The 53,112-nt window shown below is 42.2% G+C and overlaps 5 protein-coding genes and 1 long non-coding RNA gene across 7 annotated transcripts; 4 read left to right on the plus strand and 2 right to left on the minus strand.

Annotated features, from left to right (window-relative positions):
- Positions 1 to 1,704: 1,704 nt before the first annotated feature.
- On the plus strand, positions 1,705 to 9,165 carry LOC109464405 (protein FAM81A-like). 2 transcript variants are annotated; one of them, XM_019761375.1, is made up of 7 exons: positions 1,705 to 1,802; positions 4,699 to 4,870; positions 5,233 to 5,406; positions 6,266 to 6,384; positions 6,861 to 6,990; positions 7,241 to 7,483; positions 7,854 to 9,165. In XM_019761375.1, the coding sequence occupies exons 2-7, from the start codon at positions 4,733 to 4,735 to the stop codon at positions 8,172 to 8,174; spliced, it is 1,125 nt and encodes a 374-aa protein (XP_019616934.1). In that variant the 5' UTR covers positions 1,705 to 1,802; positions 4,699 to 4,732; the 3' UTR covers positions 8,175 to 9,165. The 2 variants fall into 2 exon arrangements, with proteins under 2 accessions (XP_019616934.1, XP_019616936.1); XM_019761377.1 differs by lacking the exon at positions 1,705 to 1,802 and adding an exon at positions 3,281 to 3,330.
- Positions 9,166 to 10,903: 1,738 nt separating this feature from the next.
- On the minus strand, positions 10,904 to 17,456 carry LOC109464387 (GPI ethanolamine phosphate transferase 3-like). Its single transcript, XM_019761335.1, has 7 exons — positions 16,795 to 17,456; positions 16,184 to 16,392; positions 15,198 to 15,360; positions 13,138 to 14,953; positions 12,474 to 12,677; positions 11,918 to 12,117; positions 10,904 to 11,503 (listed from the first exon to the last, which is right to left on the minus strand). The coding sequence occupies exons 1-7, from the start codon at positions 17,368 to 17,370 to the stop codon at positions 11,300 to 11,302; spliced, it is 3,372 nt and encodes a 1,123-aa protein (XP_019616894.1). The 5' UTR covers positions 17,371 to 17,456; the 3' UTR covers positions 10,904 to 11,299.
- Positions 17,457 to 19,009: 1,553 nt separating this feature from the next.
- LOC109464427 lies at positions 19,010 to 19,997 on the plus strand. The gene is made up of 2 exons (XR_002139887.1): positions 19,010 to 19,049; positions 19,755 to 19,997. It is a non-coding gene; the product is annotated as an uncharacterized LOC109464427 (long non-coding RNA).
- A 1,265-nt stretch (positions 19,998 to 21,262) lies between these two features.
- Positions 21,263 to 23,568, plus strand: LOC109464399. The gene has a single exon (XM_019761369.1). The coding sequence runs from the start codon at positions 21,315 to 21,317 to the stop codon at positions 22,851 to 22,853; it is 1,539 nt and encodes a 512-aa protein (XP_019616928.1). The 5' UTR covers positions 21,263 to 21,314; the 3' UTR covers positions 22,854 to 23,568.
- Positions 23,569 to 26,444: 2,876 nt separating this feature from the next.
- LOC109464406 lies at positions 26,445 to 31,373 on the minus strand. The gene is made up of 7 exons (XM_019761378.1): positions 31,137 to 31,373; positions 29,803 to 30,018; positions 29,498 to 29,554; positions 29,095 to 29,295; positions 28,553 to 28,675; positions 27,953 to 28,241; positions 26,445 to 27,434 (listed from the first exon to the last, which is right to left on the minus strand). The coding sequence occupies exons 2-7, from the start codon at positions 30,016 to 30,018 to the stop codon at positions 27,211 to 27,213; spliced, it is 1,110 nt and encodes a 369-aa protein (XP_019616937.1). The 5' UTR covers positions 31,137 to 31,373; the 3' UTR covers positions 26,445 to 27,210.
- Positions 31,374 to 33,638: 2,265 nt separating this feature from the next.
- LOC109464386 lies at positions 33,639 to 50,041 on the plus strand. Its single transcript, XM_019761334.1, has 32 exons — positions 33,639 to 34,204; positions 36,051 to 36,167; positions 36,804 to 36,905; positions 37,305 to 37,424; positions 38,255 to 38,349; positions 38,461 to 38,561; positions 38,854 to 39,137; positions 39,310 to 39,486; positions 39,879 to 40,019; positions 40,330 to 40,440; positions 40,662 to 40,778; positions 40,914 to 41,015; positions 41,311 to 41,421; positions 41,779 to 41,880; positions 42,159 to 42,278; positions 42,451 to 42,554; positions 42,774 to 42,874; positions 43,104 to 43,263; positions 43,646 to 43,772; positions 44,004 to 44,149; positions 44,498 to 44,669; positions 44,932 to 45,039; positions 45,211 to 45,336; positions 45,657 to 45,761; positions 45,958 to 46,131; positions 47,304 to 47,419; positions 47,545 to 47,603; positions 47,959 to 48,113; positions 48,449 to 48,605; positions 48,915 to 48,973; positions 49,095 to 49,203; positions 49,595 to 50,041. The coding sequence occupies exons 1-32, from the start codon at positions 34,072 to 34,074 to the stop codon at positions 49,770 to 49,772; spliced, it is 4,089 nt and encodes a 1,362-aa protein (XP_019616893.1). The 5' UTR covers positions 33,639 to 34,071; the 3' UTR covers positions 49,773 to 50,041.
- The last annotated feature ends 3,071 nt before the right edge of the window (positions 50,042 to 53,112 follow it).

Here is a 53,112-nt window from a genome sequence, read left to right on the forward strand (position 1 = left end):
GCCCCCATGTCCCGGACTCTGACTTCCAGTCTGTTCCACTCAGCCACCAAGCGAGGGATGTAGGAAGTAGCGAATGTTGATGTTTTGCAGCGAACTGGCATTAGCATATGAGACCTACTACCTCTTGTTGGCCGTGATGAAAATGAAACATAATTGTGCATGTCTAAATCGTACACATTAGCCGTGGACTTAACATACAACATGATGTCAGCGATCTCTCTCCTATATTTCTTACGTCATAGACCAGATGAACGGAATAAAGGTGTGTACTTCGTAAACCCGGGTAAAATGTGTGACCTCACAGATCAAATGATCACAACAAATACGTGAGTTCTGCATTACGTATAGGTCAATGCAAGACATCGTCAGAGAATCTGCTGGGTACCTGCCGGGTGCCTGCCGGATACCGACCAAAGAGGGTGACAAAATTTCTAACAAAATGCTACTGAAGGAAACTTTTAATTGTGACCACGACAGCCGATGCCCGCTCGACTCCTGAACCCGGCCGGGGCCAGCCGGGGCTACATCCCCGACGGGCACCGGCGTAATTGGGACCTTAGCTTAAGCAGGTGTCGTCGGCGGAATGTACTCGTACTGCACCTGCGCGAAACCCGTGATGGCCCGTGATGTGTTGTGGATAGCGCTTTGGCAGCGCTCAGCATGTTCTGTCGGAAAAGATGGCGTCTGCCACGGGCAAAAATATTTCCCAAACATCCAACAAAACCCGTGACAGATCCAGGTTTCGCGTAGGCGTAGTTCGTTCTGCCGACGCGCTAGCTGGCTGTGTATACTAATGAGGGGCCGGTTTACAATTGGTGTCCTACGTATACACAAACATCTAGAGTATCTAGAGACTCATGGCTGTATATAAAAATTCCTGTGATGAATTACTAGGAGGTAAAAAAAAGCTTTTCCTGTTTCCACCGAGGAACAAAGTGCAATTTTCTAATTATTTCCGGATCTATCGCAATACTATAAAAATGCCCCTGCCCCTTAGACGTCGCCAAAAAAAACCCTCCCCGAAAGTAGTTTGGTCGATGGTTTTACCTCCATGCTTTAATTCTTATAGTGGACAACAGCAGTTAGTAATAGACGATACCACGCTAAATAAAACGCGGAGTGTCGAGTTATTTTACTGTATTACCTACAAATATACTTCTAAAATGTCCCAAATCACCCAATGTTTCTAGAATGGGACCTCAATAACTATAAACCACATACAAAGGATCGTGAGTTATAGGTGCGAACTGACAAATGCAATCAAAAACAGATTCTATGGGCACTGCTTGCCCGCATTTAAAAAAGTTAACCCCGACGTATTAACGCACACGGCTGACATAATCTGCACGTAGATTCATTCGGGGGCAGGGGACGATCAAATTGGCCACCAGCGACTCACAACTTTAATACCAGTTGCCCCCATTTGGGTAGCATATTCATACTGTCTTGCCAATTTGATACTGGAATTGCACTGAAATTTGCATAATCTACGATGGCAAGGCAGTATTTATTGGCTAATGGACATTCCTCTGGTCAATGGATACTGCATGATCTGCTTGGAGATTACAATTTGCAGACACCAAAGATTACATTTGCAGTCACCTGCTTGTACTGATGATGCACCCCACATCATCCTTACTGCTCGACAGCGCCTCCATACGACCGACTGGTGCAATGCAGAATCCTCAGTTACTACGGCAGCGTGCGTGACGTTAATTTCAACATGGCGGACTGAGACAAACTTTCTTGTCAGTTCGACTCGCGTCTTCTGCCAGGTTTCTTCGGGGTACGGAAAATCTTTGGTGAGTATGCACTTCTGTGTTTCACATTGTTGTATTAGACAACCTTATGTAGTATATAGATAGTATATAACTCATGTATAAGGAGAGATTCAAGCAAAACTTGCCGGGTGGCGACTGGTTGGTAATGTTGAAGTGGAAGATCGGTTTCCACTACTGTTTCCACTCCAGTTCTCTTTACGTTCTCCAGCTCCGGACTGCATGAAAAATGGTTTAGACTGTTGATACCAGGTGTTGGTAACGGCATAAGTACCGGCTTAGTAAAACAAGAACGTTAACGGGCCCGTTACAGTATAGTGAACTTGGGAATCGATATGATAACAGACATATATAACTGTACAACAAAATACTTACCGTTCTTACCGTAACTTTCACACTACACTGATTTACGCGGGTAAAGCAGGTTGCACATGGATTTACTCAGTTACATCAAGGAGGTTAAATACAAATACTTGTATTTAACCTCCTTGGTTACATGGATACTACAAAACGAATATGTTATTCAAGGCGCAGCATTTGAAGACAACGTCAATAAAAAATAAAAATAACAACATTAATGTACATGAATAATGTACATGAATTAGGTGAAGACTAGGATACAGTAAAACACCAGAATATGTTTTTTTACGAATTTTAGTTCGCCTGTAAAATGTGTTGCCCAAGTCAGACAGAGCCAATTTAGGCCTTGATCCACGAAATGTGAAGTGTCAAAGTGATTGACTGCAACCGAGAAAACTTAGGTTCAGCTAGCATGTCAGTAAATTGGTAAAGCCCCTTAATCTTTAAAGAAAGTAAATCCTTTCCCACAACAAAATTCCAGCTCCGCCCTGGTAGTTTCTCAAGGTCCCCAGAGGCTTAAGTCCAGGTGTGTTTTGATGTTTCCTGTCTAAATCTCTCATCTCACCTGGTCTGGCAGGGCAGCAGCTATTGTATCAGGCTATTTACTAGTACTTATAAAATTGGTCAAACCTGTTATATAAAAAGTGTAATCATATTTTTCAAATGACCGGTAATGATTGAATATGACAACTTGACAGTTTGGCTGAAAAGCATTTGTCTGCATTGCTATAACGTTACATTCATGAGCCATGAGCGAGTGAAAAGCTGCACTTTGAAAGTTTGAGAGTAAAAGTACTAGAATAGAAACAAATTATAACTTGCCCTGTAGTTTCTATATAGCAACTTGCAACATGCATATGTTAGAGATACTCTGAGTCTCTACCTTATGATTTTGACATGTAACTGCAAGCTTATAGACTCTGTAACTGCAAGCTTAAGTTTACCAGAGATCCCCTTATACCCGGTTTGAGAGTTAATAATTAATATCAATACAAATGATTTATGAATTCTCAACAGTGCACTTCTCATGTTGTGCTTTGACTTAAGTTAAGCCCTTACTAATAAGCCCATCCCTGTGTTTATTTAAGGTGCCAGTTGCTATTTGCACTGCTAATACACAAGCTATTCACAGTCATTTGGCCCTGGCTTTTCCAAACACCGTAGCGTCCAGGGCTGGAAATCTCACCTACAGGTTAGTGCAGGTAAAAATTGGACCTGTGTAGGTATTTCTGATGTCTACCTGCACATACATGTAACCTGCACTAGTACTGGGCCATATATATGTACACGTATGTCACTGGGCCTTATATGTAACGTTACACGTACTAGTATGTATGTGGATTATTACTGATTTACCATCCCTTATCCAATTATCTTTTCCACATTCTATCAACTCCCTCTACATGTTGTTTTTAACCACTCTATTGTAAGTTTGTCCCCAGAGAGGACGTACTACAAGTCTTATGAATATTTGATACAGTGGGATGTTTTTGTATTGTCGTTCTACATGTCACAATGATGGGTGGTGATTGGTTAATAGCAGACATTGTTAGAGTGGACTTGACGTGATTGATGTTGGTGCAGTTTTTGTTCAGCGGTCATTGTTAGGGAGGGTAAAGTCAAACAATTTGGCATTAAGGTGGGGTAGAGAATCTGGATTGTATCAGGATTTGATCAAGGTTTTACTGGTTGTCTAAAGTGTGTTACAGGTATGTATTGTATCTGAATATTGTGGTTTATACTTTAGTATTAAGCCCTTTTTGTGTAATTTGCTGATTGTATGAAAGAAATCATGGAGATAGTTTCTGAACATTTTTAGTATGACCCATACTTCGTAGAGTGGTATGTACAGGTAAAAATTTGTAGGTGCAGGTAATTTTTTGTGTTACCTGTGCCTATACAGGTAATTTTGTTCTATAAATAGTACCATTCATCTTTGAATAACAAAAGGGTCACAGTCAAGCTTATACACAGGTTACGTACATTTGTACAATCTGAATACATGTATGTCTATATCTACAAATATCTGTGTTAATTGATTGATTGATTGTTATCAATATTTCGTAGTTATCAGATTACAATGTTTGGTATTCAAGGCATGGTACACTGTATTTACAATAGTCCCTAATTGCATGTTAAGCATGTCCATAAGTGAACTTTAACCAGGACTAGCTGGATTTGTCAATTGTTAAGTAACTGTTGCTGTTTTATCTTCAGGGGGAGGGGGCAGAAAATGTCTTTATTCCTTCAACAGCTTCTGTTTTTAATAAAAAAGATACTTATGTAAGATTCATTGTAGATTTAAGCAACTTTAAGCACCAGTTCTCTTTAATCTGTAATATGGTAGAGATCCTGGTTGGAGATTCACCGTGTAGATCTCAAGGTACTCACCAAAAAGGCAGTCAGAGCTTTTCAACTTTGATGCATGTCACTCTAATTTAAATTGACTTGGAATATAGGCCTTTTCAACAAAGACTATGATTGGGATCTGTACTGGTAGAATCCCCAATTTTACCCTGACATGTATTTACCAGTAACATGACATGATCTTGCCCCTCAGGGTTACTTGTGGTTGAAGGGTCCAGAGGTCGTCCATGGCGAGGGCTTCCCCGTCCCGTCTGCCGGCGCTCCCATCGTCCGAGGGCGGGGAGCGGGGCCTGGTTCCTCTCCGCAACCGCAGCCCGCCGACCTTCCACCGGCTGGACGTGCTCGAGGACAGGCTGCTGCACCAGGTACAGACTCCAGGGGCTGAACTGTAATAATTGGGGATGAGGGCATTAAAATGTAACGGCGTCCAATGTAGTTTCAAGGTTGCAAAACAAAAAATATTCTGTATGAGGAAATCTGTCAGATATTGACATTTACTGCCATTTCATAGCACAAGTAAAAAGGGTGTCTACTCAGGTGTTTTATTTTGTTCAGATCTGTACCTCAATATCTTTACAGATACATGTACGGGTATTAGGCACACACATGTACAGCATGTATAGCACTAGGTCAGAGCATTCTGTACTACTAAAAAGGACCTGATCACGTGTACATGTGTTTTTGCGTGTGTTTTGTTTGTATACAAATTGTTCTGGGTATTCTGCAGGAGAAGACCACCCAGTCCCTGGTAGACCGAGCCTTCCGTATTAAGGAGGACCTGATCGAGAGTCTGAGTTTCACCAAGGGAACCCTGCAGGGGGAGCAGACCGCCAGGCAGCTGCTGGAGGACCACATCAGGACCATCACCGTCGTGGTCAAGAGACTCAGCAGGGAGATAGAGGTAGGAAAACTACACTTTAATTACTGTACAGCCTGTGTCTGACAACATGTATATACATGCTTACATGTACCTAATGTTACTGACCACATCAGGACCATCACGGTTGTGGTCAAGAGACTCAGCAGGGAGATAGAGGTAGGACTAGTGATGCATACCGGTTCACTGGACTTGGATCCGGACTTGTAAGAATGTTTAGGTTCAAGTCCAAAAAAACCTAAAAGTCAAGAACCGAGTCCGGACTTATTACCATTAAAGACCATTTCACATACCCATTTTCTTTCCAAACCACCTAAAACCTTCCGTAGATTGCAAAATCTTTGCTGCAAAATGAAGAAAACATTGCCATCGGGCATCGCCAAGTACCGGCCTCCATGTTGTGTGGCCAAAGTTTCACCCAGACAACATTGCAAGGTTGCCAACATGCAATTTTGTATATGCCATGGGTTTAGGTCCGGACTTACAAGTCCGGAACTGAACCTAAACCTCTGGACTTGAATCCGGACTTGAACCTGAAATTGGGTTTAGGTATGCATCACTAGGTAGGACAATCACCACACATGCTTACTTACGTATAGCCTGTCACTTACTACATGTATGAGCTAGTCACATGTGCTTAGCTTATCTTATTGACCACATCAGAACCATCAACCATCACCCCAAAACGTTCTGTAGAAGTGCTACCGGTATGTACATTACGCTACAGATTTTGCACAGGCACATTAACTTTTGTACATTCTGCCGACATGCTGCCCAGACCTGATGTGTTATGACTTGTTAGGATTTAACTGGTTGTACAGCTCACTTTCGGATGTTTAGTGTTATTATAGTCCCGTAACCTAGAGGCTTGTCTGCACATCAGGTGTTGGAGGACCAGATAAAGGCAAAGGAGTCGGAGATCCAAGGAACCAACATCACCGCCAAGAACCTGGAGTTCCAACATGTGGCCGGGGTCGGAGACCTCAGGGGCAGGGTCGCCAGGTCAGTGGCTTGGCTTCTCTTGATTGATATATCTAAAAAGAATCTAAAAAAAATATATCCTGCAGGGCTGGAAAAACCACCTGCATATGCAGGTTACGCACAGGTGTTTTTCTGATCTACTTCCACCTGTCCACACCGGCCTTTGTACTGGACAGATCTTTGTAAAGTAGCTTAAGTCTAAAGAAACTAGCTGTTCTCTCACCAATTGATAATAAAAAGGCTAGACACAGGTGGTTTGAATGTACCAATTAGGAACCATAGCTTATAATGTCCTCTGCAACCCTACCATGTAGTATCCCAGTTAGTTGAGCTACATGTATTGCATATCGAGTTTCCAACTTTCTGCTTTACAAGCAAAGTCGTATATCTTGAGACAACTGTCACCCATTCTACCATGTCATGTAAGTTTCATTTAATGATCGCAGTGTTGAATATGAGTAAGGCTTGCATTTGACTTTGTTTTGTTGTCTGTTCAGATGTGATGCGTCCATCGCCCGTCTGGCGGCAGACCTGCGTACGGTGTCGGAGTCTCTCCAGGCTGTGCACAGAGAACAGACCAACAGTACCGCCATCCTCAAGAACAAACTGGACAGGCTGGAGCAGTCGGTGAGTACAATATCTCTGTCTCTTACTCACTGTCTGTTTCATGTCAGAGCAGGATTCAGCCCTGTAGAGCCGGAGGTCCCATACTTGAGGGGAGTCACACCTCCAGCACATTAATGATCCTACCGCACTTATCAAAAAGCTAGTTAGCAGCTAGTTAAATGAACCTACATGTACATGTATAGCCCTGCTGGACTCATAACCCTGCATATGTATCATTATAAAGTGTGTTCTTTCCTGCTGGTACTTCTAGACCAGTGAGTTGAACAGCAACCTTGGTAAGACGACGACAGAGCAGAGCTCCAAGCTGAAGGAAGTAGAAGGACAGAACAGCAGCCAGCTGGCCCTGCTGGACTCCAAAACCCGCGGGCTGGTCGAGGACATCCGCGCCTCTATCGCCTCAAACCATCGGTACGCGGAGGGGGAGAGGGAGAGGCTGGAGCAGCACCTGCTCAACAGGATTGAACTGTCCCACCACACAAGGGATGTCAGACAGGTCAGTTACAAGCATTTACAAGTAGTAACTGAGTACTGATAGTGACAGGACTTACAATTATGTGAAATTAATCTACACGAGTTCTAAAATTTCTTTGAAGTCTCTTACCTGACACGTATAATTGTCAGGATAGACTCCAAACTGATAGAATCGGCAAGTTTCTTGTCACAAATTTTTGTAGATGCCAATACAGTAGGGGCCTCTTTATTACTCAGTTCTACAGATCCTTTGTATTATTATGCGGGGTTTTGATTTGACATTCCACATGATATAACCAGCCACTGCCGGGTGACTGAAAAGCTGGCAAGCGACACACACAAAAAAAAGACAGCTCCAGCTCAACTCCAAAATCAATCCTTTAATTTCCCAGGCGCAGTTTGAGAAGAGAGTGGAGGACAAGATCGACAAGCTGGCCACGCGGCTGAAGAAGCTGGAGGAGGAAGTCCTGCGCCAGGCGGAGCGCGCCAAGGCCGACACCTTCGCCCAGACCACCAGGACGCGCATGGAACGTCTGGAGAGGCTGCAGAGGGAGGAGGTGGAGAAGCTGCGGGCCGAGCTTCACCATGGGTTCAAGGACGTGCACCACAGCATGAACTCCATGAGGTCAGTGATGGATGGAAAGAGAGAACTGCTGAAGGAGGAGCTGCAGAAGGAACTGACCCAGGTTAGGAAGATGGTGGTGCTCATCTAGGAAGAGAACAAGTAATCTTGTGCTTATCTCAAATCAGCAGGGGACAAGCAGAACCGGGCAGAATTGCCAAAGTTCAAGAAAGCCTATTAATTATATCTCCTTCACACTAAATGTTGAGTGAGCTGGAATGCCATTGGCATGAAAATGTCTTTAGAATACCCACTGTTACATACAATTGTCATGTACATATGTATACAGGTTCATATTCTTCCTGATTGTATGAATGTTCGTTCTTCCATGCATCAAATTTGAATTCTTAAGAGACAGCAGAGGCAGAAAAGTTTGTGGTGAAAGTACCAATGTTTGGTAAAGCAGTTTCTGTAGCAAGATTTGTACCTGCATGTCTGTCAAGTACATGATATTTTAAGTCAATGAAAATATCTATGTAACTATTATGTAATTTTCATTCTAAGAAAGAACATGAAGAGAATTAAGATACACATTTTGTACTTGGAACATTATATTAATACCAGAATGTAATTTTATCAAAATCTTTAATGAATACTTGTTGACAATAATATGAGCCTTCATTGTACTTCCCGTTAATGTTGTGAATCCATGTGTTAAATCTATGCAAACATGTAAGGATGGATGTATATAGTAGAGATGTAGGTATATATTATTAACAAGAGTTAAGAGCATGTTGTACATGTTACATGTACATACTTCTTTTTGTTAAATAGAAGTTTGTGGTTGTTTTTCAATCTCCATGTACATTCCTGTTGATTCTATTTTTGATAATTCTTTAGATTGTTCTTATAAGTCCAAGCTTGATGGCTAAAATAGTGTTTTACTTTATGTACATGGTAGGTCTTTTATACACTGTAATGGCAAGACATAAACAAAAAAATTATGTATTCTATGCAACAGACCTATTTCTATGCTCACTACCTCAGTGAACCTGCATTTCTGCTTCGTTATGCTGTAAAGTTTTTCTTACGTAAATACAATTCTATTGAAAATAAACAAACACTTTTAGTACTACTTTAAACATGTGCATTTATTTCTGGATTACATCTGAGTTCTGGATGACTACATAGTACACTTCCTATTGTACACATTGTTCGTTCTGTAGAAACCTCTCAATACTGACAGTAGCTACTTGCTAGCAACACATTTTCTGTCAACACTGCCACAAAAACATTACAACAACCATCAATATTCAAACATCCCTTCGATATATACACTCACTTTCAGCAATGAAGCATTCAAAGACCATTTAGCACAGTGATACATTTGTAGATGCCTGTATTGGCTAATATGTACAGTAGAACATTCAATTCAAGCACATCTAAATATAAACATTTTAGCAAGCTTGCTCCTTGTGCTATGTCATAAGGATGCTTGCAATTAAATGCAAGTACATTTAAAAATACACAATGTCATACATATACACATACTCTAACTGGAAGAGTGCTTGCCAGGCTAAAATACTACATATATCTAATGATATAGTATGTACAATGAGAAAATTGATAGTATTTGCAGTCTGTTTGCTTAACACAACTTTTACACATTGTTTCAAGTTACCGTAGAGTCAGTGATATACCCTACTTATACAATCCCTCTCCCTACTGTCCAGTGGACAGACACTTCTACTAGTTTTGTACCAAAACTCTTTATCACAACTCAAGTGATTCTATATGTTGTATACTGTATGCATCGCCATCGGTTAGCAATGGTCAATAAGGTACTTTTCATATTCACATCCAATCAAAGCCTTGGTACAGTCGAAGACCTGCTATATCTAGACAATTGTACAAATATATCATGTGTACATACATGTATATGTATGGCAGTAATCATCATCATCATCGGTCGACCGTATTGGTCGGGGTTATACCGCCCCTTACGAGGTGGCATACCCTTTCGTTAGCTTAATACAAGACGGGGTTCATGTATTGTATTGTATTGACAATATACAGAACAAGTATTACACAAAGACACTGTAGAAGAGGTCTGGGATATGTAGAAGACCTGATTTCCTTACTAACATATATACAATTCCTGCATACAAAAAATAATACCTTCACAAGCTGTTCACATGCTCCTGGGCACATTTACATGTATGTACTATTAGAAATGTGTTGGGGACCCTATTTCCAATAATTTCCAATATTTACACCTACATTTCATGTTTGTCACATGAAATAAAAATTATTAGATGACCTTAACATGTAACATTGAATTAATTTTATTCAGACATTAGGAATTCTTTCTGAACAAAACATCTGCTGAAAACACTATGATCATACCCTTCACTGTACTAGTAATAACAATGGTCCTTTTGTTCAAAAGAGCGATTTTGAGGCAGTAAAACTTGATTTTCAAAGTCAATTTTCAGGTTACTAGAGGATTCTTTCAACAGTGAGTGACAAGGTAAGGATACTGACCTCCAAATGTTCGATGACTATCAGTCCATTTTGTTCACGGAGTGGCCCCCTCTCGCGAGACTAGGCCACTCTGTGAACAAGATGGACTGATAGTCATTGAAAATTTGGAGGTTAGTATCCTTACCATTCAAAGTTGTCACTGTTGAAAGAATCCTCTAGTAACTATATGTGACAAATGAATCTCTTCAACAATTTTCAGGTTATTTTTTTACGTAGACTAAAAGAAAGTTGAATCAATCCCATAGCATACTGATATCTGTGAGCAGACTGTGAGGCAAAAATGTGATGTTGCTGACAGAAAAGGTTGTTTTGTACTGTAGGCTGGTTCTAGCTATTTATTGGTGGTAACAAAAAATAATGGGGCTCCTCATGTAGCTTGTTTCTGGGCTGTTTCAAATGCAAAAAGATGACAAAATGTGCTAAGAAAAGGCAAAATGTCATTATCATAAAGATTTTCTAATTCAGAATATGTTTTGTTTTGCTACCCTGAAAACGCATTGGCTTTGTTATGCATTGTCCCTTTGTCATACTTAGAACTGTGTATATGTACACAGCGATTTGATTGACTCCCCTGGCCAATTATTGATTCTATTTTTGCCAAATCTTACTGTCCATAACCCCCAAGGAAGATGGAAGCCAGGGAAGAGGCTTGATTAGCCCAACAGTGAGAGATTGTGTGTAACACAGGCTAGGCACTGCCCTGTACACCATACGATGTGTCAAATATTTTCCCTACTGTGTCTTACAATAGTCCCTGAGCTTCCCCACCCAGGCTGCCAGGGAGTCGTCCACACGCAGCAGGAGCAGGTAGGACAGGAGCATCGTGATGCAGACCACCATGAAGGACACGCCCTCAAACACGTACCGCGGAGCAAAGATGTTCCACACCATCAGGTGGTTACGCAGGTACCCGGCCGTCACCATGGTGCCTCCCAGCTGGAGCAGAAATGCACTTAAATTTCAGTCAATTTCAAACTAATATGTACATAAGCACTCATCATATCGATCTAAGGCAAGCTTGATTCAAAGTTCATGTACATTGGTAAGAGTCATTCTGCAATTCCAATGTTGAAATTGATGTTACAATTTCTTGTTTGGGGACACTAAATTTTCCAAACTTCTGGCACATTTTCCGTTGAAATATTTGTTTTCTCAAGTAGGTATGACATAAATAAAATTCAACAGGTCAGTCTGGTACCTCAGGTGATCCAGAATATACATGTACATTGTATTTTTTAAGTACATTTTGGTTGTTATACTTATTCGGTTGTATTATGATCTTATTCTGGACTCCAGGGAAAACAGTGATATCATGGAGATCAAAATACTGTATACCAAACCAAATCAAACCTTGATGAGGTTGAATAAGAGGTACATGCTGTAGAGTCGGAGGCTGTTGAGGCGGTACTCCACCGGGTGCTCGTGCAGAACAAACTCTCCCTTCTGCAGCTCATCCAGAACCTCCTGGTTACCATGGTGACTGGCTGCCAGCTTCTTGTCCATCCACTTCCCTCGGCAGAACGGCCAGACCAGCAGCAGGGGCAGCGACACTGGGACGGGTAAAAAATCAAGGACAATGGAAGAAAAAAGACCTCGAGTGATGGGATGTTATCTGGCTGACTGGCCAGTAATGTGTGAAAATTTGGCTGATGGTGCAATCATGAGAGGAAGTTACTTCATACAAATTCGTATGAGTAGTAATCCATTGTGTGACATAATTTAATCCGGTGTGTCCCTCTAATCATAGTTTGTACAGAAATTCCAAACCATTCTAGACAATCCCGAAGGCTAAAATCTTTATTGAAAAGTGTGGTCCTTCTTAAACATGGGACCAAGTTCCTTTGTCTTTGAATATACAGTCTGAGGCAGAATTGCTAACCGCTAGACCACATCACATCGTACTCACCTGTAAACAGCACCTGAGAGGCAAACGTGTTCAAGCCAATCAGCACGGCCGGGACAAGGTTGTTGTCGAAGTCTCCATAGAACCCTGTGAATGCTGACTCAAAGCGGATGGTCGGTATGGCTGCCTGGTGGCCGGTGTAGAAGAAGTACTGACTGGTCATCAGTCCCCACCCAACCACTACTGGCCAGGGCACCTGGGATAGCACTGCAACAGTAAAAGTGGTATTTTGTCATTGAGAACCAAAGGTTTTGATATTTTGCTCTACTTTTTTGTTTGTTCATGAAAAGGACAGGTTTAACAATGCAACAGTAGTGTCTGCTTTGCTGTTATTTTACCTCAGTTCAAAATTAAAAGAGTTGTAGCTTCCATTGGCATTGGTTTACAGTTATATACCAAGTACAATCATATACATAGTTTCAAACACTTTAAACACAATTAGGTTCTACCATCATTCTTACCTGTAGATACAGATTAAGCTTACAAGTCTGCTTACACTTACAGAAGATACAGGATTAAGCTTATAAGCAGCAGGAGATATGGCTAGGGACAGTGCTACATGTACTTGGAGTTACATTACAGAGAGGAGCAAGGGGCCAGTTTCTGGCCTGAGCACTTATGCAGTAGGTACATGTAGACAACAGGCATACATGTACATGTATCTTACCTGTTGTTGAGCCTGGTTGGCTGAGGCCTTCCTTCCTAGCCTGGGTTCTCTTAACAGCAGCGTGGAACTCCAGGTACAGCCCCATCTGCACCAGTAACAGCAGCACAGCTGGGGCCAGCCCGTCACCTAACAACAGGGCCAGCAGCTGGCTGCACGTCACTGTGGTGACCAGGGACGCAGCCGAGTACACAGTGGCGAGTCCGTACACCGCAGGGATGCGTTTCGTGGCATCGCCCCCATCCCACTCCTCCTTTGCCGGGTTCCCGTTTCTCGGCGGGAGGGTTGTTCCCCGGCCCTTGACCTGGTTGTAGAGTTTGGAGAGGTGCCTGCTGTCTCGGCCTCCGTTCTGGAGCGTTCTGTCGGGCCCGTAGTAGTTCCTGTCGATCTGCAGGAGGAGACAGAGCGGCTTCCAGATGAGGGAGACAAAGGAGCTGAAGATGATGACGTACACGACTCGGGGGAGGATGACCTGCTCCCAGGCGGGGAGGTTGTCCAACACACGCTGCGGCAGTGCCTGCATGGCCCAGTACAGCGACGTGCACACTGCCGCCACCGGTAGGGCGTACTTCACGTTCAGTACCGTCGGCGTCACGCTGTCCATGTTTCCGCTCTTGCTCATGAACAGGCGCAGGCTCACGGGAATGAGCGCCATGCACGCGGCCGCAAAGAAGTAGCGAGCATTTTTGTGCCCCCCTTCAATAGTCGACAGTGACTTCAGGAAGTGCGGGGTCTCACACCACCACTGCTCTTCCCGACAGGCACGGAAGAACATGGACAACCTGACGCAGACGCTAAACACCACCACAACAAACAGCAGCAGGAGACTCGGTCTCGTGATGTATCTTCCAATGTCGAAACTCTTCTCCACCCGAGCCCTCTTCTGGGTCTGCTCCTTACTGGGCACACTTTGCCTGTTGAAGTTTGCAGCCACGAGTAGACTCCACACCAGAGACTGCAGGAGAAATGCTGTGATGGTGTCCTCATTGATCAGGAAACTGTTAGCTCCCAGGCCACAGGCGTTCCACCCGACCAGCGAAGTGGCCACTATCCAGTCAATGGGCTGTTTTCTCAGCGTTCTCCACAGCTCTAGGACCTTTGATGTTTGTTTTGAGGACTTGTTGGACCATGCTGGGGACATGTAGCCAATGAAGCTGCCCAGGCACGGTAACATGAAAGGGGCCAGCGACGACGTTGTTATTGTACCGGTGAGGCAAATCTCTGAGACTATGCCAAAGATGAAGCCTAGCCCCACACCAACAGCTATGCCTGACAGCTGGGCTTCCAGATTACCGGTATATACAACTCTCCTGTCGTGTGACTGCATAGTTATACAAACACTTGCTATACAGGCTATGCACAAAACAGAAAAACCACATACCATTGAAACCATGTCAAATTTGGCCCACACCTTACGACACATTTCTTTCACTTCTGATATGTACTTGATGTATCCTTCCTTTGCTCTCTTCAGAGCTGCTAGAGCATCGTCTATGGATGCTTCTCCATTTATCGCTGTTTGATATGCGTTGTCAATTTCTGTGAGCTGTTTTTGTAATTTACTGACCACATCCTTGGGTAGGTCTTCGCCCAATCTTGCATATACCTCCAGATACTTTTTGATCTGGAATGCGTTTATTCTCAAGGCTTCAACTCCTGTGATGTTTTGTGCCCAGTCTGTGTTTGTTTGGTTTTTGGTAGTAGAGAAGGCGAGGAAGAGTTGAGGGATGACCATGCCCAGGTTGGAGAAGGGGATGGGAAGACCCAGGAGGAGAGACAAAGTTGGCACAAAGTCGATCTGCGACACAGCTTGGTCCTCCTGGAGACAAAGGAAAACATCTTCCATCAAAGTGTATGGTGAATTATTAATGGAAACAATACATTGCCTGCCTACTATGGGTTATTGGTGCAGATAGAATTGGAACTGCACAAGTATCTCTGATGTCTACCTATGCTGCACCAAACTCTACCTGCACCTAATCTGTACCAGATCAAGTACATGTAATATATTGCTAGTTACAGGAGTTAACGGCAACAATGTAGATATAGCATACAATGCATACCTGTTGGTGTAACGCCCCCTGGAGAAGTTTGGCGGGACTGTACATGAAGAGAGCTGCTCCCACCTCGTCTGTGCTGTCTCCACCGTGATCTCCAGTCCTGGTCATGCCGTGGTCCCCCATCACAAACAGCACTGTGTCCTCTGTCAGCTTGGACACTACAGACCTGAACAGGGCAAGCAGTGTTGTTTATACATTAGTTAATCTAACCAGTACAATAACGATCTGATACTAGCGATAGTGAGAAAATGTTATAAAACTGACTGTAAAAACAAAAATTGTACCTGTACACATGGCTGCAGAAATTCTGATACATGTGAATAGAAATAAAAACTACAGTCAAACCTGTCCAAGCCGGCCACCCAGGGGACCAAATAGAAAAGTGGTCCTTGGACAGGTGGTCTCCTTGAGGAGGGTCGCCTCACAACGTGAATGAGACATAAATTGGTTTCCAAGTCGAGATGTTTTAAGGTCAAATGTTGTAAGCATCTTCAGTTCTGTGGTGAATGCATGTGGGGAGGGTGACACATGGAACAAATGTTTACGTCAAACAAAAACATAATTCAGCAGTCGAGACAAACTGGCTGGTTTCTCCATGATTTCTCTTTAGTAATCATCAATAATCAACATCATCAAAAATGATATGGTCACCATCGGCAGGTATTGGGCCCTGAATGGACCTAACTCAGGACGGTCATCACGTTGGCCAGGTGGTCACCGTGGACAGGTTGCTTTATGCTTGCATCATTGGGGAAAATTTGGGGGACCGAGAAAAGCGGTCACCATGGCCAGGTGGCCACCTTGACAGGTTTGACTGTACTTGCAGGATTAATCATGTTGCCTGACAGACATTAGCCTTCTTGCCCCAGGGTTCTGAGGGGTCCCATGTCTAAAGGTGTGAATGCGTGGACAGACAGATTTGGAAAAGGATAACTCAAAAGACAAAACCAAGGAGGTTATATCAATTGCAACAGTGGTTTCTCCCAGACCTGATGACCCCATCCATCTGTGTAAGTTTCTCCCCCATGGCGGGATGGTAGGGTCCGAACCTGTGACCCACATGGTCCACCCCCAGGAAGTGACCTATCAGAACATCCCATTCCCCCTCCTCCTTCTCCATCTCCGGTACCAGGTGTTCCATGACGCCGTTGTCCACTGTGTGAAGGTCTTTAACGTTGAAGGAGGGGAAGGGATACACCTGTACAAGATAGACAAAACCATTGACAAATTTGAACACACATGAACAAATTGCACCCCATAAACAAATGGGAAGAAAAAGAGACTGATCATACTCCTAGTTTCATTTCCAGCAACACAGAATCAACATGTCTTTCTTTTTTAATAATTCTGTCCTTTTCTACACACATATTTCAAAGCAGAGCTAAGCTAAAGCACCATCAAAAAAAGTAATCTTCATCTATTTTCGTCTTTTCAAAAACCAGTGTATCTAGAGGTCAGTTAAACCAATGAGGTTAAAAGGCATCTATTATAGAAAACGTAAGGATTTAGCCTTCAGTTCCAAATATCACATAGAAGTAAAAGTCTAAGCAAAGCCGAAAGACGCTGTTAAACTAAAATTGTAGTAAAAAGACAGGAATACCTTGTGAAAGTGTTTGGGGTACAGGCCTGTCCAGGTATCGTCGCCCATGAAGATGACTTTCCTGTCTCCTCCGGCCAGCTGGTGGATGACGTTGTCCTCCGTCACCTCGGAGCTGGCGAAGTTGCTGCTGACGTCGATGAAGGTGGGGAGGCTGCCGGTGGTCAGGCCCTTCAACCGCTGCATGGTGGTGGTGGGAGGGTCGGCCAGGAACTTGAAGAGCGCGGCGCTCTCCGGGCGAGACGTCAGGAGCTCGTGCAGGACGGGTAACTTGTTCTGAAAAGGCAGGGCGACTCCGGGCGCCAGAGAGGTGTTATACGTCGCGAAGTCGTACCTCAGCGCGTCGACGATTAGGATGATGGCTTTTTTGAAGTGGCGGTTCGCCCAGCAGCCCTTCTTTTGCGTTTCTCCCTCTTCTTCGCCCGCCCCTCCCCCTTCGATGGGCGACTCCTCGCACGAGCTCTTCACGGGGACTTCCAGGCGGTTTAGGAGAAAACCCTTGGTGAACAGGGTGATCCCTACGACAGAAAGGGCCACCGTCCATAACAGTAATCCGAACGTTTTCAATCCGAGACCCATCTTGTCTTTAGAACCGTCAAAAAATCGTCCATGATTCTGAATCAGCTCTGGCGAGAAAAATTGTTACGGGCGCAGCCATCTTGGTTGTGAGACTAAAGGCATTATGGGAAAGGAAGGGTCCATTCACCACCACAGGGGCGGTGAATTATGATCTCAAATTTTACATGTTTATTTGCCATGTCGAAAGAACACACAATTTCGTGAGATCATTACATTTCTAGATATGGTGACTAGGAACAGCAAATATCATAACATGAAAACTATATCTGTAACTACGGTACAAAATACCACGTCTACTGTGGCCATGCATGTTACAATGTCCAGAGAGTGGTCCAGAGGTTAAATATCTGCACCACGTAAGAAGCCGGCGTATGATTCTATGAATGAGCGGGATGACAAAAAAATAAACTTTTCACCTTCCATATTTAGGTAACACTACACAGAGTCACCCCAGACTTTGGAAAGCCATTGGCCAATAGCCACAGTGTCACGTTATCGATATCGATTAGGCCATTAGGCTGACATTTGTTAACGTTAGTTATTGGACGATATTAGCACCAAATATGCTACTTCTCAGTCAGGAGTACTTAATAGTAATGTTGATGCATACAGCGTGCTAGTATATAATATAATTGTCACTTTATACAAGATTAAGTTACTGCATGTATACGATCTACGACACATTTCACGACAACAATTGATTTGTTTTATAATGATCCTCTTCATCAGCACTACTATTAAAAAGTGACTTTTGCGTCCAAATGAATCTGTGCTCATCTGCATTGTATAATCTAAACGGTCAGCTTGTTACAGTCTGCATACAAATTGCTCGCTCTCACGTCATCGAAACCTTCTTTTTTACGTTTGCCGCCATGCGGCGGCAAACGTAAACATACGAAAACAATGCTTCCATCAACCCTTCGTTGGGTGAACATTTTCGTTTGGGTGTTGCATTCAATGTTTATCTATTATGTTCGCACTTTTTATTGTGGGATGGACCTACCAGATCACATAAACGCAATTCTTATATGACAAAGTTATCAAAAATTAGACTTGAATTGTCTAAAAAATAATTAATCTGTACTACTGTATGCCCAAAGTGATTCTCAGAAGATTATAAAAATTGACATAATGGCCTTGATGAATGAATCGCATAAATTATGTTAATGTAGATGACAAGTAAAACATTTGCGCTCGCGCAACGTCTGTAATTAGTGGACAAATATTCCAACAACGATGTTTTAATTGTGGTCCACTACATTGTTGCTAAGTTTCCACACTAAAGAAACTTTTAAAGTACCCTTTTGCCGAAATATACGCCCTTGGCTGTGAAGAGAGAGAGTATCCGGCCCACCGCCATATTTACTAACCGGAAGATGTACTATTTCACTACATCGCTAGATGTCGCTGTTCATGTTGCTCTTGGAAGCCCCCGGATGTACTAGAGGGCATGTATGGGGGTGATAGTGATTACGGATTACGCAAAATTTTCGCCACCGATTACGAATTAAGTAAAATTCTCAGAGCTATTAAAACTTTATGCATTAAGGCTAATATAATATTACGAATTTCATTGATTTGGAGGGCGACTGCCAACGGATTACGTAGACTTAAATGGTCCGATTACGCCTCAGGAAAGAGGGCATGCAGGCTCCTACAACGAGCATTCCAGCTCTCAGGTACGTACCGTGCCTCAGTATTTACGCCATATAAATTAAAAAAAATATCAGCAATGTTATGAGTATTAGTCATAGAGTTACAGGAAAATAGTATAGCTAAAAGTACCATGGGCAAGGGTGATCAATCTAATTGTGCTTTGACGCGCTGTTTAACAATATTTAGTAGTCAAACTGACTGCCCCCCTCCTCTTTGGATTTACAAATGCGTCTAACAATCTCTTTTCGGTATGATCAAATTATGCAAGGCTAAGTTTCTTGCTTTAATATTAAAATTAATTACCGGCAGATGCTTGCCAATCTTAAAGTTTGTTCTCTGGAGTGTTTCTACCGTATCGCCTTAATATTTTGTATTGTTGCATAAATTATTATTTTCTTTCTTACAAATTTTCGCTGTCAGTGGGGGGGGCGGGTTCAGGCTTTTCTATTCGTCGCCAGTATTTTGTTGCAAAAACTTTGAGCTTTCAAGCTATTCGGTTCACACGTAAATCTTTCCTGGTATCAAACATATCTCAATTTCATCAAGAAATTTGAGTGTACTCAGAAACCTAAGAATTGTTCATCAATATGGCAACATATAGAAGCTCTCTCAGTAGTATATGGGTAATTTTGAAGACTTTGATGTGTTCTTTTAGCAACGAGAACTCAATATTTATGTGCACAGTTGCAAATTTTATGTTGAAACAAATTATTTGTCATCTCTTTCAGATGTGTCTTTGGCATTTGGATACCACAAAGCAATCAACCTATGCCACCATTCACTCAATACCAGCCTGTGTCACCGTGCACTCAATACCAGCCTGTGCCACCGTGCACTCAATACTAATGTGCCATTGTGCAGAACTTGCAGATTGTATACTGGATGAGTCCATGTCTCACGAGTGAATTATTAAAACCAGAAACTGTATCTTGCCCTGAAACCAAATATTCAATAAACAATCTGAACACATACATTTAGAATCTGTGTATACTTGTGTCACATTTCTTACATATAAGCCATTAATTGCCTTTGCCCACAATGTGTGAAGCTATACTATCAGGAAAAAAAAAGGTAACAACATTTTCAGTGAAACTAGCAGAGGTGGCATGTGATTTTCTTGTGCAAAAGTACAATGGCGGCAAACGTCAGCTTTTGTAAAAGCACTTGTTTTTAGTGTCCCGGATTACGAAACTGGGATTCCCACAGAAAAGTCCCCGTTTCGGATGAAATGCTTCCCGTTTTATTTTGTATTTGACTTCTCGGAACTAACGGGCAGAGATTTTGACGCCGACTCTTCTTGGGCCGATTAAGAAACAATTCACAGTGTACCCAATTTGGTCCACCTTACGTAACGTTCCACTACATGATCGCCCATCCGTCATTGAAAATAGAAATTGTTGCCTGAGCAGTGCACGCCCGCGCACGCCCTGGCAAACCAGAAGGTAAGGTGTCAATTATTATCAACTATCGTTTCCAAGATGGTGTGAATATAACGTTTCTTACGCGGGAACGTTTTGATTTTGTTTTTCTTACATCCACGGTCCATTTTTTTTACCTTGGTCATGACCGTATAGAATGCGTATTGCGAAAGTGAAAGCAGACTCAATGCACTTCTCCTTTCACATTCTGAGTCACGACGTCATCATGATTGTGAACCTTTTTTACAGCCTTGCGCTATGAGCGAAGAAGAGACTACTAGTATCCTCTACAGAAGAGGCGATGAGTCACCGTAAGTATAGACATTCAATGTGAGAATTTCACAACTGCATGAAAACTAATAAGGGTCATGAATTATAATTTAGAATGCATTCTATGTATGTATGGCCTATGTACGTAAGAATGAATTATCCACTAGAGCTTTAAAGTAGATGGCTATTTTCCTTAGATGCATTTATGTGCTAAAACAGCCTTCAAGTACGAAGAGATCAAACTTTGTAACACTAAGGCGCTTGCAACCACGTACATAATTACGTCATTACGCCAAAATAATTAAGCATGACTTCTACATTCACGGTACTTACCTGGTCAAAATGCAGTGCAGGCTTTATATGCCAGCGATTTTTTTATGGAACCCAGCTGTGTATAAATGCCACGAAAGAAGTGTTATAAAATTTTGCAATGGGCTACCGTATGTGCTAAAGTCTTACGTTTCGTGTTAGTCTCTCATTTGCCTCCATGTTTGGTTGTTTTTAATCCAGATCACATGGCTTTGACTTTCAAGAAGAACTTGGATCATCGAGGTCGGAGACACCGGTGGGGTCGGTGTTCTCATAGCCGGTGTGTACACAATGTCTTGCTGGCTGGGGTTAACTGATGACCCCCAACTGTCGAACAGCCGTCCGCTACGAGCGCGATCCCGTCAGTCAAGTTTTCTCAAGACCACCGTAAAGGGGGTAACGTCGGCTTGTAAGAAACTCTGGATAGCATTTTGGCCTTTTATTGGCGTCTGGTGGTTAGCGTTCTCCTCTGTAGTTCAGATTAATTGTCTGTGGGAAGAAAGTGGTAAAGACAATATTAATGCTACATGGTCAGAAGAAGAGTATAATGAACCCCCCCAACACACTACTGGGTTGGAAACTACAGACCCCATGGTCAGTTGGAGATGGTCTCATTGCCACCAGCCCCACAAGGTGCAGAAAGCTCTAGCTTATGCTCTCATCATCGGCCTGTACAAACTTGCGCCAGGCATACTGATCATTCGCTGGTGCTATCAAATCAACTTGCGAGATTTGCTTAAAGGCAAAATCAATCAGGACGTAGTTTACGACAAACGATATCTACTTGCATTGTACGTCATTCTATGGGCTAGTTCCATCCTGATCAACTTCAGCATCAAGTGCGCATCGTGTGAGCAGTTTTTTACCTTACGATGGACGATCAGCTATTTCTCTCACCATCAGTACGTCGTGCCACATGCCATCTGTGCTTTCGTTTCCCTGCCATTCTACGCAATAATCTATTTTCCTTCGTTCTTTTGCTGTTGGCACGTAATCGATTTGACGAATGCTTTAGTCTCCTTGGCCGCAGACACCAAGAATCTAGCTGACTCTGTAGCAATAAACAACGATGACGAACCTGACCGCATTCTCAGTAAAGTATTTGACAGAATCAAAGAACAAAGCTGGTCCCGCCATGCTGGCATTGGAAAAGAGGTTGAATTTTTCACCAAGCTCACGATGTTTGTAGGGGCGATTGTCGGCTTCGCGTTTTCGAATATTTATGTTTCGTCAAAACTCTCCAATTTCATGGAGTGGGCGCATCATGTAAGTCAGCTGCTGTATCTTGCAGTCGCCTGTATGACTCCGTTCTTTTACGTCGCTTCAGGAGTTAAGAAGTTACACGAAGCTCATGAAATCTTCGTTTGCCAAGCTAGAAGGGCACAAGTGGAAAAATTGTGTAAGAGTAGTACAAATGCCGCAGTCCCATTGGAGTGGGAAAAATGGAGCGTGATCATTGACACCATGCGTGAAAGGGTGGTCAGTATTGTGAACACAGAAAAAGAGCAATGTTGGACGGCGTTTGCAACAATGGGTGCGATTTTGTGGCATCTTCTTGGCCATTTGAACAAGTTTGATGACGCCCCAAAGGGAATTATCGAGACTGAACGATTTGCTCTGACGTACATGATTTCCTTCACGCTCATTCTTGTGATCCTGACCGTACTTGCAGTAATTTTTGGCTTTGACATGGTCCCACAGTTTGTGAAGGCCGGTAACAGGCAAGGGCATCTCAGAGTTATTCTGTGTTCCTTCCCGGTAGGCGGCGTCGCTCTTGCGGTCGTGTATTTGCCATGGCATTACTTGAAATACATTACCTGTAAGTTGTAAAGATATACCCTTTTATATACTTATCTACATACATTGGTGCATCGATCTAATCAAATTTAGTCATTGATTGGGAAACAACTTTTGAAGTTTGTATATAGAACGCAGATGTCCGTTATATTACTTACTTATCATCAATTGTATTGACACTAAATCTATGATCATCTTAGCCCTCAAATAATGCTCAAAGGTCACTTGTAAAACCGCATATATTGAAGTAATTATGATGCACGTATTGCTGAGGTCCGTACGGACCCCAGTCGGACTTAGCACAGACTTCCTTTTCAATATGCATAGACTTTAATCGTGTAATTGTCTTCGAATGTGTCTTAATATTGTCTTAATATCGCCTAATGTTGTTTCATGTGCACAATGAAGAGTGTCATTGTTTTTAATGCTCTATATACTGTAATAAGGACGAAATTCGGGTATTCGCCCTTGAGAGCCTTACTGAATAAAAATTTGATTTGATTTGATTTCAATATTTAGAAACGACAGTTTATATTTAAATGGGTCTACTCGCAGGTAACAACACTTTGCCTTGAAAAGATAAGAAATAACTTTGCATTGAAAATGCATATTTTGTATCCAATAACAACACAAGATTGTCATTGTTCAGCTGACTATGTTACACTGGTATTTTGCTGGATATGGTTGTTTGCACAAAATATTTATCCATTATTTTGTTATTCACAAGAATTGATCATTTGATGACAATATGGGCTTTGCAGTTGGAAAGTGTAAAATAATAAACGTCTTTCCGTTCAGACTACACGTTCTTGGAATACCTTAGTACACATCAATCTGCTTGATCTAAGTTGAATTACTGTGATTTTACGTTTATTGGTAATATGTTAGTTCAGTATTGTAGAAGTTTGATGCATCATTTCTGGTACCTATAAAGGCAACTCCATGTCTCAATGCACATGTGTTTTATAAATATATCATAAGATATTTTGGTGGTAAGACATCATTCACAGATGTAGTAATACAAGGTGCATTGACAAAACCTCATTTAATATTGTTGTCATCCTGCTGACCTTCAAACCATGATGATACCCTACAGCGTACGTGGTAAACCTACACTGTACTGTGGTCTGTGCACATTACTCGCTCTGACTGTGGACGTCATCAACGAACTGCGACCTTTGATCATTGGTACACCTCGTCACGAAACTGGGCTTCCCCTGCATCATAACAACGCAGAAAATTTCCCGTCAATCAGTACATATTAGCCTTTGTAGTTTACGAATACTATTTGAAACCCCTTGCCTGGATCAAGAAACAACTCTGTGTGCGCCGGCCTTCCCACCACTGAAGAGAGAAATTGTTCCCAGTCAGTGTCCCACGTATACACCCACTAGAGGTGTTTATCGAAATGGTAAGATAAATTCTGTTCAATCAACTTCCTTTCTTTTTCAAAATCGTATGACGTCGTTTCCTCACATTTTTTTGTTTCACCATTATCATTGCGGTAGTGTGTCCATGGCGGCGAACATAAGCTATTTATGTATCCGACTAGAACAGTGAACTCTCAGACATTTACCCACCCGTGTATTTTGACGGGTGTTGATAAACATAACATTATCTTGTTATGGTCCTCCCCTGTATCGTCATCATCATTGAACAACTAACAAAAGACTGTTTATCTATCACTATGATAGGGATAATAATGGCAGTCATACTGAAATAGATATACAGACTCTTCTAACGAAGGTGTAACATTTTATAACATTTATAATACAGATACCGGTAGCCTAAAAGTAACTTCTCCTCAAACACGACCTCATCATGATTGTAAACCTTTCTTTATAGTCTTGCACTATGGGCGAAGACGAGACTATCCCCTTTAAGTTCAACAATGGTGACCATTCACCGTAAGTAAAATTTTAATTTGAGAATTTCATGACTGTATGAAAACTAAATGCATGGATCCTATGCATTAAGAATTTCACGACTGTATGAAAACTATTACAATGGTCATGGATTTCAAAATGCATGCATTCTTAGCATTCATGCTCTATGTATGGACAAATTATCACTAATAATAGAACTCAAAAGTTACCGGCTATTTTCCTTAGACGCATTTCAAGGCCCAAATAGCCTTCATGATCATGTACTTCAGAGGTCAAGTTACGTAGACTCTCGTGACTGTAATGTGTAAACAATCACGTGTATGTGTCTATGTCTGACTTCACGCTCATTCTTGTGTTCCTGGCCGTACTTGCATGCAGTAATTTTTGGCTTTGACATGGTCCCACAGTTTGTGAAGGCCGGTAACAGGCAAGGGCATCTCAGAGTTATTCTGTGTTCCTTCCCGGTAGGTGGCGTCACTCTTGCGATCGTGTATTTGCCATGGCATTACTTGAATATTTGTACCAATTGAGAAGTATTCTGTATAATGTCCTTGCTTGTACGCTGTAAAGATATACCTTTTATGTACATGTACCTACGTAACTAAATACAGATTATCAATATTCATTCATTATCAACTGTATTGATACTAGTACGCAGCACAGGATTATATGATTGATATAGTTTATGCCATGAGAAAATGACACGGTGTACATGTAATTATATAACTCTATCTAGTATCGTTATACTCTAGATCTCCAAGCAGAGGTTTGGGGTATTTTCAGCGTGTTTTAAGGCTTTTTAACGGGGTTTCTTTCTTGCACTGGAATTTTTCTTTCAGAAAGAAAAATTCCAGTGCAAAAATGAAACCCCGATAAAAAAAAAGCCTAAAAACACGCTAAAAATACCCCAAACCCAAACCTCTGCTTGGAGAGTATATCGTTAGTAGTGCCCTAGTAATATGTCTTCTACACCAAAGGTTGTCACTAACGACGCGTGACATTCCATTCATTTCCTGTACAATACTTTTACATGTAACCGCTTTATAAATCAGAGATATTATTTGTCCAGCTGATACCGTATTGTAGATATACCTTTTGATTAGAGATAATAAATTTGCATTGAAAATGCGTATTCTGCATCCCATGGCAACACAAGATTGTCATAGTTCAGCTTACTATGTTACACTGGCATTCGCTGGATGTGGTTGTTTACACAACACATTTACCCATTATATTGTTGTTCACAAGAGCTGATTACAATGTGCGTTGGATATTAATTAGTGTAAAATATTAAATGCCTTTCACTTCAGACTATACACTGTCTTGGAATACCTTAGTCAATTGTTGTCAACTATAGTATCAACACATCATTCTGCTTGATCTAAGTTGAAGACTAAGAGTGAATTTTACGTTTATTGGTAATCAGTTAAGTATTACAGAGGTTTGATGCATCATTTCTGGTATCTATTTATGTATCTTGAGTGCCTTATATGTCCTTTAATTGTATTCTGATTCACTAGAAAGATCACTACAAAGCTTTAAACAACTCTGCAATTAATGTGCAAAGATTGGCTGTAACAGGCTGTTTGGTGTAAAATAGCTTGCTGCCACCACATCTCGTGCCTGCAAAGCTGGTGTGTTATGCCGAAGGGCGGTTAAACTGGCTATACCAATACAGATACAGATTTTTTTTTCAATAACTACAAAAAAATCAACCAAGAAAGCAAACTAAAAGAAATCACTTTTTGACCAATGTCTACTTGTCATAGTAAAAATAGTGTAAAAACCTTGGTTAGCACTGAAAAATTTACGGTTTAAAACCCCTAAATGCTGTAAAAATATAATAAATTTCAAATATTACCAAATACCACGAAGATAGAAATCATGCATGCATTCTTTCCACATCCTTATTATAAAATATACAAGTAATTCATGTTGGTTACATTTAAGAACAGCCAGATGCAATGAAATGAACCAAAATAATGTATAAATATGATTGTACAAAAAGGTATGTACAAAAATCCTTTCCACATCAGAATGTTCCACAATTTCTTACATTCAAGAATCAGAATCAATATTCATGACATTTACAATAATTATTCCATGTACCAGTAAGTGATACAAACACTTAGCAAATAACACACAACTTCCGTGTACATTAGACACCAGCAATCTATTGTCTTCTTCAACAATGGATATTTTTCTGAAGCCACTTATTTTACCATCTTTCATGGAAAATTACCACATTTATGGCAAAATCAAAACACCTGAACCTTTCAGTAACTTCCAGCTTGAACTCTATGGCTTATATCTTAGCATTTCTGCTTTTGCTACCTATTTTCTGATAGTACCATGCTTATTCTATGTTGCTAACCGAACAAGTTGTAAAGATTATCAAAAAAACAAACTTAGTAAAGCAAAAGATGTTCTTACAAGGATCACAAAGAGTAAGACATTAAGCAACAGAAAAGTGTTTTAGCAGATCCGTTCTCATCTCTAGTGAGTTAGGAGATGAGAGGTGCGTCGTCATCCTCGTGGTATCCAGCATTGGTGAAGTCGGTGGGCTGCTCAGAGTAGCTGGGCGGAGGAGAGCGCTCAGGAGACGGGGAGCCTTGGCTGTCTGGCTTCGTCTTTTTAACCTTTTTCTTGTCAGTTTCTGCTGGTGGAGCAGTAGGCTTCTTGTCGGGGGGCTGTAGGGGCACGTTGGTGGCAGGCACAGGGGTGGGGGCTGGGGATAAGAGTAACATTCATTTGTACAGTGGCAGGATTTGAAAATTCAATTTTCACTATACTTACCTGTAACCTACATATGGCAAGACATGTATAATCTTTACTAAGAAAACAATATCATAAGAATTTCACAACAATACAAATATCATCATCATCATCATAAGAATACCACAATACAAATATATACATATATGGGTACAATATTTTAAATGAGCACATTAAGGACACAGATGGAAGAAGTAGTGAAACTTCCAGGTATAGAGGCTTTTCATTGACATCATAATAATAATTATCATATGAATCTCAGTGACCAGGTGTTGGCAGGTAAATTGACTAAGTAGCAGCATTGTTATGTAATGGTGAGTTTAACAGCCATTCTAACACTGTCTGTAATCTGACATGGCACATGTGAAAAGCCTGTACACACGTAGGCACTGTGGATTAACAACCCACTGCCCTCTTTTGCCGACTACCTTTACCTTTACTACCCATGGTAACATGTGACTACACCTGTACCTGAGGCAGCCATAGGCTGTATGTAGCCCTGCCCAGAAGCCATGGGGTACACCACCACACTGGGCTGCTGCCCTGTTGACAACCCCACCACGGCTGGAGCGGACGCACCCATCACTCCGTGCTGGTTGGCCGGGGCAGTCGGCACTGCCATTGGCTGGGAGGGGGCAGTGGCAGCCACTGATTGGCTGGGGGAGATGGTCACCATGGTGATGGGTTGGCCAGCTGGGAGGAAGTGCACCTGTCCTGGGACCTGGTGGCCGTTAGGTGCGACCTGATACACAACTGTGGGCTGGAACAGATGGACATGTTTCATTATTTTCTGTTTCTGTGTAGCTGGTATAATGCTGCCCTTAGGTGTAGCACACCTGTCCAGTTTCTGTATCTCTATGTGTGTAGCTGGCATAACTGCCCTTCAATGTAACACACCAGCTCTGTATCTGTATAGCCCATATAACCACCCTTCAGCATAATAATATTACACACCAGCTTCTGTGTCTGAAGAGCTGGTAAAACAGCCCACAGCTGCAGCTGATTTCAGGATGGCTGATTATGAATACATGTATAAAAATGAAGATATGAACCCCATGTATACTACCCCACCTGTGGTTGGCTGGTGCAGCAGGTACAGACAGCTCGACAGGACAGGGACGCCGCTAGGATCGCGATGATTGCCTCCAGGATGGCCAGGATCACCAGGATACCATGGATGGACAATCTGCCCTTCTGTAATATCAGTACATACAGGTAAGTACAACTGTTTTTCCTACAATATGCAAGCTAAAGATTATTACATAATTCTTGTGAACAGGTATCAGGCTTTTTCTACATAATCAAGGTATTCTACAGCTTGCATCAGAGTAGTATACATGTTTTTTAAATTCCTTGGATTATTCTTGCAATAATTTGGGATGAAAAATTTGATTGAACCAGTACACATTATATACATTAACTATTGTATTACCATACTTTTAATTAGTATGCTGTGTTTTCAGAATGGTTTTGTGATTAATTCATCACAATGTAAAGACTGGCTCTACCCTTACTACATAGCACCAGCTTCAACCAAGGATTTTTTTTTTAATCTAAGGATTTTCACCAGGCCAAAAAATTAAATGCCACGACAGAATTTCCATTCTCCCTACCACCAGTCTGTCACACTCCAACTGTTTCTCTGGCAGGATGCGGTAACACTTGCAGTTGCTGTCGTACTGCTCGTAGCAGCCAGTCATGTAGTCGTGGATGGTGGAGTGGTAGTGCTCATTGGCGAGGCCGGACGCGGCGCTGCCCAGCACGATAACCGTGAAAACTGCCGCGATGATGGACATCACCATGTGACCAATGATCTGAAACATATCGAGGATTACTTTACTAAATGCTTATGGGTTGTAGGTTTTGTCCAACAATGCAATCAGAGTTGGCAGACTTCACCCACTTTAAACTTTAGTTCACTTTGAAAAAATTCCATGCCAAAATAACCAAGCAGAGACTTTGAAGGATATACTATGAAGGAAAAGTGAAAAAAATGGTATGTACAGTTTTACCTACCAAACATCCAGTTTTCTGCTGGCCAGCACGGATCCCCAAAATTCCAGCCACAAGAAACTACAGAAGATCATAAAAAGGAATTCAGAGTTACAGTCATGTCACACCATAACTACAATATGATAGTGTTTCCTCCAAACTAGTCGTATCATTTTATCTGACTCCTTCTGTACTGGTGTAACATCTAGTGACCTTCCAACTCTGACTTACATTATGGCCCTGTGATGTCCTCTCTACTTGAGCCAAAAAGTGACCTTTCAGGTCTAATTAGAGTAAACAAAAAAGAAACAAACAAGAAGAAGCCTTACCACAGCCCCAGTCCAGATAGGGATGCCCACGTAGTACCCCAGGGCTCGCACGACGATCCCAGAGATCCCCAGCACGATACACAGCAGCCCCACCACAATCTGCGTCAGTCCCGTGGCTACGATCACCTTACGCGGGTACTTCTTGTACCGGCCGTCGGGGTGGGTCGGTCCATCCAGCACCACGGGGGTGGGTGCTGGAATTGTCTCTGTAGTCATCTGGTCAATGGAGTGAAATTAGGATCCAAAGTGACTATTGAAAAAGGGTCAGCTAACTGTCAGGTCAACAAGGTTTTTGTAATTGTCACAACTGTATAATGTGTAATAAACAGTGGACTAGCTTACAAGTAAATACATGTGTACACATGTACAATGGCTCATCATTTCTTTCCAATAGTAATTGCAATAGCACCCAGAAATATTTTTTTCAATTCTGAGTCTGAACCCTTTGGTCTAGAAGCAGGGTTACCAACTGCTGGTGATGCATCTGGTACAATGGTTGATACATATGTACAATGTATTTTCCTGAAAATATAGCCAGCATCTTCAACTTCAGGGGCTTAAGGTCACCAGAACTGACTAGAGGGTCTGTATTGGGACCATATCAACCCTGGTATCAACCTATGCATGTCTGCAGCCACTGTGATGCATCAGTTCCTGATGCTTACAAAATGATTTATTCATCTTCATCTGAAACTCATCATCATAATCCTCATCATCATCTCCTTCATTACCATCATAATCATCATCATTACCTTTATTATTATCATTATTAGATGTGAATCTTATCACATGTCTACAAAAGCTGGCTGCAAGCTGTTTATATCTAGTTTAAATATATTATCTTAAAATATTTCTTTTTATCGTGGGTAAATTTCTAGTCCGTGACTACTGATATATATTACGTAAACGTGTACCCAAATCCCCTATACGAGTCATCGCATTAACTATGAAACAAAACCTACATGTATCAGCCTCAAGGGAAAACAGGATTTTTGGCAAAGGGATCGCTTTATCATTATTCTTTCCATCCACAGCCATCCGTTTGTAGACACCCCCGGCGGCTTCGCACGTGTCTAGCATACTAACATTACAAGCCCACAGACGGTCTGTACTGAGCCAAAACAAAACAAACCAACCTACAGGAGGTCTACCATATCAGTGGCAAATTACAATAAATCACATCGTCACATCTATCATAGGAAAACCATCACACACACGATAATCGTATACTCCAAGTCTAAACCAAACAAATAAGACAAGAGTGACATCTAAATATATAGCAGTTGTATTATATAAAGGTTGGTGCAACTATTATGTATCAAAAATTTTCTTACCTTTAGGACTCCTTTAGTCTACTGCGCTACGCTCCTATATTTCTGTGAAACTGCACGGTCGATAAGTTACGGTAGATTTTCGTTCTAAGGACCTAAAATCAGCTACGACACGCGACAACCCGGGGAATCATCCGTCGACTGTTTTTGTTTTCCGTCTTCCCCTGTGCTGGTATCCTGTGGCTTTTTCTTGGCACCATTCCCTGGAATACAGATTCACCGCATCAAAACGTGGAACACACAGGTTTATTAATATCAGCTTAAAGACGGCGAAATTGACATTTCTATGTGACAAAGATCTAAGAGATTAAAAGGTCAGTCATGGATTATCCGGTGTCTTTGTAGAAATGATTGCTGTTAGTGATGCATCGAGTCATGTTTTTGCGTGTAGTTGCGGTTGCAGCTGGCATACATGTATGTATCAAGATATCGAATCTCAAAACATCAATACCAGGAAGGCAAACGTGACGTCACATGGTAATGGCCGTATCTTTTCCAAGAAATGTGGGCCTCGGTCAGTAGCTAAGTGCTGTTGCGTTACTGTGTACCATGTCTATGTGTCAAGAATATAATTTATTCAAAATCATCTGCTTAGATATTGTAATTGTTTTCGCTTTTGTCATGTTTTGACACTCGCCGGGCGAATCCTCAAGGGGAAGCATAGACACTTTCCAATGAGGCTACGGTAGGGGTTACTGTGATGCTAGATATGAAGCATACGTAGGAAGAGACGGAGGGGTTGGTGGAAAAGGGAGTCCAGTCCGATTGGAACCCGAAACGGAGAGCAGTCGCTGGAACCGAGGGAAGCTCGACCCAGTGAGTGAGTGAGTGAGATATGAAGAGTTCGGTCTCCACCAGACTCCTTGGCAGGCTGTATAAAAAATAGTCGAAATCGGCCTAAAAGGGGTAGTGTATAATTGGCCAGGGGGCTAGCGGGCCATAGTGACAAATTTGCCTGCCAAGCCGATGTGGGCTATCGCTGTCGCCACCCTTATTTATTGTAAGGGGTATTGGACGCATTATGAGAACTTTGTTGCACGGCAACTGGAGCATTCTTCACCGACGATGAAAGCTTCTTGTTCACATCGATAATTCACATCTGCACAGATGGAACGGGTGAAATTGCTTGCCGTTAGGGCTGAAATACTTTTAGTCATAAACATTTTTTAAAAACCTAGTTTGAGGCGAACATTCAACATTCTTACAACCTGGGACAAGTTGCAAGTCCTGTTGCATATTTTATTTTCCACCTAACCGCCTACCCAACTCTTACATGCTCTAACTTCAACTATTAGCGACCCTTTACCCGTCTTGCTACCCTGCGACAACATACAGTGCCTGAACGAAGAAAATGTCTGCAACTACTGGGTGGTATGTACCTCGCAGATAAGCAGAATTGCAGGAAGCCGAAAAGCACAGTCCGCCTTCTATTGTGGTAACAAAAGCAAAATATGGCGAGCAGATTTCACTTCTTTCGCTTTTTCTATATGCGGAGTTTAACTTTTCATATTTATATGTCCGGTGCTGCTATAGTTGGTGAGTAATATCGTGTAATATCCTCCCAGATTGCACACCTGCGACCGAGCAAGTTCTTGTAGTATGCATTATTATGTTAGGTAACAAGCGAATGTTAGTAATAAAATAACTTTTTGTTCATTCTGGACAGACCTATGCGTGTTCTTCATCGCCATGCTCACCGCTGCCTGTGCTCTGGTCTTCATTGTTTCGGTCGGCCCAGTGGTCAGGTTCAGGCTCCGTAGAAAAGCAATGACTTTGTGAGACTTTGGCTGTTCCTCGTTGAGTGACAGTTGTCAGTTCAGTCAGCACATCCATAAGATATGGTTTCAATGGACGTAGTCTGGCTTGGTTTGGTATTCAGGACAGGAATACGTTAGTGTAAAGAATGATGACACTGATGATAACGAAAAGCTTGAAAAAGGAAAGGAAAGGTCTCCCATGCTCTTATGCAGAGCGTAGGGTGGTGCCCATATCCATTTCTGTAGCCCTTGGGCGACACACAGTTGTGCAATGCACTACAGCAGGGGGCTAGTCCGCTGGTAGTGCTGTGTGTTTGACCTTCCCACACCCTTTCTCATAGATGCTGAGTGCTAAGCAGAGAAAGAAGTGTGTACCATTTTTAAAGTCTTTGGTATGACCCGGCCGGGGCCGGGTTTGAACTCACGACCTCCCGGTTACAAAGCGAGCACTCTACCAATTGAGCTATTGCACCGGTGATAAGCTTTGAAAAGCTTGACTTCAACAATAAATGTACAGCAGCTTACATCCGTCTGTCTATTTGCTGTCATGTCTTTGGAAAACATACATGTCGTCTTTGTGAGGATCCTTTCATTTTTGTGGACACTGAAACTTCAGTAGAATGAATAGCTTCGGAATATTTGGGTGAATCATGACTGATTTGTTTAGAAAGCACTTTTTTCTGATATACTAGTAGTAGTAGACCAGACTGTCCCTCCTCGATGCATGATAAGAAAATGTAACAAACTGATGAATCACTGATCTGCATTGAACCAACGCATATAGCTGTACATTACGTACGGATCTGTCGTCGATAAGTGAACCGACGATCTAATGATTAACTATCGATCTCAGATCTAACACGGGCCATGCAGATTACGTCGTTTTTTATTGATCCTTGAGTCACAGACCCGCTCGCCCTGTCTACCTACTTCAAACAAATGTGAGTGAGAGCGACAAATATGCACAAAGCAAGCACGTATGGTTGGTTAATGATTGTGAGGGATCCACCCAGGCAAGCACTAAAACTGCCTACGCCTGTACAACGAGAGGAGTGAAGCTTGCGGACTCAACCCAACTCAACTCAACTCAGATCAGCGTTGCTGCTTCGTTGTAGGATCATCCAGTCTTTGACTCTTTCCGTATATCAGAACAATATTTATCAGATCAAAAAAGTAGGTACATGACTCATAGGGGCAGTATGGCTCTACGACCCCATTGGCATTGTTCTGTAGTTTTGCTGGCGTCGATTGTTGCATTGACCATGGTGTCGTCTGCCTGTGCTGTGTCGCCGAAGGATCGGAGAGCGCCAAAGGGTGAGTTAGATATAGTAAAACGTATCTATGGACTGTTGCTGTTGTTTGTGGCACACTTTGATTAGGAATGCGATTTGTCACTTACTATCCTGGTAACCGTGCCTGCGTAGTTGTGTGCGTGAATGGGTTTTGTGATTAGGGTTAGGATACGCGTGGACTATCGAGGAGCACGGTTCTGGATAAAACACAATTGTGGCTACAACATCCGACTCGACTCACGCTAAGACAAATTAACACCAAAATCCGTGCCCCGAAAGCAGTTCTTAGACCTTTGCGTACCTTCATGTTGTTTATTTTTAACGTCAGCAAGATATGTATATTCAGGTCAATTTTTGTGATCATTACAGGTGTATGTCCTAACTGTGTTACAATTGCAAAATGTGCATATCATTCGGCTTATATCGACATGCAAGGTAGAAGCGTATATAACGATTATGACTAGACTAGATGTTACCTAACATCGTTTTGGCTGTTTTATCTTATATCAACTGAATCTCGTTTAAACGTAATATATCAATCGTCAAGTGTTCCATTACTTCTTTAAAGCGTACTTATGTCGCGATAAGTGGCCTAGTGCCTTGACCTTTTGGGCATGAGATTACATTGCGTAAAATGACTCAAGAAAGCTGATTTCTGTTGTTCTCGCCTAACGCCTATCAATACATCTTTCATATCCTATGGGTGATATTGCTTGTATCCGCAGTGTTGCTTCAATCGATTTGATGATGCCATAGATGCCATTCCTAGAAAGAGAGGCACATTTCTCAGTTTGTTGTACTGATAAATGAACGTTTATATTGAATGAAAGAAAGGACCATAGGGTCTACAAATCATAGTATTGAGTTAGAGTAAAAGGTTAGAGGCTGTCCAGTCGACTTTACCCCGCCCGTAGAGCCACACCCGGGTGGTTTTCTTAGCCGTCATGATCTGAACAAGCGAGCTTTGGAATTTGGTTTGACAACAATTCAGTTTTTCAAGGACATTAAATAATCCTTGTTTTTTTGACAAGACGTTCTTCTCGTTAGACTGTTTATAAATGTAAACTAGGTGTTGGAAGATGTACAGTGGCTTTTTACTCGTATACTTCGACATTCCGCGTTAAAACGCCACTTCATATTTAACTTTACTGAGTTAGCGGCAATTGATATTGAGTTTAGTTTAGGAACCCAATTCTTCAAGTTTTATACCAATGTAAGTATTTCAACCGATGGGGAAACAATGTTGTCAAGGGAATTCTGAGCAAAACTAATTGTCGAAATGGCGTACACCTATAACCAAACATAACAATTTCTATAGTCAAGTATTACATAGTATACAAAAAAGCCACAAATGGAACTCTTACTGCTAGGTGTGGCAGATAATGCTTTGACTCGGACGTTTTATGACATATGATTGCCACTAATAAAGCTGCAAAGAAAGACACTTTGCGATCGAGTTGTTGGTCCATAATGTGCGTATATATGACCTCGTGGGATGACAACTCACTCATAAACCGCTCATAAAGTGTACAGTAAACATCTGCCCTGCCCATAGGTGTGTCCGTGCCTTACCCACGATAGCACACCTCTCTGATAACAATGGCGGCCATTAGATCTTCAAATATTTGATTACCTCACGTTTGTTGACCTCCTTTTGTAACTGGCGACCGTTTTGATACACAAGTAGGACCAGGCAGGAACAAAATGGTGTGAAAGCTTTCTAGTGGCAAACGATAGATAACGGTACATGTATAACTGCACGGTAAGTAGGAGTAAATAGTGCCCGCTTTTAGTGTGCGTGTAAAAATTGGAAGACGGTTTAGAAAGTAGTCTTCCTTTACTCACTGTCTCACTAATTACCCCTTCAGATACCTGCAGCGCGTCTGAGTACGCATGTGCTGACGGGACATGTGTCCTAGCGGCGGCCAGGTGTAACGGCAGTGCGGAGTGCGGGGACGGTTCGGACGAGGAGGACTGCACGTACCGTACGTTCGTCAACTCAGCCTCATGCATAGACTTTCTAGTGGGCAGCTTTAGCTTTTGTTTCTACGATCGTGGCTATTGATAAGTCAACTGTGATCCTCATTCAATCATAGAGTCTAATCGTTAGAGCTAGGGAAAGGGAATACATGAAAGGGTGGATGATGAAGGGAACCTTTTTCATGTTTGGTATTTTGTACAAGTCTGTGTGGTAGAGGCCACTGCTAAAGGCGCGGTCACATTTCCCAACCCCGGGCCGGCCGGGCAGTCGTATGATATAAGTACATAAGACAGCAAAAAAAGTTTTATGAAATTAACCATGAGCACTATTTGTGTGTACTCTTAATAAAAATTGTTTATTTTTTCGTTCACGCAAACAACCCGGCCGGCTGCGACTTAGAAATGTGACCGTGTCCTAAGGACCTCCAGCTTTGCAAGAGACCTATCAATAGCATCGTAAAACGTTACTGGTGAAAGATCGAAGCAATCTTGACCTTTACTGCAAAGTAAAAATCCTATATTATACTAATAATCACCTATAAACTAATTTATTCAATTGCTAATCTGTTATCTTTTATGTTTCTGTATTTCGGCATGACCAATCGTCTTGCACTTACATTCCTTTCTTGTCCTTTCCAAAGAGTGTGAAAAAGAATTCCAATGCGGAAACGGTCTGTGTAAGCCGACCTCCTGGGTCTGTGACAGGGAAGACGACTGTGGAGACAACACCGACGAAATCAACTGTGAGTAAATTAAACAATAGTCCTGCGTGGACATCACTGATAATACATACAGTGTCAGTGTTGTCCACAATTACCAACTACGGTCCCGAAAGCTACATGAGGGTTATGCTAATTATTTACTAACATGCTCAAAGTTAGGATGGTCCTTAGACCTCAGGTAGAAAGTTTATCCTACAGTTTATAAGCATCATATCTTATCTATATCCCTCCCCTCCACCTCTATCAACGTTCATCCACTTTTTAAAAGTATAAGCCAAAAAAAGCTGGTAAGTGGATCATCATTAAAAGAGAGAGGGATCATCAGAGCATTTTAGTATCCAATGATTTAAGACTTTCAAAGGATTCGTATATTGAAACGCAATCAGACTTGTGGGTCATCGTTGATGTATCCACCTGTAGGCACCTGTTCCAGTGAGTTCCAGCGCGCATGCGGGGACGGATCCTGCTATCATGTGATTCACCGCTGTGATGGCCGTCGCGACTGTAAGGACGGGTCAGATGAGGACAGCTGCCCGCCGGGTAAGCCGCTCTGGTGTATCTTTATACTGTATCTTTAGGGCACGTCGACAGAAAACACTAAACCTGCGCGAAATCCGGAACGTAACGTGCATAACTTCTAAGCACTTAAGGTCGTGTTCAAGTATTTAAGGATGGCATCCCGCCTGTAGCAAGATAGGAACGTCAACATTCAAGATTTTAGAAACTTACGGTAGTGTTAAAGTCTGTTCTTGCTTCTTTGTCCTCAATTACATAGTTACTACATGTATATGATTGATTTATTTGAGAATCAGTTTTGCACTGGGGTAAGTTTGGAAAAGTCCACTTTTGCGTGGGATGGAAATGGACTGAAATATGGCTGTATTTGCTCCCAAGCAAATGTCGGCCTTTCTAGTGTTAAAGTCGTCTTTTAGGGGGCCTGCATGGGGGGGGGGGGTCCCGACAACGCTCTACGTTAAATTTTGAGAGCTGGCTACGTATTACGTTGAATTCAGGAAACCTCCCGATTACGCTTTACGTTAAATTCCAAGTGGCTACAACGCATTACGTAAAATAACACGGCGAATTACGCTCTACCCAGAAAGCGCCAATTACGCTCTTCGTTGAATTATAGTGGTCCGTCTACGCTCTACGTAGAATTAAAACAGCCGATTACGCTCTACGGAAAAGGGCTTGCGGGCTCCTTTTAGTAATCGCATATCTTTTGTACCAGCTACTGAGTATGTTCATCGTTTTATGTTGTGAGCAACCTAGCTAGCACCGTATAATTCAAGAATGTCGCACTGATACTCGTACACGTAATTATGTCCACCTTTATTTTGTATTCTTTCCTTGTCACCTCAAACTGATAGCCTCCGGCTGTGGGCTGAGAAACATGACTGTTACAAACGGACAGGCCAGAATAGTTGGAGGAGACACGGCAGTTCGTGGAGCCTGGCCTTGGCAGGTAAAGGAACAACTTTCCCTCTAGCTCTGCCTTGGTCCGTTTTGATTTTCAGATACTATTGAAACGTCTTGTTAATCACCTTTTGATTAATCTTATCTGTTTATGTTCTAGGTCCAGCTGAAAAGAACATACTCCAGTACGCCGTTCTGTGGCGGTACCCTGGTAGCTCCAGACTGGGTGGTGACGGCTGCGCACTGCTTGAATGAGGATCAGTAAGTATTGTGTTTTCTTAAGATCTATCTGGATCTGGCAAGATCGGCCAACTGTGATGTGTTTTCCTTCGTAAGCCAACAGGCGTGGGCAATACGAGTGTTAGCACTACTGGTCAAGTTAAGAATATTAAAAAGATTATAAAGTTTTATGTACTTTTTACATTGACAGTGGAGATGACGAAAGCAGAATTAACTGTCTTACAGATGGCACATCTGGTAACGAATATTCATCAACAACTTATCCAGCTTACATCTTAAAAACGAACACATTTGACACATATACTTTTTTCAGACCAAATGAGTGGCCAACAATCGAAATCCTCATCGGTAAGCACCATCTGCGGCATCCCGGAGCCACGGACCCGGAGGCGATAGTGTCATCTGTACAGAAAGTGTACCTCCATGAGATGTACGACGACTTCACGTCTGACAACGACATAGCCCTTGTACGGCTGAACACGAGCATCGACCAGACGACCAACTTCATCAACTATGCATGTCTCGAGAACAACGAGACGGCGAGATTCGACGAGAACTCGTACTGTTTCACAACAGGCTGGGGCGACACTGTCTCTGGTAGGTTCTGATACTAGATTTGATAATGATATCTATCTTTTGCATTTTTTCTGTCTCTGAATTTCTCGGGTGTTCTCCACAATGCTCAGTATCCTTGCTTATGCATCTTTAGTTGGCTTATCCCGTTTTACGATATTGCAAACACACTCCGATGTTTTCTGTCGCCGTTCAGGAGGTACACAGCCGGACCTTCTACAGGAGCTGAAGGTGGCTATAATCCCGACAGCCGTGTGTAACAGGACCATCTCCAACCAGGGCGGGATGACAGACAACATGTTCTGTGCCGGCTACTGGGAGGGCGGCGGAGACTCATGTCAGGGGGACTCAGGCGGTCCTGTCGTCTGTGCAGGTAATGAAGAGTAGCTTTGGGGCTTGTACATGTATAAAATAACGCAAGGTCATCACAATCTGGCACACTTAACTTAATACTTGAAGCATACATGAATCTAGACCTTCAATACAACTTGCCATGTAATCTATATCATTATCAGGTCTATATCGGGACCTTAGTGTCAATTGGTTTCTTAAATGTGGTCTTAGATTTTCTCGTGCAGACTCATTGCGACGCCTGGTAGTAGCAATTAATTAACGGCATGCTTCCTTTAAAGCTAAGAGCCACTAAACTACGACCTTTCAATGACATATCCTCTGAAAGGGACTTTTTTCATGTAAGAAAAGTGTTTTACCGATGCATCTTGATGAAGTCATGACTTAATGGCCTTACAATTTCATAAAATGCAGGTGACGACGGCCGCTGGTATCTTATGGGCATCACCAGTTGGGGATACGGATGTGCCAACAGGTACCAACCAGGGGTGTACGCCAAAGTCTCTAACTACATCGACTGGCTGGACAATAAACTTCTCACAGGTGGACAAGTTGGTAAGTTACGGGCAATTCATCATATTTGTGTCTGCCTCAAACCTACGCGTGTGTCCGTTAAATAGGTAAGCTGCTTTTCTTTAAAATATTTAGTGTATATTGCTACCCAACCAATACCCTATTACCCTCTTATCTAAAATAAAAGTGCAGTTCCTGAAATCAACTATTAGTATTGGTGCTGAAATAATGAAAACGTATTTTCTGTTGTTGTTGTGAATGTCAATAGACCATAATTTGAATTGTTAACAGACTGAGTTGGACACATCGAGCAAACTGAAGAAGACATTATTCTATTTGCCACCTGATATAGCTTGTTCGGGGAACACCACAGTCACCTGCGGAGACGGCAGCTGCTTCCCTGCAGACTACAGGTGTGACGGCTACGAGGACTGCGAAGATGGAGCGGACGAGCTCGGTTGCCGTGAGTAACAAACCGTATCCATTTATTCACCTGGAATTTAGTGAAAAACACATCGATTGAAAATCGTACGTCAAAAATGAAGAGTTCTCAGAATCAGCCTTCTGATGTGCTGAAGGACTCGATCCACAAATTTTGTTTAGCCACCATGCAAGATAGTCAACATGTGAAGCTTGAATTAACTATTTCACTGCAAAAATCCCTATATCTTCATTCTACTACAGCACCGTTGGGACCACCTTGTGCCCTGTACTGTAACAACAACACCCAGTGCATCCCTGACCAGTGGGTCTGTGATTATTGGGCAGACTGTGAAGACCTTGCAGATGAGCAGGGTTGTGGTACGTTTCACTACACACTAATAGACCATGTGAAAATCTAGACACCAACGGAATTAGGCCTTGTAACAAATCGTTACATTGTACTGCAATCATGACAATGTGATTTGAAAGACTACTTCCCCCTCGTCCTTTCAGATTGCAACGATACCTTCACATGCGACAACGGCATCTGTGTTCTCCCGGAGTACCGGTGTGACGGAACCGACCACTGTGGAGACGGAAGTGACGAAAGTTACTGTGAGTTGGAAACAAGTGTTTTACAATCGAAACCTGATCATGTCACATTTGCTTACTAGATAACCTGTGCAGGGAGAGAACAAGAATAGTTGGTTTATTCAAATGCACAAAACAACATATTTTGCCCATTCAAATAGCGACGGAAAGGATAACTACATTTGCAATACATGTTGTTCCTAACATACTTTGAAGCATAATTCATATCAAGCCATCCTGACGCGTTTGCACTGAAATGAGCAGATGTCTTTCTATGTGAGCATACGGTAACGCACGGTATCTTGTTCTGTTTTGTTAGGCCCCTGTGCCCCTGGTTTCTACAGTTGTGACAGATGTATTCCATCTTGGTGGGTGTGCGACGGCGACGACGACTGCGCAGACGCCAGTGACGAGGCCAACTGTACCTATAGTAAGTAACGTTAAAGAATAAATTGTGTACACTGTAATTCTACATTACAGAGAAATAGTAATGTTTGCTGTGGCGGAACGATGTGGATTCCCATACTACGTTCCGTGGTGATATATGACGGCTGACTGAGTCGAATTATATATTTAAGAATGTGAATCTATGCCATCTATGACAACTTTGGGATTCAGAGAGGGCCATAGCAATGCCAACGACGTTGCTGTAAATCGATAACCAGATTCTACATGGACGTCCTAAAGAGTAATGATGTAACTACCGATACAAACGCCCAGCCCAGGTACACGGTTTCTCATTTGCTGTTATGTGATTTGAAACTGCAATCACAATACTTTCTTTCAGCATGCAATAATGAGTTCCAATGCGGAAACGGCCTGTGTAAGCCGAACTCCTGGGTCTGTGATGGGGAGGACGACTGTGGAGACAACAGTGACGAAATCAACTGTAAGACCTTGAATACCCAGTCTTAGATGTTGCTTTTAGAGTCTTCTTTAAGAATCTTCCACGATTTTTTATCCGCTTAATACATGTATGGATTTTTTCTTTCAAAATAATGAAAATACTAATTTAAGCTATCGTAGCGTCTCCTGGACCATACACTGTGTCGTTTTCAATCAGTGTTAAACAATGACCTATTCCAACATTTGATGAATATTGTTTACATAATGTTTGTGCTTTTATCGTCTACGACTATTCTCATTCTCGGGAATTCCCGGAAACAGGTACCTGTTCAGGTGAGTTCCAGCACACCTGTGGGGACGGGAGCTGCTATCACGTGATCCACAGATGTGACGGTCGCCAGGACTGCGCAGACTCGTCAGACGAGCTTTCGTGTGAAACAGGTTAGTTGCGTCATTCACTTAGTAAACAGCCGTTTGATCCTCTTACACGTGTCCATAATGGATTTCGCAGTTTCGCACTGGAGTTATTTCATTACAATAAGCAGGTATCAAATCACCGCCTTCCCAAACTCCTCGACTGAAACTGCATTATATCTATACGTTTATGCCTTAGGCCCCACCACGTGTGGACTCAGGAACATGACGATTGTAGAGCCCGACGAACGGGAGAGGATCGTCGGCGGGGACGCCTCGGACCGCGGAGCCTGGCCTTGGCAGGTAGTTATATAGACAAATATGCTGGTCACAATATCTATGATTCGTTAATTTTTTTAGATAATAACTTAACAGCTGATATCTAATTACATTCACATAGATCGCATTGGACAGAAAGCACATACTGTGCTTATCCCCGAAAGGCCATAAGAATAGTTCATTGACAAACATGCATTCACCATATTGGTCTAACATGTATCCTGCCCCGCCTTCCTACATCAGGTCCAACTGAAGAGGTTATACAGCAGCAGGCCATTCTGTGGCGGGACCCTGGTGGCCCCAGACTGGGTGGTCACGGCTGCGCACTGTCTGGATGACGACACGTGAGTTTTTGCTTCAGTTACCAACAGTCATGTGCTGACATACAATTACAGTCATACCATAGTAATTGCTTGTATGCTAGCAAGTAGAAACATATATTAGTTATGATATTGCCAACCAGGGCATACTTCCAGCCCGGTTGAAACATTTCAGTACGTTTTTGGCCTGCTATAGTCTAATTCAACGGTACAGAAAATATGTATTTTGTTTTCAATGTTGGTGATCACGAAGGCCTGCGCTCTGGCAGTCACTACAAGTGTTGATTGGGAAACACGCAATCACCCACTACCCATGGGACAACGATACAGCACAAGCCGTGGTGTCAGGTGTCAGGAAAGTTTACCTGCACGAAGGATACAACTCTACCACTCACGACAACGACATCGCTCTGGTGGGCAGCTATTTTTCAATTAGCAGAGACACCTATAACCTTCCTGTTGATTTCTCTTGCAGAATAAGTGGGGCAGAGTCGAGTGTGTTATGTCTTATTCACATCAAATAAACGTAGAGGGAATGGGCCAGTTGTGACATTCGCCTAGCTACATGTTCATTATGTTCTTCTTGTAGACAAGGTTTGCATACTTCGCTTTACATTCCCGAAATATCTTCCAATTGAAACATATACGGTACATGCATATGTATGGTTGCTGCATGAATCTATATAACGTTACTATTAGAATATCATAACATTATATCAACTTCAGTTTTAAAAGGAACTTAACACTGAATAGAGTAAGTCTTTCTTTTCTCCACTGCTTTTGTCGACCACACAGGTGAAGCTGGACGCGTATGTTAACGTCACGAGTAACATAGTCAACTACGCATGCCTGCCGGACAACGCGACTCTTCTGAACGAGAACTCTTACTGCTTCACTTCCGGCTGGGGACGGCTCCAATCAGGTGAGGGCGAGAAGCAGGAAAACACATGTTTCTACCAGGGACCAAATTCTGTTTCCTATTCTAGCTAAACGAAGATGTAAAGCTATTAAATGCTGGGAAACATCAATACATGGTTGAGCACTAGGCAGCAAATTCAGCTAACGTTGTGCTCCATACATTATAAAACACATTAAAACATCAAAGTAGCCATAAATACAAACAAGACAGATGAATTGTCTTGTTCTGTTTCAGGTGGGGATCGCCCTTACATTCTACAGGACCTAAAGATTGCCGTCATTTCGAATGATGTCTGCAACAAGCCCTTCTCCTATGATGGCTTGGTGACAGACAACATGCTGTGTGCAGGGTACTGGGAGGGCGGCGGAGACTCATGTCAGGTACTGCCTATAAAAAACAACTTACATAAAGCACTGTCATGTCGTACATTACAAAGTAACATAACTGTTGATTTCCCTAGGGTAGAGGTGCTGTGATGAAACTATGAATGAGTACCTTGTTTGGTTTAATTTAGTTTCTGTATTCTTTAGTTCAGCGTCTTGTGTCATTAGCTGGATCTCCATCTACCTTCTGCAATAGTCACTCCCTTGTCAATTGACCACCAAGTTTGTTGTCTCTGTACATGTAGCCTTTGAGATTGTGTGTATATCTGAAAACAGATGGAGTTAGGATTATTATGCTACTTTAATTTCGTTTGACATGATACTGAGCCCAATTTTCATATGTAGGGAGATTCCGGGGGACCAGTGATGTGCGCGGGGGATGACGGGAGATGGGATCTGGTCGGCATCACCAGTTGGGGTTACGGCTGTGCTCGTCCCTACAAACCCGGCATCTACACACGGGTCAGCCGGTACCTGGACTGGATCAGGCACAGGATGGATCAGGGAGGTTCAGTCGGTAAGTCGGAGAAATGTTAAGCCACGGTCACATACATCGTACGCGCACCTATAAGATGGATGGTGTTAGGTGACGATCCTCCCGTGCGTCGTAGATATCAGAGGAAACGGGTGCGATAGCTTGAAAATTAAACCATTGCACCCTGAAAGCAATGCTATATACTACCGACTACTGTTCTTGAACTTGCTTACAAATACTATGTAGAATGTCCAGCGTTTTAGATGGGTTCTTTAAAATGTATTCTCAATATCTTGCCACATAGACTGTAAGAATGGTACACTACAATGCTCAGACGGCACCTGCTTCCCTGACTCCTACCGCTGCGATGGGTACGAAGACTGTTCGGCTGGAGAGGACGAACGAGCTTGTCGTAAGTTTGCGGCTTTAGGTCTTTTACACTTTACTATTGTGCACTAGCTTAGCGATCATTAAACAATATGACAAGAAAAATATTTAAGAAATGTATTTTTCCTGCTTACGATATTCTGCTAAGAAGAAATTATGACGAATAACAATACCTTTATCACTTTATCCTCTGCAGCCACGTTTCCGCCGACATGTGTGTACTACTGCACGAACCGACTTAACCTGACGCAATGTATCCCAGACAGCTGGATCTGTGACTACTACGTGGACTGCACGGATGGTTCGGATGAAGAAACTTGCAGTAAGGACATGATCGCATTTAATTGCACCCAACCTTGTAGAGGATGGAAGAATCGTTTAGTTTAGTACTTCATTGTGCTATGATTCGTATCTTACACTATAAAATTTCTATCATGCTACAAAACTGACAAGCAAGACTATACATGTATAAGCTTTTTATGGAATAACAGAATAATAGATATTACAACAACACTTTCCAGTCAACCTATGGAAATAAAATCGTCTTTTTCCGATCCAGAAAATATGTACATGAAGGCCGATGTGACGTATATTCCCCAAAAAGATGACATAACCTGATGACGATTTCTCTATTTCTTACAGATTGTACCGATGGCAACTTCAAGTGCAGCAACGGTGCATGCGTCCTGCAAAGATTCGTGTGTAACGGTCGAGACGACTGCCTGGATGGAAGTGACGAGTTGAACTGTAAGTTTTCCCTATGTACCTGCGTCAACAATTCTATTCATAACGTCCACATCATCAACATATTTTAGTTCAGAAGTATTCCTCCATCTAAAATGAACTATCATGGGAAGTAATGATATCGCACGTGAAACATTTTTTTTACTTACACAATTTCTCTTGGAAAAAGATTATCATTGTCCGTTTGCTGTGTATACAGGTTACTCCACAACAGTTTCAATGGCCAACTCGTCTGCAGCCAGCACGCATATGGATATGTCGACTGAGACGGCAACTACCATAGCAATGACAGGCGAAACGACAAAAGAAGCATCTGTGCCCATGACAACCGGGAAAGTTGTCTCCACAAACAAACCACCTGCATCAACTAAAGGTTAAGAATGAAAGTTTACATGCACATCATTATCGTTTTCACTAACCTAATCAGGTCACATATACCAGACGTATACCCAGAAATGATTGCGTCTAATGAGATTTCCAATGCAACATCCCCAAACCTGCATATATACACTGTGCAAACCTGGGTTTGGGTTTGCTGCAATAGAGATCTAGTAAAAATACTATTTTAAGTCACTGTATGGATGTAGTGGGATCTCCATGGTCACTGTATGGATGTAGTGAGATCTTCATGATCAAAGACCACACGCACATACCTGGGTTTTCTTTCACCTACACAGTTGTAATTGTAAGTAATTACCTCCATGAAAAATGGAGGTATTGTTTTTGGCGTGTCTGTCTGTATGTCTGTCTGTCTGTCTGTCTGTCTGTGTGTCTGTGTGTCTGTCTGTCTGTGTTTCCGCAACTTTGTAGTCAGCATAACTTCAGAACGCCTTTATGGATTGCGATGATATTTGGTATGATGGTAAGTCTTGGAAAGACAAAGGTCAAGGTCAAGTATGGGCCTCCTGGTGGATGACCTTGGTACTGCAGCAGAACTTCCGGTTTTTGTATCTTTTGTCCTGAACAAGCTATGGTCTTGACTTTTTGGTGACAGATAGCTAATCTTGTCAGGAATAAGTGGCGTAAGTTTGATCCCCCTAGCAGCTTGTTCTGGAACTGCAGGTTAGTTTCTGGTAAAAACTTTCAAAGCCAATAAGTCCAGATTGGAACAACATATTTTCATCATTTTTGGTGTGTAGGTAGCTGAGAGAGAGATGTACATGATTAAATGCAAATTATGCAAATGAGGACTTAATTTGCATAATTAATGAGGAAATTCTATGATTACAGTGTTTCATATAATTGTACTGCTATACATGTAATATATTCAATCTGTGGCAGGTGGAACATGAACAGATACCAATTATGCAAATGATGACCTAATTTGCATAATTAATGTGAAAATTCTGTGAATCCTTATTGGTGAATGATGGGAATTTTATACCTCGTAACATGTGTAAGTTACTTAAAGGTTTGCGTCGCTATGCACATATTATGTTAATGTAGAGGTTATTTGCATAATTAATGAGGACAAAGCAAGCCCATATTTCATGGAGGTATGAGATCTCGGAACTCTTGTTGTACATGTGTTGTGCATTCCTCCAGCTCCCATGACGGTAGTTGAGCTGGCTGTGACCCTCGTTAGTGAAACCTTCACGACGGACCTGCAGGACAGCAGCACTCAAGCGTTCCAGACACTGGCACAACAAGTCATCACAACCGTGAGCAAGTTCACTATGGCATACACCCCACCATTTCAGACTATTTCTTCAATGTGACAATCTATAAATAAGCTATATATAGTTGTTATTTAATACAAAAGGTGAGATGATACTTCTTTTTTCAGATGAACACTGTGTACCAAGAGTACCCTGGCTACGAAGGTGTTACGGTCCAAGGCTTTAGGTAAGATTGCCAGAAAAGAAGCTATGCACACCTTTCATCAACATGCCTTAAACATATGAGCACACCCCCCCCCCCCAGCTTGGGCTAAGGTATCTGTTGAGGTATGTCTGTGGTGGTAGAGACAAAAAAAACGGACCATATATAAAAAGCAAACGATCTTCCACCATCAACCTCTGCTTGGAGAGTAATCGAGGATTGGTAAAATTTATTGATAACTATCGGTGGTGAGGTAATAGACATACATTTGTGGCTGTGGTTGAACATTTGACTGAAACATTTTTTTATTCTTCAAATAGTCATTGTAGGACGTCGTAGGGTACAATGTAACTACTCGTAAACTCACTTCTGATCACAGGTCAGGAAGTGTGATTGCCGATGTAAACGTGCTCATCGATGGTCAGGAGGCAGAAACGCCACTAGCGGTCGCCAGCGTACTGCAGTCAGCTGTGACCAGTGGTGAGGGCATGGTGGGCGACTTGGAAGTCGGTGGAGTTGCCTTCAAAGAAAATGGTAAGTTATATTTGAAGTACGGGTGCGGAAGTATTGTTTTGGTAGCTGAGATGTGGGATTGTGTCTATGCCCTGAGTAAAGGTTGACAGCACGTGGGTGGAAGAACGGTAACAGAATCTGGCTGGGAGCTAGCTGGCAAAGTGGACTCCAGGAAGCAAAGCCGAGGATTGAATGCTTCTATTCCTGGAAGTCTGAAATCTCCGATGTCTTGTTATTGATGAGCTTCTTTGAGCGTAACCTATCTACAAAATTAAAGACGGTCATTTCAAGGAAGTGATGAGAATGAAACAGGACTTCTTATTATTTCCCTCTATTTCATCCTTGACATTTGACAGGTGTAGCTGTGGATGTGGTGGTGTGCAGCGCTAGTTGTCATGACAACATGACGTGTGTGTCCAGTGGAGGAGAGTGTCGGTCCTTCTGTACGTCCAACACGGAGTACTGTCTGAACGGGGCGACTTGTGAGGACCGGAACCCCGTCCTGGGGTGCAAGTAAGGATTAAATATCACATGAAATATTGTGATAAACAAAGAAGAAGTTTGTTATTTGATCGATTTTCTGGTGTGAAGTTTGGCATATGCGCAGATCCACATCAATTCTACTTTGAAATAGCACCAGGTATATAGATATGCTAAAACAACTTCAGGCTCCATGATCTTGTTTATGCACGCATACCAAATCTGTCACTTAGAATGAACATTTGATATGACTTTACATTGGGATGTTATCCTTTGAAAAATGTAAACACCATGTAGACAGTTGGTAAAGGTCACTGACTTGTGAACACCATTTCCCCTCAGATGCCCATCGGATGTAGTTACATTATACCAGTACTCAGGACCACGCTGCCAGAATGAAGGTGATCAAGCTAAGTGATTATGAGTTTCATTCGTTCGATCATAATCGAATTTATTTACTTCCTTCATCACAGAAAACAATCTGTTGCCACAGTTGAAAGGTTTTCATCTTCTCAATTCCAGAGCTAAGTGTGTTCTTCATCGCCATGCTGGCTGTTGCCTGTGCTCTGGTCTTCATTGTTGCAGTCGGTCTTGTGGTTCGGTGTTGGCCCCGTAGCAAACCAAAATCTTCGTGAGTCTGACTCCTAAATCTCCTCTATATCTGATGCTCGAGTCATAAAGTGTAAGTGCTCTTAAGACGAATCCTGCACTCGGAAAAATGATGTCACGACTGTCATCTACTTGATTCTATTAATATTTTTTATGAAAAAACTCAATCTGAAATTGAAGGGCAGATAAAGCATTTGGTGGCAACTAGCACGTCTCAAAAACTAAAGCCACGATGCCTTGCCATGTCTGACTCAGTATCCTCTCGGTTACGCCCCAAATTCATTTAAGCGTAACATATAGGGATGAAAAGACGTAAAGAGCAATTAATTTCTAAGACAAACATAGTTATCTGGGTTAGTACATTTGTAATCTTCAAAGCTGTATAACAAGTCCTTTCTATCTCTACTTTTTAGCAATGACGATGCACAGGCGGTGTTGGAGAGTGCACATGCAGAATCTAAACAGAACGGTGTCCCCATGGAAGACAAGGGAATAGACAACGTCGCCGCCAATCTTCAAGAGAATGGGAAGGTAGCGCCAGGCTCTGAGAAAGCCCTTGGCCAGCAATATGAGGAGGATTCTTGGTTATAACTGTTACATGTCCATCCTTGGTCTTTCCGTACTACTAGTATTACAAATGTAAAACAATTATTTGCACTAAACTGTCCAATTTGGTTAAACTGATTCAATATTCTTTATTCAGAAACAGGACTCAAATGTGGTATACCTTAGCAAAAGTATCATATTCTACATTGATAAAATGCAATCTTTATTCTAGAATTCCTGTATGCCAGCCGATTTAATAGAAAAGTGTATGTTATTCTGCATGTGAATAAAACAATAATCAAAACAAAAGTGCTTCAGGGTTTTTCTTGTGTTACAGACATGCATTAGAATTAAATTAGGCTATCTTTAGAGCACCTGTCAAGTTAACAAATCTTCTCTCTACAACCGTGCATGTATGGGTGTATACTTTGGTGTACGTATAAAAACCAATGGCAAGAACAAACTCATTAACATTCCATAGCATCTTAAGTCAAGAATGTTGAGAATAGCATGTTTGCTATAGCTATGATGTCTTTCTGAGCAAAACATATTGGCCAGTTTGGCCAATTATTATATCTGTGCTGCTGTAGTAAAGGAGCCTGCCCGTGGATTCTGTAAAACCTTTGGAAACATCTTCCATAGACTGGTACCTCAGGTTTCACCATCATCACTTCCTTCATTCCTGTCTTCACCTTCACCTTAATTGTCAGTACTCTCTTGGCCTGATAAATTGTCCTCACTGCCACTGTTGTTGTCTGACAGCCACTTTAATTTGAATCTGAGAAAGAGTTGTCACTCTCTTCTCCGCACATGTCGTCAGAACTTCCATACATGTTGATAGGATCTTTCTGTGTCCTCGTATGAACTTCCGTCGACTCCGAGACAAGTCGGGATCATCCTTGACACCAGGCATTCCTATCTAGGCCTGACCCCTCCTATCTGCTAACCACCGTGACATGATGGGAGGAACCATTTTGTCTTTGCTGTCTTGCTTCAACCAAGAGTCATTCCATTTCCGGTACTCATAGAGGTCAATCTTCTGAGGAAACCACTCCCCCGGTGACCTCAAATTCCAATCGCTGCATCCAATGATCAAACGTTTCAAGACTTTTTTTTTTCAAACATAAACTTTATAACATCCTAAATATTAAAATGTATCAAAAGCATTAGGAATAGAATGTTTCCATTTTATGATAGGGTAGCATAGTGCTTGCTTTCCGGCTTCTTGATGTTTTTCCGACGGTTAAGTTAGAAATCCTCAAGCGCATCTCAGCGCATTATCAACTCAGCCTGGCGATGGCATCATTGGCAGCCGCTATCCTGTGGTAACAATGAGGGGAAATCACTGACATTTTGGTTTCAGAGAAAATCCGTCCTGTTACAAGTGTTGTTTTCACAGGTTACGCCCCGGTGGATTTACAATTGGTGTTCTCACTGACTTCTCCATCCACAGAATGCTGCGATCGGATGTACCGCTACTACTGCATTATCACATTTTGTAAATGATAATCACTTAAATTTCACTTAAGGAAATTTGTGTGATATAAAAATGATAATGTTCTTCCCGGATGGAGATCGTAAACACTGTGGCTGAGATGTGCTCGTCTATATTGGTTTTCTTTCCGAGTTAAAATCCCCAAAACTGAACTGCATGCCTCCAATGTCTAGATGTATACCATTCTCCTTCCAAGCAGAGGTTTGTGTTCTAACGTTATGTGTTCCGACAGCAGAAGCCAAGGCTGTGGAAGATTCCAATCATAGTGCTGCATGGTGTATATAGACTATTGGAACACGATTTGGACAGGGGTGATTTAGTGCAGGAGGGGGATGGGTCCATTTTTGGTACGGGGTTGTGGTGAGGCCATTTGCTGCATTTGCTCCCGAGAAAATCGGTCGGCCTTTCTAGTATTTTATTACTCCGTGAAGGAGGTCAGGACCTCCGGACGGAGTGTTGTGAACGGCTGATTTTTCATGTTCGCAGTCAAAACACTGGGTTCTCTTTGTGTAATCGGCACGCAATTTTATACGCCGTCTGCGGGCATGCCCGTGTTGATGCACGAATGTGTATTTTGTCCGTTGCTGCTTTCGCGGTCAATGTAATATCGCAGACGCACCCCTACAATTACGAGGCGAATTGGAATGGTCCAGAAAAACGCGTTGTTTGGAATAGCAGTGGGGTTCAAAAAACTTCATGCAGATACGGGGTGGTTTTTATAAGTGGTTCCAGATGTTTTTGCCCATGGTTAAGAGATGGCAAGTTTTTTGGAAGATGTTCGCAGCCAAAACGCATTCTTCCGTACGTCGCATTTCTGTGAAATTTCGCATGTGGTGTGGCATTATGTCCGGGATGATGCACGTCTTTTTATTTTTACCGTAGCTGTTTTGATATTGGAGTAAATGCTTATTTTCGAAACATCCCCATGTCGTTGAAATGTTTTCGTCCGGCCGTTTATGTGACCGGTAGTACTTAGTAAGTCGCGGTCAGGCTGATGGGGACGGAAATGTGGGGTGGTCAGAGGTCAACATTACGAAATGTAAATACCGATGACGTAATCCTATCGATTTCAAATTGGTCGGCTGTGGCAACCTAGTGGCGGCGTGTATTTAGTCACGTAGCAACTGGCCGCTCCACTGTACACTTGGGTTGGGCCGCTCCATAGTGTTTAAGTATAATAGTGGAGCAGCTCTTTGAAAAAATGGACAATTTTTGAGCAACCCATCAATGTGTTCTCGGCCTCGTGGTCGGATGTGGTCTGGGGCTGGTAAACCGCACATACTAGTAGATCGGGTAATTTTATGATTTGCTAGTTGTAAAAGCGTCTTGTAGTATGAGCCGGTATATGAAGAAGTAGTGTTACACAATCACGCACATTCCAGGAGCCAAACCAAAATACGTTCATGAACCGAGTCCAAAAAACCGAAACATGAAAATCCGATGATCGGACCTGATGTACATTTCTCTTTCTGTAGATTGTACACACTATACACGCATCTTTAGATAATCTGGCCATGGCAGGTAAAAAAAAAAGTAACCCTGAATCATACTAGATTAGCGTAAATGCATGTTTATGCGTTCAAAACAAGAAAAGAAATTGTTTCCCGGTATTAATCTCTTGAAACACGGTGCTGAATATTGACGCAACAATATTTCGGGCATCGCGCGCCCTTCCCCGTTGTTTAGACTGTATGCAAATCCCGCGTCACGTGTCGGCATTTCGCATCTCTGATTGGTTGTTGCGTCTTAAGATGACTGAGCCGACGTGCGTTTAAACAATTTTTTTTTGTTCGATTTATCACACTTCACAGAGAATTGCCAATGGCTACCTCTTTTTGTTGCAATATATAATACTTCACGGAGAATTGTCACCTATGGCTTCTTGTTAAT

This window comes from Branchiostoma belcheri, unplaced genomic scaffold (assembly GCF_001625305.1).
Source record: "Branchiostoma belcheri isolate BF01 breed outbred unplaced genomic scaffold, Haploidv18h27 scaffold138, whole genome shotgun sequence".
NCBI lineage: Eukaryota > Metazoa > Chordata > Leptocardii > Amphioxiformes > Branchiostomatidae > Branchiostoma > Branchiostoma belcheri.

Coding starts and splice junctions, on each gene's coding strand:
- LOC109464405 (XM_019761375.1), top strand. CDS start 4,733: ATGGCGAGGGCTTCCCCGTCCCGTCTGCCGGCGCTCCCATCGTCCGAG. Junction 6,991..7,240: donor TGGACAGGCTGGAGCAGTCG/GTGAGTACAATA, acceptor TGGTACTTCTAG/ACCAGTGAGTTGAACAGCAA. Junction 7,484..7,853: donor ACACAAGGGATGTCAGACAG/GTCAGTTACAAG, acceptor TTAATTTCCCAG/GCGCAGTTTGAGAAGAGAGT.
- LOC109464399 (XM_019761369.1), top strand. CDS start 21,315: ATGTCTTGCTGGCTGGGGTTAACTGATGACCCCCAACTGTCGAACAGC.
- LOC109464406 (XM_019761378.1), bottom strand. CDS start 30,018: ATGACTACAGAGACAATTCCAGCACCCACCCCCGTGGTGCTGGATGGA. Junction 28,242..28,552: donor GCTGCACCAGCCAACCACAG/GTGGGGTAGTAT, acceptor CATCTGTTCCAG/CCCACAGTTGTGTATCAGGT. Junction 27,435..27,952: donor ACAGCCTATGGCTGCCTCAG/GTACAGGTGTAG, acceptor TCTTATCCCCAG/CCCCCACCCCTGTGCCTGCC.
- LOC109464386 (XM_019761334.1), top strand. CDS start 34,072: ATGACTCATAGGGGCAGTATGGCTCTACGACCCCATTGGCATTGTTCT. Junction 38,350..38,460: donor GTGGAGCCTGGCCTTGGCAG/GTAAAGGAACAA, acceptor TTTATGTTCTAG/GTCCAGCTGAAAAGAACATA. Junction 42,555..42,773: donor GCGGAGCCTGGCCTTGGCAG/GTAGTTATATAG, acceptor TTCCTACATCAG/GTCCAACTGAAGAGGTTATA.
- LOC109464387 (XM_019761335.1), bottom strand. CDS start 17,370: ATGGGTCTCGGATTGAAAACGTTCGGATTACTGTTATGGACGGTGGCC. Junction 16,393..16,794: donor ACCCCAAACACTTTCACAAG/GTATTCCTGTCT, acceptor TATCTTGTACAG/GTGTATCCCTTCCCCTCCTT. Junction 14,954..15,197: donor AGGGGGCGTTACACCAACAG/GTATGCATTGTA, acceptor CTTTGTCTCCAG/GAGGACCAAGCTGTGTCGCA.